The 70,338-nt window shown below is 38.7% G+C and overlaps 7 protein-coding genes across 11 annotated transcripts; 2 read left to right on the plus strand and 5 right to left on the minus strand.

Annotated features, from left to right (window-relative positions):
• Nucleotides 1-1,957: 1,957 nt before the first annotated feature.
• LOC103454634 (CMP-sialic acid transporter 1) lies at nt 1,958-5,881 on the minus strand. Of its 2 annotated transcripts, none has more exons than XR_011582338.1 (8): nt 5,542-5,786; nt 4,650-4,733; nt 4,252-4,466; nt 4,034-4,112; nt 3,487-3,656; nt 2,736-3,064; nt 2,535-2,612; nt 1,958-2,418 (listed from the first exon to the last, which is right to left on the minus strand). XR_011582338.1 is itself a non-coding variant. In XM_008394228.4 (8 exons), the coding sequence occupies exons 1-8, from the start codon at nt 5,590-5,592 to the stop codon at nt 2,275-2,277; spliced, it is 1,008 nt and encodes a 335-aa protein (XP_008392450.1). In that variant the 5' UTR covers nt 5,593-5,881; the 3' UTR covers nt 1,958-2,274. The 2 variants fall into 2 exon arrangements, 1 of the variants encoding a protein (XP_008392450.1); XM_008394228.4 differs by having other exon boundaries at nt 2,878-3,064; nt 5,542-5,881.
• Nucleotides 5,882-17,161: 11,280 nt separating this feature from the next.
• On the plus strand, nt 17,162-20,488 carry LOC103454630 (protein HAIKU1). Its single transcript, XM_008394224.4, has 3 exons — nt 17,162-17,408; nt 17,632-17,705; nt 18,898-20,488. The coding sequence occupies exon 3, from the start codon at nt 19,160-19,162 to the stop codon at nt 20,093-20,095; it is 936 nt and encodes a 311-aa protein (XP_008392446.1). The 5' UTR covers nt 17,162-17,408; nt 17,632-17,705; nt 18,898-19,159; the 3' UTR covers nt 20,096-20,488.
• Nucleotides 20,489-22,578: 2,090 nt separating this feature from the next.
• On the plus strand, nt 22,579-26,165 carry LOC103454632 (uncharacterized). 2 transcript variants are annotated; one of them, XM_029104738.2, is made up of 4 exons: nt 22,579-23,048; nt 23,148-23,243; nt 23,448-25,509; nt 25,638-26,165. In XM_029104738.2, the coding sequence occupies exons 3-4, from the start codon at nt 23,538-23,540 to the stop codon at nt 25,907-25,909; spliced, it is 2,244 nt and encodes a 747-aa protein (XP_028960571.1). In that variant the 5' UTR covers nt 22,579-23,048; nt 23,148-23,243; nt 23,448-23,537; the 3' UTR covers nt 25,910-26,165. The 2 variants fall into 2 exon arrangements, with proteins under 2 accessions (XP_028960571.1, XP_008392448.2); XM_008394226.4 differs by having other exon boundaries at nt 23,161-23,243.
• A 291-nt stretch (nt 26,166-26,456) lies between these two features.
• Nucleotides 26,457-33,834, minus strand: LOC103454633 (protein SPA1-RELATED 2). Of its 2 annotated transcripts, none has more exons than XM_008394227.4 (8): nt 33,499-33,834; nt 31,539-33,047; nt 31,290-31,447; nt 29,568-30,405; nt 29,134-29,280; nt 27,972-28,289; nt 27,743-27,802; nt 26,457-27,537 (listed from the first exon to the last, which is right to left on the minus strand). In XM_008394227.4, exons 2-8 carry the CDS (start codon nt 32,961-32,963, stop codon nt 27,346-27,348), a joined length of 3,138 nt encoding a protein of 1,045 aa, XP_008392449.1. In that variant the 5' UTR covers nt 32,964-33,047; nt 33,499-33,834; the 3' UTR covers nt 26,457-27,345. The 2 variants fall into 2 exon arrangements, with proteins under 2 accessions (XP_008392449.1, XP_028960570.1); XM_029104737.2 differs by having other exon boundaries at nt 31,539-33,162; nt 33,499-33,824.
• Nucleotides 33,835-45,090: 11,256 nt separating this feature from the next.
• LOC103454629 (uncharacterized) lies at nt 45,091-48,410 on the minus strand. Its single transcript, XM_008394223.4, has 4 exons — nt 48,053-48,410; nt 47,247-47,840; nt 46,120-46,481; nt 45,091-45,466 (listed from the first exon to the last, which is right to left on the minus strand). The coding sequence occupies exons 2-4, from the start codon at nt 47,827-47,829 to the stop codon at nt 45,449-45,451; spliced, it is 963 nt and encodes a 320-aa protein (XP_008392445.1). The 5' UTR covers nt 47,830-47,840; nt 48,053-48,410; the 3' UTR covers nt 45,091-45,448.
• A 921-nt stretch (nt 48,411-49,331) lies between these two features.
• LOC103454628 (uncharacterized) lies at nt 49,332-54,079 on the minus strand. Of its 2 annotated transcripts, none has more exons than XM_008394222.4 (7): nt 53,330-54,079; nt 52,133-52,863; nt 51,915-52,046; nt 51,508-51,790; nt 50,579-51,312; nt 50,357-50,488; nt 49,332-50,193 (listed from the first exon to the last, which is right to left on the minus strand). In XM_008394222.4, exons 1-7 carry the CDS (start codon nt 53,841-53,843, stop codon nt 49,495-49,497), a joined length of 3,225 nt encoding a protein of 1,074 aa, XP_008392444.2. In that variant the 5' UTR covers nt 53,844-54,079; the 3' UTR covers nt 49,332-49,494. The 2 variants fall into 2 exon arrangements, with proteins under 2 accessions (XP_008392444.2, XP_008392443.2); XM_008394221.4 differs by having other exon boundaries at nt 50,579-51,321.
• An 8,696-nt stretch (nt 54,080-62,775) lies between these two features.
• LOC103454674 (uncharacterized) lies at nt 62,776-66,917 on the minus strand. Its single transcript, XM_008394268.4, has 4 exons — nt 66,344-66,917; nt 63,968-64,698; nt 63,750-63,881; nt 62,776-63,602 (listed from the first exon to the last, which is right to left on the minus strand). The coding sequence occupies exons 1-4, from the start codon at nt 66,894-66,896 to the stop codon at nt 62,898-62,900; spliced, it is 2,121 nt and encodes a 706-aa protein (XP_008392490.3). The 5' UTR covers nt 66,897-66,917; the 3' UTR covers nt 62,776-62,897.
• Between the last annotated feature and the right edge of the window lie 3,421 nt (nt 66,918-70,338).

Genomic DNA, 70,338 nt, shown 5'->3' on the forward strand with positions numbered 1-70,338 from the left:
ATAGTTTTTATGATTTTCACCGCAGCAGCATTCATCATACCGGCGGCGTAGAACCGGAGAGACGCTTAACATATAGTAATAAAGGAGCACCAAACAACGATTTCATCTCATTAATTAATTAATTATAGTAGATAACACACACGTTAATTTAGAACCCTTATTTGATTCATTACATTAAGCAAAAGTACGTACAGTATCATAATGTATTGCTGGTTACATACAGACAGTACTTAAGGGATACTTCTCAAAACTAATCCAAGATAATATTCAACTAACACTAGAAAATTGTAGCAAAGCAAGAACAAGGGTTTCTCTCATTCATACTGGGAAGGCCAAAGGAAGGCCCCCATGGCAAACTTCCTCTTTTGGTTGACATCTCCGATGACTGGAAGGCCATACTGCTTCAGAAGGCAGTCCAGTTTCCACTCAGGCATGCTCTCATAGTCACTCTTCTGGTACCTTGGGTAGTGCAGAGGCATCTGGAAGTTGCATGGGGTGTGGTTCTTACTAGTTTGCTCATTTCCTTGGAGGCGTGGTTGCTAAAGCCAGTTTCAGTGGTATTCATCTTCTCGATTCTGTTGAGAAGGCTAGTAACTCATGCAAAGTTGGTCTTTGGTGTTGCAAAGTTGGCCTTTTATAGGCATCCCAAAGAGCAAGAGAGAGAGGAAGATTATTCTAGGATGTGCTTGAATACAAGAAAGCGTACTAAAGAGAAGATTTAACGTTTTGAAAACAAAAGCATTTTGAAACACTTCAGCATGATTGTCACGCAGTAAAAAATACGTGTTATAACATAGGTGGACAACATGTAATTAATAAAAATATATAAAAAATATTGTATTAACATGTGTTATAATATAGTGTTACGAGTTAATAACACCAGGTGGCATTGGATCAAAAGATTCCTCGGTGATATTTTACATATTTATATGGGCAAGCTCAAGGGCTGAGAGAGAGTTACAATGCAAAGCCTCTCAAGTTACTTACTTTAGAGTGAAACATATCTATTCTAAAATAAATGCACGAAGATAGAATGATTAGTAGTATTCTATAATTGATTTCTAATTGAACATCCACCACCCATATTTTATAGATCTTTCAACATTCAAAGCAAAGTGGAGAAAATAATGTCCAAACCAACTTGGTACTTTTTATATCATGCGATACTCTGTACATATCCATTTTGCACTTCATTGTCTCTAAGGGAAGGTGCTGGCCATCAATTATGGTCACACTGTTAGCTCATTGCTGTAGCAAAAGTCTTGAGCTCAATTTTGTGGGCTTGTTCCAATAGTCTTAATGTTCAATCTTTTAATGGCGTAACTGGTGTTGGCAAAACATGGACCAGAATTATTATTGAGTATATTTTTTGGCGATACTCAAAGAAAGAATTCAAATTTGAGGCTCATTTCAACGTCTGAAAAGACTGGTCGGTGTACAGTAATATGGTCTATGACCATCTCCAATCGTGATCCAAAGGGCTTCTTTTAATACGAAAAGTGAAAATGTTGTCCCCAGCAACCGGGCTACCAGTTGGTCTCTCTTTCTAAATTTTTATTAAAATGTTCAAAATACTATAACTAACAAAGTATTAGTGTATGAAGTGCCAATAGAGATGGAAAAAATATAGCAAGGGCTACACATTAAAAATGATATTTGAAGCGCAAAAATGTAGACTGAGATTTTCTACTATACTCTGGTATGTCTTATGCACCAAGATTTTTTACTGTAGATCGTTGATTGATCAACAATCTAATGATCAAGATCTAACAGCTAAAATTCAGTGTATATTAAACACTGGAGCATACAACTGTGCACCAAATAACCGGAAAAGGTCACAATCAAAAGCCATCCCATAAACAAGGAGTTGTTGAATCAGAATCTGATAGGCAAACATTTCTTCCGGTCACAGTTCAGATGAATAACAGTTAACCTAATCACGATACAAACCTCTGAGTAATGAAGAATTTCAAGAAGTAAATCTCCTGATCATGTTTCAACAAGTCACAGTTACATATAGACTTTGAGCAGGCAAACCCAGCAGAAACATAAACAAGAATTTGTGGCCACAAGCAATCAATCTGTTCAAGTACATGATCAAATCAGTTCCTCCCCAACGTCAAGAAGAGTAATCCTAGGTAGACTAAGCGTTCTCTTTGGCAGAATTTTTTGATTCAAACTACAGATACTTCTCCAATCAACCAAACTATATTATGCCCCAGTTTGGGCAATTCAATGCAACTTTCAAAATTATTAGTTCCCTTAAGGAGACCATCACGAATCTGATTTTCGTTCAACTGAAACTTCTTTCAGACTCTCAGTGGTTGATTTTACAGGTAAGGGTAAGTCTACCAGCATGTTCGGAGGGGCAAAGTACATGTGTAGTGACATCATACAGATAATAATGCCCAAGAAAAGCTGCAACAACAGAATGGATGAGAACCAAAGTTTATTAATAACCTAATTTGTAGTTTCCAGAGAGAGAAAGAGAGAGAAGGAGAGCAAGTGCGGATCTGTGCATGGATGGAACATACCTGTAATGTGGGCTTGAAAGTGAAAAGGTATACTGACAAAACCATTGTCAGCAGCATTGCCATTGAGGTGGAATACACCTGAAAGAAGCAAATAAACGAACAGAGTAAGTTGAAGGGCGAAAGACAAACTCAGGTCAGCAGTCAGTTGTATTTGATAAGAATGTATGCAAAGAATCTACAACAGGGAAAAAAGGAAATTACTTGATTGATGCTAAACCCTATATTTGATCTTTCCACACAGATTGCTTACCACCAGTATAATACATGTTGCATCCATCTAAAATGATAACAACACTTATTACAAGAGAACACCGGAAATTAGCTCAGCAGTTCCAATAATTACCTTCACTATGTTGTCAGCATACTTCATCAACCATGAAACAAGCAAGCCAGTAGATCCAAGATTTAGCACGACCAACCAAGTTGTAAGACTATATCCATTGAAAAGGCGTTGCCACCAAGGTCCATTCTCAAATCCACCCCTGAAATCATCGAAGAGAAGCCGTGCTATGTTGAAAATCACACCAAACCTGTAAAAGGATTGCCATTAGACCAATCTAGTGTGTACCCTCAGAGGAACAGACAATATTTTCTTTCCACAACTCTAAATGGACAATTAATCATGCTGTAAATAAAAATCATGTACATATCTCAAACAAAAGAAATGTTATTTGCTAATCACAAGACAAGACAATGCAATGAGTTCACAAATGATGCTACTTTTTCTATATCACAATCCTAAAAGGTGCATAAAGAGGCCTGACTTGTAGTTGTAATATATAACAAGGTCCACGAAAAAAAATTCTTATTGAACTAAATTTTTTTTGAGAAGAACTGAACTAAATGGAAAATGCACCCCTGAGCTTTCAGATAGTAAGAAGTCATAATATACTATATCATAGTTGAAATTAATCAAAGAAAGCAAGGCATGATGTGGAGAAAAGATACCTACGTATACAATTGTACATTCTGCCAGTACAAACTATCATTGTTCTTCTTCATGAGAAACTCTGTGTAAACACCTGCTAATGCTGACATACAAGCAGATAGAATGCCAAGCATATATCCTTGGATTGGTGCTGAGAACAAAGAATCACATGACGCTTCTCCACAACCTTTAACCTACCAGATTAATTAAAAGTATATCAACAAATAAGAAATCATTCGTCCTAATGGACAAAATTTATCAACTTTAGAGTGTAATAAAATTGCATCATTCAAGAAATTCCTGAATCGAAGAATTTTTGTCAGCCAATAGAAAACAAGAACTTATGTTACGCATACTCATCTCAACTAATTCCAATTTAATCTTAGGAGGTCAGAAAAATATCATATTCTGGATTCTGTCAAGAACCTAATAGAAAGTTGAGATGATTGTAGACAACAATATCTTTTTAACATGCTCCATCAACAACAGGTTACCCTGCAAACATCTGTGAAACAGTTCTGAAAACGAATAGTCAACAAAAGAAAACCCAACTTGATAACCAAAAAGACACCTGGCTTGTGGTTGTTCCAACAGCTAATAAAACAATTGCTATCCATTGAATATTTGACAACTTCTTTCTCAGGAATAGCCTGAAGTATCAGACAATACAGAAAAATCAATCAATTAATAACAAAGATATAACTGGGCAGAGAAAAATTCCAAATAGAAATATAAAAAAATTGAAAACCATTCAGATTATGTCACCCCGAAAACTAATAAAGTAGGCACCTGAACAATATTCCAGTAGTAACAATCTTCAGGTTACCCAATATCTGATATGTGGACGTATCCACATAAACAAGAGTGGCAAACTGAACATTGTTATGAATTAGATATATGACTGAAGGAATAGGATACAAGCGCACACTCTTCCAATCTGTAGTCATTCGTACTGAGGGTGATATGCGACACTCTCTCCAAAGAAGTAAACAGGAAACTATAAGCTGTATTTTAAAGAACCACAATGAAACATATCAGTACAACTAGAAAAGGCATCAAATATTGGAGGAAAGGAAATGAGTCATTTTGTAGTGGAATACTATCTCTAATTTGATGGCTGTAAGAGGAAAATCATTGACTTTACAAGCTAAATGATGCAATAAATGAAGATAGGTATGGTGAAGTACCTTGAATACTTCAGCAAGAAACGGAACAGTTGCATAGTCATACTTATATTTGCCATTGCTTTGAGAAAGAGTTGTCAAGATTCCCTGACATTATTTAAATTATAAACGAATGAATGCTCATTTCTTACAGATTGAAAAATGGGGTAAATGTTTGGAACAAATTGATCCAAAACCAGCAGTTAAACCACAAACCCCCTACGGAGTTTCATAAAACATACAAATCATTAAGTGCTAAAGTGTTATTTGATCCCCAACCATGAGTTCTACAAAATTACACGCGAGAACATCCACCATAAGATCTCAAGAAACAACTCATATCTGGTACAAGTTTCGAGCATTACATTTTCACGTAAACTAGTCAATGATCAGATACGAAGAGCAAAATATTTCCTTTCGCATTATTTTGTTCGAGAAATGTAGCGCCCACAGTTGTACTTTCACAGCTCAGATATTAGCCACAGTTTTGAGATATAGTTCCATCAGCACCTCTTTCAGTAAACATAAGCAAGCAAAGCCACACACTTTAAACAATTTAAAGCCTCTTTCATTCATCTTTCAGTTGGAAATCGAAATCGATGTGCCATTGCCACACTGGTACTCAAAATTACACATTTCAAATATTGGGTAACACATAATTACACAAACAGAAAGCTGCATATTAAATCAATATTAAACAAAAACTCAAAAATAATTATTTCGGGGAGAATTAAATTAACGCTACACTGAATCGATTTGAGCTGAGCTGCCCAAAATATCGAAACTGGGTCCGAAATCCAAACATTGCAGAACTCAGATTCAGAGATTAAGAGAAAACAGAGATCCAGAAAACAGTGAAACGCAAAAGGGTAGTAACAAAACGACCGGAAATCGCAGAGTCTTAATGTTTGCTGACCTGAGAGCTGGTGAGGACGGTAAGCAGCGCGGCAACGAAGTACCACTGCATCGTCTTCTTCCAGGCAACCCGCGGTTGCGCGCGTAAAGTTTGGGGCTTTGCTAAGAATATGTACGCGCTGATTCGGGCATTGGATTGTGTGGGCAAGAGCTTTTTGGCCTGTTTAGTGAGTTGGGTTTCTGAGGTTTTTTTTTTTTTTTTTTTTATCAAAGATTTCTTAGATTGATGTTAGGCTAGAAATCGGCACACATGCTTTCAACTAAATATATATTTTTATTTTACTACGGCTTAACATTAATGAGCACCGATAACAACTAAACAAAAAAGAGACAAATAAAAAATGCAAGAGATAGGAGAACGAGGGGAATGTAGAGGGAGGAAGAGAAGAAGAAAAGTGGACTTTATTTATTTATAAAATTTGTGTTATGCCGTAATTATTAAATTGTTCACGTATTTTTTTATTTTTGTTCAGTTTTGATGAGAGGGTTAGAGTGATAATTTGCTAAAGTTTTGATTGACAAATAGAGTTTTATTAATGTATAGTTTAGATTAAGAAACAGACGGGATTTGAACTCGTGTAGTGCAAGAACAACATTCCTATCCCCCAGTGTAGTAGAGAACCACTTGCTTTGAGTGAGTTCAAATGTTTAACGGTTTATCATGGTTTGCCTAATTATTTAGGAAAATATATATTAGATTTTGGGGGATCAGATTATGCAAAGATTATCATATTTTGTAAATACGATGTTAAGGACTAAATTATTATTAACGTTTTTATTTTTTTTTAGCATAATATTATTAAAAAAATATTTTCTATTTTATAAAATTTTAAGAAGATTTGTTAAATTATACTGTAGACATCGAAATTTCCGTAAATAAATGTTGACCGATAAATCAAAGTTTTAACGCTCATGTATTACATAAATTTTACACGTAGCGTGTGTCTAAACAAAAAATCGAAATAAGTTGGAAAAGTCATCAAACATGACACGTGTCAACACCTGGCAGAAATGACTTATTTCATCCGGAATATTATATTCAAAATTAGGCCTTGGAAAATTCTATAAATAGAAGCTAATTTCATTCATTAAAAAAAACGAATTCATATTACACCTTGAAGCTCTGAAACTCCGAAGCTCTCAAGCATCCAGGTTCCCGAAGAATCAAGAAAGCCTTATTCGTTCTTCGTTCATCGTTCTTCCAAGATCAAGCCCCAACGGCCCTTGGATCAACAATCATCCACCTTCAAATCAAGCCCCAAAGGCTTTTGAAGAACTTCCACTAATTCAAGATCAAACCCCGACGGCCCTTGAAGAAAGTGTTCATCGTTCATCATCGTTCATTATCGTTCATCATCCGTTCATTCTAAGATCAAGCCCTAACGGCCCTTTGGATCAACAACGTCGACAAATCCACACATCCAACCGTCCTTCAAGATCAAAGCCCAGAAGCTCTTGAAGATCCGTTCATCACTGTTCTTCAAGATCAAGCCCAAAAGCCCCTTGAAGATCCGTTCATCACCGTTATTCAAGATCAAGCCTCAACGGCCTTTGAAGAAACGCTCATCCTCAAGATCAAGCCCCAACGGCTCCTTGAAGATCCGCTCAAATCCACCTTCAAGATCAAGCTCAACGGCCCTTGAAGAACGTTCATCCTTAGATCAAGCCCAACGGCCATTTGGATCAATCGCACATCCATAAATTAACACCTTACGGAGATTGAATCAGATGATCAAATTTGAGAGAGATTGTAACCCAAAATCATCAAATACAAATATTATTTTGTGCACGTTGTTCTTGTCTCTTTCGTTTCAGGAATTTTTCGTGTTCACAAATTTGGCAAGCGCGGTGGGATAATCTCTACCTCTCATCTCTTTCTCCGTTCAAGAAATTCAAGCACACTTCCAAAATCAATGGCACCAAGCAAAGGACAAGCCGTTCTTGCAAAGGAAAGAAGCATGAGCACTTCCGCCATGAACGGAGCATCCATTGGCGCCACAACTACTCTTCAACAAACCACCTCAAAGTCGATGCCGCTAAGGGAGCAAGTGGAGCATCAAAGACGCAAGCCCGTCATCAACCTAACCTCGCTAGGGGCATCGAAGCATGTCGTTGAGGCACATCAGATGACATCCCAAAGTGGCCAACGGGGTCCTTCATCAACACCTTTGATGCTTGTAGAGTTGCGTATGATGGTTGCACAAGTCATGACCATCGGCATTACCTCCATTGAAGAACAGCTGGCTCAAATGAATGAAGCGATTGCAAGGCTAACACGGATTGTTGAAGAAAAAGACTTGCAAATCGCTGCACTCCTCAACCGACTGGAGCCACAGAACGGCGAGAACCCCGACCCAAAGGATGATCCACTAAAGAGAGCAGCTGGCGAAGAAGAGAAGCCTCCGGTGGAGAAAATTGATATGAAGCCTGAGCCAGACCAAGCAGCGGCACTCATGGGATCTCTTTCTATCCAGCAGCTGCAGTAGATGATCACCAACACCATCAAGGCACAGTACAAAGGGAGATCACATACCTCTTTGTTCTACTCGAAGCCATACTCCAAGAAGATTGATGCCCTGAAAATGCCAAGGGGTTATCAACCACCAAAATTCATGCAGTTTGATGGAAAAGGAAACCTAAAGCAGCACGTTGCACATTTCGTCGAAACTTACAACAACGCGGGGACAAAGGGAGACTACCTCGCCAAGCAGTTTGTGCGCTCGCTGAAAGGAAACGCTTTTGAGTGGTACACGGACCTAGAGCCTGAGTCCATCAACAACTGGGAGCAATTGGAAAGAGAATTCCTTAACCGCTTCTACAGCACCCGCCGCACTGTAAGCATGCTGGAGCTCACAAGTACGAAGCAATGGAAAGATGAGCCGGTCATTGACTACATCAACAGATGGCGCACTCTAAGCCTCGACTGCAAAGACAGGCTCTCGGAGACCTCTTTAATCGAGATGTGCGTCCAAGGCATGCAATGGGGTTTGCAATACATCCTTCAAGGCATCACACCACGAACCTTCGAAGAGCTAGCCACCCGCACCCATGACATGGAGTTAAGCATCATCCATCATGGGAAGAAGGAACCGATCGCTGACTACAAGAACGACAAAGTTCTTGAGACAAAGGTAGAGAAGGCTGCGTGGAAATCCACCAAGGAAGCAATGACGGTCAACACAACTCCCGTCAAAATCTCTACACGAGGCAAGGCGATTCAAGTCGAAGCTTTTCGTAATCAAGAGATGCGTATACGTACTTTGAATGAGCTCGAGGAGAAGACTTATTCATTCCCCAACTCTGATGTGGTTGCCATGTTAGAAGACTTGCTGGAAAAGAAGGTGATCGGCTTGCCTGAGTGCAGACGGCTAGAAGAGATAAATCGCACCGACAGTCCAAGGTACTGTAAATTCCACCGCTTCATCAGTCATCCGACAGAAAAGTGCTTCATGCTGAAAGATCTCATCATGAAGCTAGCTTAGAAAGGAATCATCGAGCTAGATCTTGACGATGTGGTGAAGTCAAACTATACCACCATCACTTCTGGCTCTTCCGACTCAAAGTTTTTACCTCAACCTCCGGGGGCATCCTCCAAGACAAGCAAAGTTGAAGGATGGACTCAAGTCACTCCTAAGAAATTGCACAAGAAGCATACGTCTCATCCACAAGTTCGACAATCGAAAAAGAGGCAAAACAGCTCTTGTCAACCTTCAAAGCAACGTGAACGTGTTGAAGATGATGAAATTACGACATAAAGATCGTCCGTTGCCATCACGATGCGCGACTTTTTACCCGAAGACTTCTTCAATCACACGGTCAAAGCTTCTTGCTATGAAGATTGCGAGGAACGACTCTTCTGGATCGTTTGACGAACCACCAAGCTCCTTGTTCGCACGAGCCTAAACTGCACGAACCAACGCTCCTGGTCTGCACAAGCATAAAAGGCAACACCAATTCTCCTCGCCCGCACGAGTCTAAACTGCATGGCAACAAAACTCCTTGTCCGCACGAGCCTAAACTGTAGGACACGATGCTCCTCGCCTGCATGAGCCTAAACTGCATGGCACAAAGCTCTTGGTCTGCACGAGCATAAAAGGCAACACCAACACTCCTTGTTCGCACGAGCCTAAACTGCACGCACCAAAGCTCCTAGCCCGCAATAGCATAAACTGTGTACGGCAAAATCATCATCAAAATCACTGTTAAATTCATCACTCATTTGAACTACGTTATGACTTGATCTTTTCTTTGGAAGAGTACATAGGCAACTTGAAACTTCAAAACTTCAAGTACAGTCACATCATCATAAAAAACACAAACACTTTGAAGAATAAAAAGCAAATTCAAAATATGGATACTTTATTTCTTTAAAGGAATGATTTGGTTACAAATTCGTATTACAAAGGTGAGCATTACGCCAACGTCACCACCGAGGAAAGTTGTGACCAAAAGGCACTACACAGTATAAAATCGCTACAGTCTTTTACACAACCCCACAAGGTAAAGGTGACGCACTGGAACAAGCTCTAAGCAGCAGCGGCAAAGAGCCTATGGCAAGCAGCAAGGTCAATATGCACGGCAACGTCACCACCGAGGAAAGTTGTGACCAAAAGGCACTACACAGTATAAACTCGCTGCAGTTTTTTGCACAACCCCACAAGGTAAAGGTAACGCACTAGAACAAGCTCCAAGCAGCAGCGGCAAAGAGCCCATGGCAAGCAGCAAGGTCAATGTGCACGGCAATGTCCCACACCGAGGAAAGTTGTAACCAAAATGGCACTACACAGCATAAACTTGATGCAGCCTTTTGCACAACCCCACATGGCAAAGGTGACACACTGGAACAGGCTCCAAGCAGCATCGGCAAAGAAGGCAGCTATAAGACGGTCCTTCAAAGCACGCTATAATAGCAAAGAAACCAAAATGCCACGCAATCACATTACGCAACCCTGCAGCGATTACGCAAGCAGTTTCTTACACCGCACGGCGACATCACCACCAAGGGAAAACTGTGACCAAAAGGCATTACACAGCGAAGCCCCACTGCAGTCTCTTGCACAACACCACACGGCAGCGCACCACCGAGGGAAAACTGTGATCAAAAGGCATTACACAGCGAAACCCCGCTGCAGTCTCTTGCACAAACCCTAGGCAGCAGAAAGCACAAATATGCCCACATCTTGCTCACTCCAAATACCACGTCTCTGAAAGCTTCATAAGGGATCCAACATCATGCTCTGCCTTCTCCAAAATTAAAGATTCCTAGCATCACATCAAAATAAAAAAATAAATGTTTTATTAATGAAAGTCAATTTCATTACAAAAGAATACATATGTGATTACTATGTGTTTTAAAAAAAAAAAAATAATAATAATAATAAATAAATAAATACATATATATAAAAAAAAAGGAAAGAAAAGAAAAAGAAACATATATATATATATATATATGTCTTGGCCCTGCTATAAATCAGGGCCCAAGCTCCAGCTTGTCTTTCCCCATTTCTCCTCGGCCCAGCAGCTCACACTCTCCCACTTCCTCACGGGTCACGCCGAGAATCCAGCTGTGTCTTTCCACCCTCACATCTCCTAGAGAAATCAAAGAAAAGAAAGGCCTCCTTGTTTTGCCAGCAGGACATAGCGATTTTTTGCAAAGAATGCAATCTTCCAATTCACAACACCAACAGTACCACCAGGTTCAAGTAGTCAACCAACAACCAATTTTATAGTGTTTTTGGTTTCTACAACGGGATTCCGAGGAAACCATCTCCGTTCCTATAGCAAACAGTTGCAAGATTTAAGAAATATCTTGTCGAGTGTCGCCAGTGGATTGAGGAATTAGAGCAGCTGCTTCTAGACTCTGAGAGGAACCCAGCCAATGAAGGATCCTCATTGTTGCAGTCTCTTCCAAAAGTCATGTCAAATATGCATTTTTTATTATTTCGTTCACATGGCAGCTAAGGTGGAAAGTATTCATCAGTACATTGTGTCCATGAAAACAGCCTATCTTGTTAATAAGCGCCGCCCAGGGTACGGGAACGATCCATTTCTCGAGGCTAATCGGCGGGAAACAGCTAGGCAAGAAGCTGCTGCTAAGAAGGTGCATCCAACTTTGCATTTACCTGCAACGTCGCAACCATCAACACACGTTGCTAAATTGTTTGCTAGTTTAGGAACCCCTAGGACATCTACTACCCCATAGACGTCTGCTGCAGCTACCATTACAGCTTCAGCTGGGAATGGACTTTTCAGTACCCCTCCTGCTTCATCTGCTCCAGTGTCTTCCTCTTTATTTGCTAGACCACCGACTGCAGTGCACCGCCCTCTGGATCATCTTCCCCGCTCTCCGCCGTTGAGAAACTCCTTCATTGAAGAAGCATCAGCCATGCCGTTGCAGGAGTACGTGGACAAGACGCGGGTCCGATAGAACTACCGGAATCTCTGGCACTCCAACCTCTCGCCAACTCCGGCAGCGATCCGAAGTCGATGAACCAGGCGATGCAGCTGGGCACACCAATCCACACCATTGTCAAAATGGAACGAGGATCCTCTCTGCCTTCTCTCCGCCATCTGTGAGCTCAGCAACCGCATCGTGCACTTTTGTCTCTACTGACAACAAAAAGGGAGTAGCAAACTAGTGACCTCGGAGACGGCAAGTCCACCGGCAGCTGGAAGACCGACGATGAGGTGATGTCGATGTATGAAGGGTTGCTGGTGGATCACGGTAAGGCACTTCTTCCTCTTCTCTGCTATGATCGTCCTCCCCCATCCATGCTCTCTGTCCGTCCTCGTCCTTCTCAGCAATCAAAGTTTGAGCTGCTGCTTACTCCGCGGTCGTCGGAGTCGAGCTAACCGAACTGGTTATGGTGCAAAATGATGGCATCAGCAGCAAGAAACACGGCGGGCCCATCAACAATGAACGGCACTCCCCTTCGCAGCAAACAGAGACAACATCAACAAAAGGCACCGACGACACAAGTTGCAGCTCCTCGCCGCTGCCAACAACCTCAATAACCGCCGTCAAACGACTAGCCGGTCATGAAGCCTCGATAGCAACTCTCCGTCCGTCTTCATCCTTTACTGCAAATTCCCCATCCCGTCATCCAAATTTATACAAAAATAAAAAATAAAAAATAAAAAATATATATATGATGGAACACTGCATCATGATTAAAGAAAAAAATAAAATAAAATAAAATAATAAAATAATAAAAATGATGATGAGGGAACATGGTGCATCTGGCACCATATGAAAAAAAGGATAGTGGGTGCGTGATTAAAAAAAATGATGATGGTGCATCTGGCACCATGTGACAAAAGAAAAAAAAAGAGGGAAGTGGTGGTGCATCTGGCACCATGAGAAACATATGAAATATATATATATATATATATATATATATATATAATGCATTTAGTAAAGCCCATCTTTTATTTATTTCTCTAAAAAAATTTACATAAATTCGCATTCCACATGCCATAAAAAAAATAATAAATAAATAAATAAGAGACAAATCAAATTTACAGGAGGGGATCTTCAAGGTTGATCAGATGGCGCCTCAGTACTCGGCGGAGCCCCAGATCGGAGAGGCACCAAAGAGTGATTATTCAGAGCCTCAGTACTAGGTAGAACCTCAGGAGGAGGAGGCATTGAAGGTTGATCATTTGGAGCTTCATTACGCGGTACAACCCCAAAAGACGAAGGCAAATGCTGTTGGAACAAACCCACAAACCTCTGATGATCAAGTAAAATCTGACCATCAGATTCCTGCATCTGGTCAATCTTCCTCTTCATGTTTGAGGCATAGTTATGTGCGAGCCTGTGCAACTGTTTATTCTCATGCTTGAGCCCTCTAATCTCCTGTTTGAGACTCATCACTTCAGCCGCCAATGATTCAACTTGACGGGTTCGAGCAAATAGACGTTGGGCCATATTAGACACAAAACCTGCACACTGCACACTGAGAGCCAGAGAATCCTTAACAGCCAACTCATCAGACCGTTTGGAAAGTAGTCTGTTATCTTTGGGAGTGACAAGGTTCCGGCCCACCACCGCAGCGGTCATATCATTCTTCATCATCGAATCCCCAACGGTAAGATGACCAGTAGGGGATATGAAGGATGGGCGCCATATGTTGTCTGGAGAAGGCGGGACTGCCTCTTCACCAAAGTTCAAGTCAAAACGACGGTCGAAGGGTCCAGACATTTTCAAAGGCGTTGAAGAAAGAAGAGGTCGGACGAATCAAGATCTTAGAAGTGCAAGAAGGGAGTTTCTACGAGCGAAAATTCAAGTGTGCTTTGAAACGAACTGCGTGCCTTTATAAAAATTAGCACTCGACGGGATTTCAGAGATCGAAGAGGCGAGCTCATAATTCGAAGAAGCCAATTAAAAAAATCGAAGAGGCAAGCTTAGAAATCGGAGAGGCATCTTGCTTTTCCAAATGCGTCAGCACCCGTCACACGCAAACTCAGCTTTGCGGAAATCACGGGCAATTTGTCGAAGTGCCGATCCCAGATATCGAAGAGACGCCAGTCTTTTTCATCCTCGTCAACACCTGTCACATGCGCATTCAGCTTGGCGGAAATTACGGACAATTTGTCGAAGATTTTTTATGAAGAAGAAAACACGTGAAGCCATACTGATCAACCACTCAATGGTTGCCGACACGAGTGAAAGAATAGTACCTCTACAGGTATTAAAGAATTTCCTATAACCGTCCACCTTCACCCTTCATAGCAAGGCAGACATACAGAACCTTTCTTCATCTCCAAGAATGTCTTCCCAACGGAACCTCTCGAGTCACTCAGTGTTCCTTATTCCTTGGGGTACGTCTGCAAACAAATGACACCAAAGCAAAAGTATCTCATATCACCAGGGTAGAAAGTAAGAGTATCTCATATCATGCTTTCTCCTCGTCCTTTCCTTTGTCCTTGTTCTTACCTGCAAAGACAAGGATAAAGAAAACAATATGTCGGAACCTCCACTCAAACTCGGGTAAGGAATCGACTGCTTGGAACCCTTCCCTGATTGCCTACCTAGCACTGCCCTCGAGTACTCGTCTTCCACTGTTGCTGTACTTCCAAAGAAGCTGCCACATCTGCCTGGAGAACAGATAAGGCAAGTGAAAATGATACCTTGCAGCATGTAGAGACAACGTGCAGAAGGAACAAGCAAAGAAGAATGCGGCCTGCACAGTCAACTCAGCAGAAGGAGTCTGAGCTGAGGAACTTAAGAAGATGCCACATCTGCCTGGAGAACAAATAAGGAAATGCGGCATACACAATCAACTCAGCAGAAGGAGTCCGAGTTGAAGAATTAGAGAGAATAAGGAGCATGAGCTAAGGAACTCGATAAGATGTCACATTCTGCCAGAAGAATAGATAAGGCAAACGATACATTGAAGCATGTAGAGACAAGCACAACAAAGCACGTGCCGATTCATCCGCTACTTCTTCGGAAGCAAGAGTATCTCATATCATCAGGGTTGCAATCACTCTGGGTGGAGGACTCGTTTTGACCCTCAAATACTTGGGTCAACTCGCTAGGCGTTGTGGGCTGCACGTGCCGAGTCACCACCCTTGAATCAAATCCTTAAAGATCAAGTCACCAACTGGAAGAAGAGCCCATCAATCTTAAAGATCATACCGTTGACCAAACTGCTCAGGTGTGAATTAGAAAGATTGAACAAAGAAACAGGCCGTCACCTTTACCTCGTGCCTGCTTGACATGTGTTCGAATCAACCTTCGAGATCAAGCCTCAACGACCCTTAAAGAAGCTTCCAGCCAAAGTTCAAGATCAAGCCTCGACGACCCTTTAGGAAATCACAAGTCCGATTCAAGATCAAGCGTCAACCACCTTTGAATCAAACCCAGTTCAAGAATAAACTGTGGAAAGTCAACAACTGGAGGAATCCAGAAAATCCTCCAACCCAGTTCAAGATCAAAGCTGTGGAAAGTCAACAAGTGCAACAAAATACGTGCCGATTCATCCACTACCAAAGCCAAGGATCATCTACCACATGAAGCTCATTGTGGTCCAATTTCAACCTTCAAGATCAAGCCTCGACGGCCCTTGAAGAAATCTCAAGCCCAATTCAAGATCAAGCCTCAACGGCCCCTAAAGAAATCTCAAGCCCAATTCAAGATCAAGCCTCGATGGCCCTTGGATCGACATCTACAGTAAGGGACTTCAAAAACGCATCTCCTACACGTGACAAGCACATGTATACAACGCGCCTTGAAGTGGGGGCATTTGTAGACATCGAAATTTCGGTAAATAAATGTTGATCGATAAATCAAAGTTTCAACGCTCATGTATTACATAAATTTTACACATAGCGTGTGTCTAAACAAAAAATCGAAATAAGTTAGAAAAGTCATCAAACAGGACACGTGTCAACACCTGGCAGAAATGACTTATTTCATCTGGAATATTATATTCAAAATTAGGCCTTGGAAAATTCTATAAATAGAAGCCAATTTTATTCATTAAAAAAACGAATTTATATTACACCTTGAAGCTCTGAAGCTCTAAAACTCCGAAGCTCTCAAGCATCCAGGTTCCCGAAGAATCAAGAAAGCCTTCTTCGTTCTTCGTTCATCGTTCTTCCAAGATCAAGCCCCAACGACCCTTGGATCAACAATCATCCACCTTCAAGATCAAGCCCAAAAGGCCCTTGAAGAACTTCCACCAATTCAAGATCAAGCCCCGACGGCCCTTGAAGAAAGTGTTCATCGTTCATCATCGTTCATCATCCGTTCATCCTAAGATCAAGCCCCAACGGCCCTTTGGATCAACAACGTCGACAAATCCACACATCCAACCGTCCTTCAAGATCAAAGCCCAAAAGCCCTTGAAGATCCGTTCATCACCGTTATTCAAGATCAAGCCCAAAAGCCCCTTGAAGATCCGTTCATCACCGTTATTCAAGATCAAGCCTCAACGGTCCTTGAAGAAACGCTCATCCTCAAGATCAAGCCCCAACGGCTCCTTGAAGATCCGTTCAAATCCACCTTCAAGATCAAGCTCAATGGCCCTTGAAGAACGTTCATCCTTAGATCAAGCCCAACGGCCCTTTGGATCAATCGCACATCCACAAATCAACACCTTACGGAGATTGAATCAGATGATCAAATTTGAGAGAGATTGTAACCCAAAATCATCAAATACAAATATTATTTTGTGCACGTTGTTCTTGTCTCTTTCGTTTCAGGAATTTTTCGTGTTCACATATACATACTTAATACACGTTATGATTATGTACGATAAAGAGTAATAAGAAACCAAATTTCTAAACCAAATGTTATGAACGTTGATATTGAATTATTACTTAAATATTAATTAACGCGTTTATTTTTTAGAACTTTAACGAAAAGTTATCAGTTCATTTTAATGAAAAATTATATTTTTACACTAAAAAGTCAATCTTCATTTTCTCATTTATTTTGTCATTATTGTTAAAACTTAAAATTTTCAAATTTATTTTATTAATTTTTATTTGAATTTTTTAGTAATGACACATCATTTAATTTAAAATTTTAATTTATTCTACCATAAAAATAGTCTCACGCGGTTATTGAAGAAAGGAATGACTAGCTAAAGCAATTTCCGCATCTTTTGATTGGACCGTGATTTAATTCTTTCTTCCTTTTGATTTGGTCTTCGACTCTCTCTCTCTCTCTTCTCGAAAGTCCTAAAACCACCATAAACACCGGCAACCACACCACCACGACCACCTATCCTGAAAACCCCCGATTTCCCCAAAATCCAAAACCCTAAAATTGGATCAGAAGCATCCATCCGCCTCTTCTACTCTTTGCAATTTTAGACGAGTCCATCCTCCCTCTTCAAGTTCGAACTCAAATTTAAGGTAACATCACTATATGAGGTCAACTTTCATTTTTTGGAATTAGGGTTTTGCTTAATTTCAATATCTTTGAGGGGTTTTGAACCCACAGGGTTTTCATTTCAGTTAAAGGGTCAATTGCAATTTCATTCTCGGGTTGCAGTTAGGGTTTTGAAGGGTTTCAGTTTAAATTTTGGCTTCTATTTTATTAGTTTGATTCTAATTTCTCTAAATTTGTGTAACGTAGGAAGGGTTTATTTTGTTGGAGAAGGAGTTCACCATTGAATTGGGGGATGTTGGTTGCTTTTGCTGAATCTGCAGGTTAAAATCTCAACCTTTTTCTTTCTGTTAATGTATTGGTTGCTTGCTGTGAATGTAAATTGAACTTGAACTAACAAAACTAAAGAAACGTAATTTATTAGATTTCCACACTAACAAAATTACTTTTACTTTTTTAATATATGAAGCAGATAAGGTTATGAAATAAAAATTGAGAGAAATTTGAGGTATATTGTAAATTTCAAAATTTAGAATCAGAAAAATAGAAAATTTTTATGAGGTGAACATGGTGAGAGAAGGAAAACATAAAGAAGTTAAAGGGGCAGTTAGCGATTTGAAGGAAAGTTTGTACATCTATTGAGTCCTCATTTGGTGACAACCAAAAAAAAAAAAAAAAAGAGGGGGTGCCCCCTCGAGCGTTAGCTCCCTCCAACATTGTTGGTGGTTGGCTATCTTCTCTGTGTAATCAGATCAAGAATTCTTAGCCAAGGCAGTGATGTCAAAGGGCCTTACCATAGATGGCTTAGAACCAATAGGTTTTTCCATTCTATACTAAACTAGTGTTCTCCTCTAGTCAATACCAATCGAGTACAGTCAGTAACTTGACTTTTACAAAAGTACTTATTCTAACTATAATTTGTGTTAAGATCATAATAGTAATCTCAGTAAAGCTTTTCATCAAAATATGGCGGGAATGAGCATTTCATTGATATAGATTAAAAAATAGAAGCACTGGTTCTTAGGAGCCTGTGGTTAGATAGGGGTCCTTGCCTAATGTTATAGGGGAGGACACTATTGTCCCCTGCAACCTTTTTTAAACAATCTTTGAAACAATAGGACTGACTTGGTCATTGCCTTCTACAAATAAAACCAAAAAATACACAAGTTGGTTTAGCATTCGATGTCAAACATAGGTTAACCAAATTGGACCCAAACACAAAATAATCGCAATGAAACATGGGCATTTACTAACGCAAATCAGTTTATAGACAGCTATCATGAATACACACTAGTTTCATTTCCCTTAGGTTAGTTACTGTAATTTTTGAATTTCTTTTTTTTTTTTATGGGGGAATTTATACTTAGGAATTCTAACGTTTCTGCTGATGATTGATTTGTTTTTGACTTTCAACTTTCAAGTAGGATATTAGATATAATAATAGATAGGGAATTAGTATTTGTTTAAGTTTATTTTGGAGGGAATTACTTGACCTTTTCAATTTTTAGCATGCAGGTTGCCAAAAGAGAATTGGATTGTTCTGCTGTTTCTAACATGCAACACTGAGGTATCTGGTCTGTTCACCAAAAAAGTATTTAGCCAATCACGTGTATTTCTGTTGGCCTGGTTGAAGTGAGATTCAAGGAGCTGGGAAGTGGTTTGAGCTTCAATTTCAAGCTTTGGCTGCAGTTTCAAAGTATCAGAATGGTTTGACATTGTGGGACATTGTCAAAAGTTAAATTGGTAGCTGGTGTGAGTATCTGTGAGTTTCTTCAAAATGGATAACTCTGCAAACATGCATAATGATCATTTGGGTGTGAACAAAATGGGGAAAAATATAAGGAAGAGTCCCTTGCACCAACCCAAATTTGGTAATAATGACGCAAGGCAACAACCTCAGCCTCAGGTATACAACATAAGCAAGAATGATTTCAGGAACATAGTTCAGAAGCTTACTGGTTCTCCATCACAGGAACCTTTGCCTAGACCTCCCCAGAATCCGCCAAAGCCCCAAAGTATGCGGTTGCAGAGAATTCGACCTCCCCCGTTAACGCCTATCAACAATAGACCCTTAAACCCACCTCCAGCTCCTCTTCCTGCAGGCCAACCACTGGTTCCCTACAATAATAACTTTGTTAGGCCTCCTCAGGTTGGACATCCATCACCTACACCAATGCCGCCATTTCCACCTGGAGATTCAATGTGGCAAAATACAGCTGAGTCTCCAATCTCAGCATATATGCGGTACCTTCAAAGTTCTATGTTAGATCCAACTCCAAGGGGAAACCAACCTCAGCCTCAACCACAAGTTTCAGATCAGATGCAGTCTCAGCCACCATCAACCGGTTTACTTCCTAACCCATCCATATCTGCTCACCCACCCCCGAGAATGAACGGCCCTGGGCCACATGCAACTAATCTACAGCACCCACAGATGATGGGTCCTCCCCTCTTACCCTCACCAACTTCACAGTTTTTGTTGCCATCCCCAACGGGTTACATGAACTTGTTGTCACCACGGTCACCTTATCCATTGCTTTCACCTGGGATACAGTTTCCTCCACCATGGACCCCCAATTTTCAGTTTTCTCCCATGGGCCAATCAGGGCTATTAGGTCCAGGGCCTCAACCCCCACCTTCTCCCGGCATTTTGTTTCCAATATCTCCTTCGGGGTTTTTCCCCATTTCAAGTCCAAGATGGAGGGGTCATTAAGAGTTGGCACAACACTGTTAAGCATGTGAGTTCCATACTTTCCCCTGAGCTATTTCTTTATGTGGACTGATCGACTACTTCTAGGAGCTTCTTCTGTGAAAAATATATTGTATACTGGTAGTTTAAGTGGGCTCTTTAGGCTACCTGTAGTGTTTATTTCTCGCTTCTGTATTTTTTTCATTGACACCGTCTCTGCAAGCTTTTCGAATCTTGAATCTGTATCATCAGCTGATGTCTTTTCTTGTAATTTTGTAATATTTTGATTAAATTGTAGTCTGTTGTTAATTCCTCCTCAGTTAACCGGCATGTGGAAGGAATTTCGGTTTAGCGATTATAGTTTTGTTGTACCTTGATACGCTCAATGAATAATTATCTTGCTTGATCAGCTCATAATTTTTCTTTCTTAGTTATTCATTGCTGTTCTGCTTTTAGATTATATCCTTTAATGGTGTGTCGCGACGAATTAATTGTCGTGTCCAGAAAAATTCATTAATCCTGAGGTTTAATGAATTGCAGAATTGACTCTCTTTACGAAAGATATATGATGTAATTTCTGTGTGTTTCACGAATGTTGTTTGCACGAACTTTCACTTTGTTCAAGTATTGTACATAGTGTAAAAATGATGCTTGTCTAGACTCTTGGGAAGAAAGGTTGCAGGTTGGATGATGTAGGTTATGACACTAAATATAGTTTACTAATTATAAAACGTTTCATTAGTCGAATGTATCAACAGAATTATTTGATTATTTGTGTATTTTCAGCTGCATGCCAACTTGGTATTGCTTGTGTGTAATTTGCTTTGCGATTTGTTTGTTCGCCATTCCATGACTTTTTTTATGACCAACCACCGTATTGTTTTCGACTTGCATTTTATCACCTGCACTGCACGTCAAGCGTGTGGCCTTAGGTCTCATTTCTATTACAAGTCCCACAATGTAGTCTTATTTACGGATTCCGTTTATCAATTTTTCGATGTGAAATTCTTGTATTCTTTTCAATATGGTGTTACGTTACGTTGATCAGCAGAAAATAAACGCCGTTACACGCAGCTTGTCCTACTACATGTTATGTTGGAAAACAACTGAAAAAAGCAATTAAGCACATCTTAAATCTTAATTAATGCATTTCCGGTGATAATTAAATATACTAAGTAATTGCCCTCTCTCCTCTGCAGCAGCTTTGAATTGTTCAAACGTGTGTTTCCATTCGTTAACAACCGTTAGTGGTCTACGTGGCATATCCCCCATTGACTTAGACCACCTAGATTATGCCATTAAGGGATACTTATTGGTTTAGTGTTTGTCGTTTATGAATAACCAAAAGGCATTTGGGTTTATGAAATTTGAAATTTATAGAAGTGATCATTAAGTTTGTCTATCATTAATCATTTAATTAATTTTTTTTTTAAATTTGTTAAATAGGGACCACAATGCAAAAAAAATACCTTTCATTTAATAAACAGACTAAAATGATTTGACAAAATTTAAAGGTATTTTTATCATTTTATCCCTATTTAATAAAGATTGTCATAGAAGTATCAAAATAATTGATGATGAACAAAATCGATTTTAATATTCTTAGAAACTAAAATAATGAGTTATGTTAATTTCGAATATCATTTTGGTTAAAAATCCTTATTAAAAATTCTAATTATATTATCTTTTTCCAACAAAAAAAATATTGTCAAATCCTATATTTTATGTATAATATAATATTACCGTCAAAATCAAGGAATTAATATAATCCAAGTTTATTGCTGTCACCTGCCACATCCAAGCTAATTTCACATAAAACATTCGGCTTGAAACAAAATTGACATAATTTAATTTGTTTGAATTGAAAGCTTTAGAACATATGGAACAACGGTAACATCGTGATGTGGAAAAAAAAAGATGGATAGAAATTTAACCAAGATATTAAGATATGTGTATTTGATATATCAACGATTTTTTTACATTAAATTACAGATAGAATATTCAAACATGAATATTAGGAATTGGGAATCGAAGTAGGAACTTTGGGCGCAAGCTCATTGCGAATTCATTTCTAGTTGTATTAAAACTTGTATTCATTCACCAATAAAGTTCAAAATTACTATTTTTCAATCTCTCGCGTTTGAGTTAACTCAGAACGGGTATTCAATTTTTAACACTCAAATATATCGCTTCTCGAGCCCCTTTTGTAAATTTATCGCTCATGTATCTCATCACAAGTTGAAGAGGAATACCTTATTTAGTTTACTCATACAGAAAACACCTCATCACAGCTCATTGTTCAAACTCGAAGCCCTAAATAACACCTTGGAGTCTTTTGACTGGGCAGCCAGTCCTACGCCCACCTCAGAACGACGTCGGACCATTCTCCCGCTAAAACAAGCGAGTACAGAGTCGCAGACCGAGAAGGTAAACAGCATAATAAGAACGTTGTCTTCCTTGTCCTTAAGGAACTCGAAAAACGCGGGAGACAATATAAATAGAGTCCCAGAGAAAACGGACCCAAACGCCTCCCTTCTGCCCCTCAACACTTTCCATTTTCCTTTTAATTTTCCCCCAAAAGCTGCAGTCTGTTTTTTAATTTTTGTTAATTTTTTTTCGTTCGAGAGAAAAAATAAAATTAAAAAACAGATTGCAGCTTTTTCTTTTTCCATTTTTTTTTTTGGTTCGTTCTGTTCTTCTTCCTCTTGTGTCGTCAGGTGTTTCAGTTTTTTTTATTCGGAAAATTAATAAATAAAAAATCGTTACGGAAGGTGACAAACGGCTGCCTCGGAAAATCCGTCACTTGTTTTTGTTTCTGTTCGTCAAACGTTGTTTCATCATTTTTCTGGTTCTGATTCGGTTTCTGTCCAATGACCACCATACCGCCTTATCAGGAGGCGGTTCAGATAAATGCTTGACCGTAACTTGGGTGGGAATTCCGACCCGACACCGGATACCAGAAACAGCAACTGAAACGGTCTGTAATTTTTCTCCTTATTGTTGTCTGGTTTCTTTTCAGTTTCCTTAATCTTTTGAAATCTTTTGATTTGATTCCAATTGATGTCGGTTTGATCAGATTTTTGGGTCAGGGTCAGGATTCGACGTGGATTGGCTCATTTGGATATTTCTGCATCCAATAAAAGAGAAATTAAAGTTTGAATTTTGGCTCAGGGTACGTAGTTATTGGTTAATTTGATGAAAACCTTTAATTAATTTGAATTTTCTTAATTTATTTTCTTAATTAATCTCAAATTAGATGAAACAATTTTGTATTTTTGGGTTTTGATGTATGGTTGTAAAGTTGTAATCTTGATGATCAAATGTAATTAAAACCTTTGTTTTCGTTTCGTGTGTTTGTTTTTGGTTGTATTGGCAGAGGATCTTGAGAATTTGATCGGAGTTTGGTTGCTTGATTTCTGTCCGGATTGCTGTCTGTATCGGGAAGTTTTTCGCTGTGTGAGCCGGAATGGAACAATTCCGGCATATTGGAGAGGTTTTGGGAAGTATGAAGGCTCTGATGATGTTGAGAGATGAGATTCTGATCAATCAATGCCAGTGCTGTTTGTTGCATGATGTGTTCACGTTGGCGTTTGACACGATCGGAGAGGAGATCCAGTTGAACCTAAAACTCGAAGAGAAGAAGACGAAATGGAAAGCCCTCGAGCAGCCTCTGAGGGAGCTGCACAGGGTTTTCAAGGAAGGGGAGCTTTATATGCGGCATTGCATGGATGTGAAAAACTGGTGGGGCAAAACAATCCTCCTCCATCAGAACAAGGACTGCGTCGAATTTCACATCCACAACTTGTTCTGCCACTATGCAGCCGTGATTGAGGCGATTGAGAATGCTGGAGAGATTGCGGGGCTCGATCAGGAGGAGATGCACAAGAAGAGGGTTCTGCTCACGAGGAAGTATGACAGGGAGTGGAATGACCCCAAACTTTTCCAATGGAGATTTGGGAAGCAGTATTTGGTCCCGAAGTTGATTTGCAACAGGTTGGAAAGTGCTTGGAGGGAAGATAGATGGCGGCTTGTTGAAGCTCTTAAGGTGAAAAAGATTTCAGGATCCTTTGGTTCAACGAGGAATGAGCAGCAGCTTGGAGACTTGCTGCTCAAGAAACTGAGTGGGTCGGAAACCTTAAATGGGAAGCTCTTTCCGAGCTCAATCTTATTGGGATCAGCGGATTACCATGTTAGGCGGCGGTTAGGAGGGGGAACGCAGTACAAGGAGATCCAGTGGTTGGGCCAGAACTTTGCCATGAGACACTTCTTTGGGGATATTGAACCTTTGAATTCGGAGATTTCAACTCTTCTCACACTTTCCCACCCCAATGTGCTGCAGTACCTTTCCGGGTTTTATGACGAGGAAAAGAAGGAATGCTTTCTTGTTATGGAGTTGATGAACAAGGATCTGCGCTGCTACATGAAGGAAAACTGTGGCGCAAGAAGGCAGGTTTTGTTTTCACTCCCGGTAGTGGTTGATATCATGCTTCAGATTGCAAGAGGCATGGAATATCTCCACTCTAGGAAGATCTACCATGGGGAGTTGAACCCTTTGAATGTCTTTCTTAAGGCAAGGAGCTGCACAGAAGGCTATTTTCATGTAAAAGTCTCAGGTTTTGGTTTATCATGCGTGCGCAAACCTACTTATCGAAAATCACAGCAGCAGAACGAAATCAACCCTTTGATTTGGTGTGCCCCGGAAGTCCTAGCTGAGCAAGAGCAACCAGGAAACAAAGGTCGTTCCAAATACACGGAGAAAGCAGACGTATACAGCTTCGCGATGCTTTGCTTTGAGCTCTTGACTGGGAAAGTTCCTTTCGAAGATTCACATCTTCAAGGGGACAAGATGAGTAACACTATAAGAGCAGGAGGGAGGCCTCTCTTCCCATACCCTTCACCAAAATACCTTGTCAATTTAACCAAGAGATGCTGGCACAGTGACCCGTCTCAGCGCCTGAGCTTCTCATCCATCTGTCGCGTTTTGCGCTACATAAAGAAGTTCCTTACTCTGAACCCCGACGACGATCAGCCTATACTGCAATCCCCTCCTACGGATTACTGCGAGATAGAGTCATGGTTCCTGAAGAATAGTTCAGCTGCCGGGTACGCTGATTTATCCTCAATATCGCAACTTCCATTCCAAATGTTCTCTTACCGGCTTGGGGAGAAGGAGAAGACTAGCCCTGGCATCATGAGAATCAGGAGTCTGGATTCCATAAGTGATACAACATCCGCAAATTTCAAGCAAGAATCTCCGAATGGCAACGTTGACACTATGTCCATTGCAGAAGATCCATTCGTACCACTAAGCGAAACGAGGTCCGTCTGTTTTGATGTGAGGTCCTCTTATGATCTAAGGTCAGTTTGTTCCGAGGCTCCAATGAAGAGAACTCTCACTGCGAAGAAACGTCAAGAGGCGATGGCTAGAAAAGCCTCAGGTCAGCCAATAATTCCACCTCAATTCATTTCTGTACTCGTAAGAAATACCGATCAGCAGATTACTTTAAGCCCTAGGGCTTCTGCACTTTCACCATTAACAATCTTTGACTGGAAAAATGTTGTTCAGGTTACACACGGACATCAAAAACACCAACAACACCAAGACTCTCAACGCCAAGGCTTCCGTCGCCAAGATTTCCATCCCCAAAACTTCCGCCACCAAAACTCGCTTCACCGAAACTTCCACCAGCAAAGCTTTCGGTTCCAGCAAAACCATGTCTACGCGGTATGAAGACAAACCAAAGCCCTCCACAGCCGAGTCCTATGAGCACAAAGAGTAGTGCGAGCGGAAGCAGGCACAGAACGGGCGGACACGTCTCGGATTCGGAGATACATTAGGCGTCTTTTGGTTCACATCACATATTTTGACACCAGAAACTTTGCTGGCGTCGAATAGAGTTTAGCAAACTGTAAAAAAAAAAAATAACACGATATATTTCAATCAAGTACACATCAGTTTTTGTTCCCCTCCATTTAACAAAAATTCTAGTTCCTTTTTAGAAGCAGTGACTCCTTGTCTCTCTTTATCTGTAAAATTTAAATTTCTTACCGTTATAGGTATACGAACATAATTCCACGTATCGTCTTTCATGCACCCTGTGTTTCTTTTTCATTTAAAAAAAAAGTCATTTACTATTACGGTCTAATGGTATTTCTCTTCACTTGTATGTGAGAGATCTTACGTTCGATTCTCGCCAAATACGAATTTGAACTCGATTATCCCTCCCCTTTAATGTAGATAATATCGTTTGTTCGATTCTCGTTAAATGCGAATTTGAACGGCACTATTGCTAGCTCATTGTAAGGCTAAACCCACCTCCTCTCTCTTAATGTAGATAATATCAATTTTTTCAACCAAAAAAGAAAAAGAACAAAAAGAGGCAAATTAAGTAAATTTTGGCTTCTAATTCAAGTTAGAATTCAGCATGTTACAGATGCAAGATAAAATTAAATTGACAAAGCTCCACCCAAAAGATAAAAGATATAATTGCGCAATCGCATATGAGATACAAAGTAAATTCTGTGGTCTCCCAAAAACAGGGTTGTCCTATAAATCTAGTTGCCGAGAATTTACAACAGATGACCCATAATTTCTACACTATACACTCAAAACAACTCAACTGAGATCGCCTTCGTTGCAAGTGTTGCAAATGCTTTCCGGACGTTTTTCTCAACAAACAGCGTCATATGGCTCCATATGAAGAAGAGCGTTGTACTGCACATACATTCCGATCAAATTGGCTCGCCACATTATGTGATAGCTGGTGTGAAAATGATTGACAAACCTGCTCCAAGAGTATATATTCATCTGCAACCTGCTTCCCTGATTTCACATTCGGTCACAGTTTAACAATTTTGAAGCCGAGTATCACAAACCGATCCTCAAGTCTCCTTTATATATCGCAATACGGCACTGTTTGAAGTTTGTCAGCTCTCGTGCTGGTATGTCAATCTTCGGATTTGAAGATTCAAAGTGTTTTCACAACCAGCTGATGTCCTTCAGATACTATATATTTTGTAGCTAAAACGTACACCATCAATCATTTAGTCAGTTTGGCCCCCATCAAACAAGGATGTGGCTAGAACCCGAGATGCGCTAAGATTTCATAGTCTCTGACTCCATTCCAACTTACTTCCTAGGGCTTCTCTGTATGAACTCACAGTTTCAACTTTATAAACAGCCTCCAGAAGAAAACTCGGGGAATAACAAAACATCAACAAGGTTTCAAAAGGATAGTGACTTCCTGATTGATGTCAAAGGGGTTACCTTTTTCTTAAACAATCTCCAACACTTTTATACACCCGTCTGAATTGGCAGCGACAACCATGTCTGATTTCCCTCTCCAGCAGACACTCGAAACCCATTGTGCACTATAATCATCAGTCTCCTTTCCAGAAATAGGATCAATGGAGCCAAACTTGTGTGAAGTGATCGGCATAGGCAGAGATCTATAGTAAGCATAAACCTGAAGGATATCAACACAGAAAGTTAAAGTAGTTGATTGTATTATGATTGAACTGTACATCTCACACAAGCACACTACCTCGCCTTCAATATTTCCTTCTACTTTTCTTTTTGGTTAAAATTTTCCCTATCACTCAATTAGAAGCCCATTAGTTGTTCGTTTTATTAAATACAAGTGCTCATGTGCATGGGAATTAAATATGTACCTCATTCGTTTCTGAACCACATGCTATGTAACCATCTGAAACGGATAACCCGACAAAGTTCTGGGGGAGTAAGCATCCGAAGTGTGAACCAACAGAGAAAAGGAAAAAGAAACTTGGTCAGACAGTTATAATGTAGTTAGAGCAAGTATTATCCAGATCTCAAAATCACACGAATATAAAAGAGATTCTAACATAAAGAGCCAATAAAAAAATTAGTGGGGTAGCCAACCTTCTCATTAGTATGCCCACCAAGGGTTAGGCTGCAAGCATCGGTGGACGGATCACTCGTACTGGTTCTGTTAAGATCCCATAGCTTTAATGTACTGTCAGTGGATGCAGAAACAAGGGTCTCCGAGTCCAAAAATTTCACAAAGCTTACAGCTTTCTTATGCCCATCCAGTACGCACCATGGAATTTTAGTATTACGAAGATCATAGCAGTAGGTGTGGTAGTCCGCACTCCCAAAGGCCAGCAAATGAGAGGAGTGAGCAGAGAACTGTACACAGCATACATTTGCAGCGTGCTTGATGGTATCTAAACAGTTTTTCTGAAAAGAAAATTCCCCCCAATAAAAAAAGGGATTTCAGAAGCATCACAGATAATCTTAAGCAATAATCAGTACTAAAATGAAGAAGTTCCAAAGTGAAACACAGATATGTCAGGCATCATTTGGCCACAATATCTTTACAGGGATAGTGCTATATTTTGAGCATCAAAAGCCCCACCAGCACTTATGTTGAGGCACTGGTGCAGATAATATGGAAAGATGTTATTAGGGATTATTTATGTCAATTAAGGATATCATATTCTACTTCCACTTTGGAATTTTTATATTCTGTCGGGGCTTGATTGTAAATGGGATTTATTAACTATTAGGAGTTGTTTTCCCCTGACTATGGTTTCCGTCTTGGCTGGGTTTGGACTGCCTATCATATAATAAGCCTTATTGTTATTGGTAATCAAACCCAGTAACAAATAAAGCTAATGACGAAACCCCTGATAATAATAAAAACAAATCCTAGCTAAAAAAGTCCCAACAAAAATTAAGCAAGGCCTACATAACACAAATTTTGGACCTAAAACAAAATGTGAAATCCTAAATTGACATAAACGTATAAACATGTCCATATTATCCGGCCATGGAGACCCTTAGGGTTTCTCAAATATGCTCAATTACATAGATCAGTAGCAAACATAATTTAATTTATATAAGAATCATAAGAAATCAAAGAAAGAGAGTCTTGAATAGTAAGTTTGAGTCTTAATTTGAGCAAATCCTGTGATTTATACAAAATAGAAAAGATACGAACACACACGCACAATAGTAAATTTGAGTCTTAAAATGAGCAAATCTTGTGGGAGGGAGGGAGGGAGAGAGAGAGAGAACATGCCTCGTTGATGCTCCACAATTTTACAGAACCATCATCACTTCCACTGGCTAATTTTGTTGGATATACTTGAGAAAAGTCTACAGACCAAGCCCTCGTTACATGCTCAGTGTATTGAGCAAACTCTTGACCAGTGCTGGCATCCCATAACTGGATATCCATATAAGTATATTATGTTAAATGCAATGCAAGAATTCATTAAAAATAAGGGCGAGCAATAGTCATTTTTTTATAATATATTTGGGAAATCGAGCCACAAACAAATCCATGAGAAAAGACATGGATAGACAAAGTCTCAACAGTCATATATCTCTATTAGACTACTGTGAAACATATATCATAAGGATGAACATGCAGACGCTGTCAGGTCAACATTCAGACATCACTAAGTTTTTTTCAGTAACATAAACAGTGAATATAGCACAGGATATACACACCTTGATTACACCATCATAATCAGATGAAGCCAGATAGTTTTTTATGTAGTTGTTCCAGCAAACACATGTGATCCTTGATTTGTTTGACATCTCAATCACCGGATAATGAATATCAACAGAATTGTTGAAGAAAGCATTAAACTCAAAAATCTTAATTTTCATTGAAACCCCAGCAGTAGCAAAATAGTCTTCATCCCGATCAAAACTCATAGAAGAAATTACTTTAGAGGAACTGCTGAAATCTCCATTTCTTAGTATGCCACGTACCTCAAACTTACTATACCGCGAATATTTACACAAACCATCAAAGATGGCTCCCAGTCGATCAGTGCATGTCTCCTTGTCTTCATCCTTTGTTCCCACATACCAATTATTGCGAGTTCTTAATAAATCTTTATCTCTGCATACTCTAGAATCAGTCTCAGGAATCTGAATTCTTGATCTCATCGAGAAGTAAGCACTCTCAAACTGATCTATGTTTTTCATCAACCTCGACTCATTTGAACTAGGAACAGGAAATAATGGAGAAAGCACCTCTGACCTTGAATCTTCTTTGCTCACGAACATATATTTACTTCCACTGATGGATTCATCGTACAAGCCACGATCAATCAAGGGTTTTCTTAGAGAGTGCCTCCTCTCCACTTCTTCAACATCTGCTTCTATGAACCCAATGGTTTCCAACAAATTTGCGGCATGGTTCTGCTTCTGTTCTTTCAAAGAAGTAAGGAAATGCAATAATAAATCCAATTCTGCACCCTCTTGTTCCACAGAAGATGACAATTCTTTTACAGAAACCTCCTGTAACCTGTTAACTACTTCAGATTGTAGAATTTGCCTGTCATAACCAATGATCACATCACCCAAAAAAAAACAATGATCACATCGCCCAAAAAAATAAAACAATGATCATAAAATCAGAAGTCAGGATAGTTAGTTAGAGTACATTTATATAAATATATATATATATATATATATATATATATATATTGGGAGTGACCAAAGCAATTACAGACTTAACAAAATTTTCATCAAGTTAGATTATACTAAAGTATTCACTAAAGGAGCCTCAGTGCACTTCAGTAGGGTATTGAGAGAGAACAATAACATCAAACTCTAGTCAATTTGTACATCCAAAACACACCTGGAAGATCATTGATGTAAAAGAAAAACTGAAGGATAATGAGGTTCACATACAAAGCTTCAACCCCTCAGTACGATTATTATTTTTCTAAAAGAAGAAAAAGCACTTCCCAAGATCCACAAGTTTCTATTGACCATCGAGAAATTTCCTGAAAAGATCCTCCACACGAACCCAGGTTAATTTCAATTGTGATTCAAAGTAATATTAATCAACTAACTATAATAGCGGAGCCCTAGAACAGGGTATGGGCTTAAGATTTTTTAATTCAGGTTTCACATACTATTAATGGTCTTCAATTTTCTCCAGTTGCATTTCAATCACATTGTGTTTTTCTATACATTAATACATACATATAACACCTATTTGGACAACCCTTGACACTATGACTTATGGCTCAATCAACTAATTTCTACAAGATATCTTTTATGAAACAAATATACTAAATATTACTCCTTTCCAATATTACCTTCAAAACTATTTACAAGGAATAGCACACCTTCACACTTAAAAATTCAAAATCTCTGTAACTTAGGTCAACTAAAATGTTATGAATTAACATGACAAGGGTTCGGGATTACCTTGTTGTTGGGCGTGAAGATGGTTCAGGATGAAGAAGCCACATAATAAATCCAACCTCCTTACCATTTTCTGACAGGAAATTTGGGGGAAGAATTCTGTGGCGCAGATTGGACATTGCGGCAGCAAGGGCACTATTTGAGTCAAAATGAGCAAGTAACTGAAAGCAAAGACCCCAATTAATCCATTAGATTTTTCATCTATTTAGAAGAGAAATATAATGCGTCAAATGCAGAAACACTAATTTTCACCTCAAAAAGAAGAACACCCAGACTGTAGATATTTGAAAAAATTGTGCAACTTCCTTCACTGAGTTCCTCAGGACTAATATACCACTTCTCTTCCAATAGCTCGCTTATTGGAGTAAACCGCTGAGCTGCATAATCCATATGAGGATTGGTGGATATGGTACGTATCTCATGCCTTGTTCTTGGATTATGTTCATCAAATGCATCACTTCTGTTCTGCAAACGAGCGATGTTGATGTGGCTGGTATTCACATTATCATGCATGAAGTAGGCAGTGCTAGAGAACTGGGGCCAGTGCAATCTAGTGTTCTGACTTATCTTTTGCTTTTTCTTGATTGAACTATTTTCTAAAAGGGATGTATCTCTATCCCTCGTACTCTCAAGCATCTCGTTCCGGACTGGTAAGCAAACATACTTAACCTGATTTGAAGGTAACAACTTGAAGAAAGAAGGTCGCAATCCAGGCAAAGAAACTCCTTTAGAATGAAAATTATCCACCAGATCCACTATTTGTCTAAATATATACAAGCATTCAACTTTATTCGCTTTAGGACGTCCAATATTCAGCCATTCTCTCAAACTGTTTTCATCATGATTAGAGCCACCACCCCTAAGCCCGACATTCACACCATTGGAAGAAGGCGTAACGACATTTGCATTCATACTCATTGTTGGATTAGAAGCTGCCAAAGAATCACCGGCCACCTTCAAACTATTCAGGTTTCTAGATTCAATGTGACCATTCTCATGATTCGGACCCTTCAATATGACACCCTTACCCTTCAGTGTACTTTTAACAAAAAACTCAGAAAATCCTGGCCTAGATAGGATTTTTGTCCGAATACCTGCATAAGTGTTGGCTGAAGCCCCCGTATTTTCAATGTTTGTCAATTCTTCCACAACGTCATAGTGATTGTCACTTAATTCCCTTTTATTCCAAAAACCAGGGAAAGATGTGGCCCCCTCATTCTCCAAGCCACCGGAAATTGCCTTCCCATTATCCTTGACTGCAGTTTTGACTTGTGAACTCCCACTTCCTGATCCACTTGCTAGCTGAAATAAATGTTGTTGCGGGTTCTGCCTAGATTGCATTCTTCCTTGATTGTTTGATGTATCAAGCATGGCTAGGTTTGAACTATTGTAATTCCTCAGAGTTAGCTCTTCCTCCATGAAACCAACATCATTCATAAAGCCTAGGCCACTATATGGGTGTTCTAATTTGTTAACATAGCTAGCCATATCTACTTTCTCTAAAATCTCATGTTGCGAGCTTAAGGGATAATCACCGTCAACTGGTATACGCATCTCTTGGCATTCCAATGGGTTGCCGGTTTCAGATTTTAGTGAGTAGTCATTCTCTTTCCCTTGGAGTTGTGCAACCTCTGCTGGATCTAATGGGTTCACTTCCTCAGCCACTGCATCCTCCATGATGTCTATACTGATTGCATTCAACAAAACTCTTCACAACCCTCTATAAGGGGATTTGTTTGGTGAGAGACCGCGTTCAAGTACCTAAAAGTATTCCTCAAAAAGTGATCAAAACCGTAAGACTATCAAAAAGGCAAAAACAATTGCGTGCAACCACATCTTCACGATGACGCTTTGATAGAGTTACAGTGATTCTGAACTGGAATTCATGAATAAAGAAACAAAAGAAAGAGAACCAAAACTGATCAAAATTCCAAATTTACGCATACTGTCAATCAGCAATATCCTTCTTAATTACAAACACTTGATTCACAAGTTAATTACACAACTATCAAAATTACAGACAAAAACAGAGAAATTCAAGTCTCACCATAGAGTAACAAGTAGTAACCAATAAGTTAACTGAGCTGATAAGATAAGATAACACATGCCACCTCCACCATTACTTATCCCAAATTTTCTCGGCAACCAAACAGAAAGTAAAATTGAAATTGAAAATCCAAAATTCATTCAATTCACGCACGCACGCACTCACCTGAATTGAAGCAGAAAAGCAGTTCCCACGCGAAACCAAGAAACGCCGACGACTCAATTCTCGGAAGCAGGAAGAAGCAGATGGGCAAAAAGGGGAAGAAATCGCCGAGCTCAAAACCCCCAAGGAGAAATCCAAAGCTGAAGAATAAAGTGAAAAGATAGAAACCAAAGTGTGAAAGTAATGCTACTTTCTTTTGCCAGAAATGGAAAAGCAAATATCTTTGGCCTTGCCTAATTTCGGATAATTTTCGAGCTTTTTTATTTTCTTTCTTTTTCGCAAATTGTGGAGTTTAATTTGCTAAATTTTCTGAATCGAAACGCGGAAAAGGAGGAGCCTGTCAAATTTTGGGCCGATTTATTTGTTTGTTTTTATGATAATTATTATTTCTTTTTAATAAAAAAAAAGTAACGGCACAGAACCGCACTGTTAGCTGAAGCAAACGAGGCCATACCTTCTGCCAGTGATTTTGTTTTTTTTTTTTTTTAAGGTTTTTTTTTTTGTTTTTGTTGTAAAATGTTAAGGGTTAATTAAAAAAAAAAAAACTCGGTTTTTAAGGCATATTTTTAGGTAGATTCGCTGGAACTCGATATCAATCTCACTTTGTCCTTTAAATTCAAAAGTTGTCACTTTGATTTTTGAAATTCGATTTTGATCACATTTTGCTATTTGAAACTCAAAAGTCGCCACTTTGCATCTTGAAACTCGCTTTCGGTCTCACTTTGCCCCTTAAAACTCAAAAGTTGTCATTTTACTCCCTGAAACTCGATTTTGATCATACTTTGCCTCTGAAACTAAAAAAATCATCACTTTGTTCCCTGAAACCCGATTTCGGTCCCACTTTGCTCCTTAAAACTTAAAAGTCGTTACTTTATTTCTGAAACTCAATATTTACTCCACTTTTGCTTGTTTCTAAGTATTTGGCTTAATAATGTGGCATAATTAGAGCCAACTTATGGTTGGCGTGGTACAAGTATAAGCTAACATATCTAAGAACATTGTATAACATTCATCCCTTCTCCCTCCATCTCCAGCCACCTTATCATTAGTTTCATTGATTTTGTCATTTCTTACGTTCTTATGTTCTTAATGGAGATGGCTAGTGAAGAGAAAATATGGTTATTTTTGTTCCTTTTTACTATTTTCTAATTTAAGGGGATATTGACATATTACTAAGTATAAATTTGAATGGATGAACTTATTCAAAAAAAAATTGAAACAACATAATAAAGAGAATTTTGAGTTTTAAGGAGTAAAGTGATGAGTTTTGAATTTCAAGGATCAAAATCTAGTTTCAGGGAGTAAAGTGACGACTCTTGAGTTTTACGAAATAAAGTGTGATCAAAATCGAGTTCCAAAGAGGAAAGTAACAACTTTTGAGTTTTAAGGAGTAAAGTGAGATTGAAATCAAGTTTAGGATTGATAAAAATAAGCCTCTTTGAAATTGCACATTAAAATTTTAAATAGTTTTCTTTTTGTTTGTTCGTCTTCATTTGGGGTGTGTAAAAAACACTTTTATGTATAGTGAAACAATGATTAATTAATATTTTTTGTTGTCGTTTTGAAGTATAAAATCATCAGTTAAAAGAGATGTCAAAGTTCTATGATAACTATTTTCGATCCTGATAGTGTAATTGTGACTTCCATGTCACCATGAAAACGCGTTCGGTGATTGCCACATTTACAATTTAAAAAGATCAACATATCAAATATCTTAAAAAAAAATACATAAATTGATATAATTTTATAATATTTCATAACATTAAAAAAATCATTAAAAAATGATATTGTAAAATAATTGATTTTAGTTTCATAATTTTTATTTTTGGTAAATAATCTGTAAACTAGAGACATGGAACTGCAAATATGGAAGCAGAAGAAGCTACGTATGAGAAACAAATTGAATGCTTTTCTTTTTTAATTTTTAGCATGTGTTTAAAACGTGGAGGACATATTTATCTTTTAATTATTTTTCTGTTAAATACATTCTCTTAAGCTTTTAACAATAATTATTATTGTTGTTGTTGTAGATTCTCTTAAGTAGAAAGATAAATTCATACATCTCAAGGCTAAAAGGAGAATTATAATATGCTATTTTCATTTGGTTAGTAATTTTTTTATGGTGCACGAGTTTCACGTATCCAACGCTTTACCAAATCTAATAATACATAAATTAGCCAAATTGATTTCATACTTTGATTTGATTTCCCGTTAGTTTTGATGTATGATGTTCTCTTGAACAATTGCATGACTCTTTAATTGAATCCAAGTATTATGTCATAAGTGTTTTTTTTTTTTTAAACTTTAAATTTGATGGTTTCGTGTTATATGTGCATTAGAATTGTTAGTTCGTTTCCTTTCTTGTAATCATGCATATTTTTTTCGTGTTAATATAAAAGAAAACATAAGATTATATTTTTTTGGTTCGAAGATTCTCAAACATCTCATGAAAAATAACTTAACACATCTTAATGTTCTACAAAAGAAAATTATATTAAAAATATGAAAAATAAATAGGATGGAGGTAATACAAAATATTGATAGACGTTTCAAATTTGTGGTATAATTTTCTCATGTAAAGATCTTAGAATCATATGAAAAGAAGTTTGAGAGGTAATATGACATTTATGAGTGACTGCTTTTGAAGGAATTATTTATGATCAAAAGCGCTTATTACACGGAAAAACTCACATTGAAAATCCAAAGCACTTGGAAAAAAGCTTGTTGAAATAACATTTGGCAAGTGTCAATACAAAAATCGCTTTTATGACTTAAAAACGCTTTTAAATTTCTTTACAAAATATCGTTAAAATGGTTTTTAACTGTCAAAGAACGTGTTTAACTATTTCAGACTCCCACTAAAGAATTTGGATTCTCGATGGATCCTCCTTGTGAGGATTCCGAGGATCCGTAAATCGTGTCCGTTCATCGTACAATCATTTTAAATATTTTTATTTAAAATTAAACATAAACAGTACTTGACAAAAATTGATCGCATAATGTACAATGAACGGATACGATTCACGAATCCCCCGAATCTTCATCACAAAGAATCTGAAGAGGATCCTATTGGCCCACTAAAATAGTAATTCAACAATATCGAGTTGATCATTTCAATCAAGTCACTTACTAACTATAATTTGGTCCCACCTCGTTAAATCAATGAGGGAAAAACCTAACTCAATACAGTTTGTCCTTATCAAAAACTATAAAACCATTTTCCGTTTGTGTTTCTAGCCGCTCAATACTATTGTTTGGACCTAAAATTACACAATCGATCTAAGTGATCGAGATTGTTGAACGAGCAGAGTTCTAGACCGTTGGGTATTTGAAGTGTTAAGATAATTTTTGATTGAGTGATAATATTGTGATTTTTAATCATGATAATTATCTCTTAATAACTTTCTAAATTATCTTGCCACTTTCGATTGTCAAATAAAAGGAGGTTGCAAGCAGCAATTCACTTACCAGCAACCTTAGGCCTCTTTTACCTGGTCTTTATCGTTAGCCAAATGATTCAAGCTAATGAGGTCTTGGTATTTGGATAATTCCATGCAATCCCATAATTAGCGCATGGCAGATGGGATATTGCATGTGATGAATAAGGATGAGATTCCATGTAGGCAACATGCAAAGTGTGAGTCAATGGGATAGTTGACAACTTCCAGTGCAACTATAATTCTATCATATCTTTATCAGACTCGAGAAAGTAATAGAATCCCTCTACAAAGTCATCAAGTCGTGCCAAGCAGGAATATGCGTACTTGAAAGATAATGTTCATTATCCTAGAATTTACGACGGCAAGGCTACTGATGAATTATAAATACAAAAGGCAGTGACAGCATATAGGGGCTCCAATTCAACACACAACTGTCCTGCGCAAACTCTCTCAACAACTAAGATTTTTATTTTCTCTTTTCGCTGACACATCTTCCGTTGGCATCAACAGCACTGTGAAAGCAACCGGTGATATCTTAAGTCGACATAGATAGCTCTGTCACCGTAGAATCGGCCGATCTGGCAGCATCTTCCGTTGGCATCAACAACATTGCGGCGAGGACGGTTGATTACCTATCCAAGTCTCGGTCAAGAAGGATTTCTGAATCCTTATTGGTCGAGGTCATCTCATTAGCCTTCTCGATGAAGTGAGGTGTTACAAGTTATTACATTCGGCACATTGAAAGCCGAATTTGATATTGAACTTCGTAAGAATAGTAACCTTGTCTTCAGGTTCGAGAGCCCAAGAGGCCGAGACGTGTTCTTTTCTCCGCCGCAATCGCAAGACGCAGAAGTCAGCCGCACACCCAACATCAACAAATTTACTCATCGGCCGACAAGTTGGCACGCCCCGCATTCACCGAAGGACGTAGTTAGCTTATAGATTACTCGGCCTGCGCGCCACGTAGGCTTGGTAGTTTTTAGGGTCAACAACTATGTACTACAATCTAATGATATTTTTATTTATTTGTAAGTGTGAAATTTTAAGTTTAAATTTCGTAGATGACGAATTCGATATCAAACTAGATTGTTCCACTGTCTGGCGTCCGAACTCCCACTCCTCACAAATGTATTTTTCTTTCTAATTATAAAAAATTTAAAATATCAAATAAGATTTTTAAAATCCTAATAACAATTCTCAAAAAAAAAAAAATTGTATTTCTAAAGAGGCACTTTCAAGATAAAATTCAAACCGAGAATAAGTGGCCCTCCAAGGGGCACGTTGGTCGAAAGGCCAACATATGGGCTGCTGCACGTGCCACCCAACAGGTTATCACGGTCAAATCACGTGGCCCATCACGGGGACGAGACCGCTGGTGAGTGAGCACAACCATTCGGTTCGTTCATGCAAAGCCATCAACCATTGCTGGGCCCATGTGCTGGAGCTGCCGGCACAAACTTTTGGGCTTGAAACGCCCTAATACCCCATATTTGGCTAAGAAGGAATCCCATGGTGCTACCAGCTGTACTCGGTCCCACATTCTGTCGTATTAGGTATCGCTAGAGTACGAGAGACTTGTAGCTAAAATGATCAAAAACATTACTCCATATTGGGAGAAACCGAGGCAGCTCTCCCATCAAACGAGACCAAATGTAAGCAACCCTACTCAAGTTTCCTTCACGGTTGCTTTTATGTTTCCGAAATATCTCCGGTGTCAAATACAACAACAACAACAACAACAACAAAGCCTTTTCCCACTGAGTGGGGTCGGCTATATGAATCCTAGAACGCCATTGCGCTCGGTTTTGTGTCATGTCCTCCGTTAGATCCAAGTACTCTAAGTCTTTTCTTAGAGTCTCTTCCAAAGTTTTCCTAGGTCTTCCTCTACCCCTTCGGCCCTGAACCTCTGTCCCGTAGTCACATCTTCGAACCGGAGCGTCAGTCGGCCTTCTTTGCACATGTACAAATCACCGGAGCCGATTTTCTCTCATCTTTCCTACAATTTCGGCTACTCCTACTTTACCTCGGATATCCTCATTCCCAATCTTATCCTTTCTCGTGTGCCCACACATCCCACGAAGCATCCTCATCTCCGCTACACCCATTTTGTGTACGTGTTGATGCTTCACCGCCTAACATTCTGTGCCATACAACATCGCTGGCCTTATTGCCGTCCTATAAAATTTTCCCTTGAGCTTCAGTGGCCTACGACGGTCACACAACACGCCGGATGCGCTCTTACACTTCATCCATCCAGCTCGTATTCTATGGTTGAGATCTCTATCTAATTCTCCGTTCTCTTACAAGATAGATCCTAGGTAGCGAAAACGGTCGCTTTTTGTGATCTTCGCTAGATTGCTCCGGTCATTAGTGTGGATAAGTATATAAATGGATAGAGATAGGAAAGCAAACACAAGATGTACGTGGTTCACCCAGATTGGCTACGTCCACGGAATAGAAGAGTTCTCATTAATTGTGAAGGGTTTACACAAGTACATAGGTTCAAGCTCTCCTTTAGTGAGTACAAGTGAATGATTTAGTACAAATGACATTAGGAAATATTGTGGGAGAATGATCTCGTAATCACGAAACTTCTAAGTATCGGAGTGTGGTGTCGTCTTGACTTGCCTTAATAGTCTCATAGGTAGATGTGGCATCTTCTCTGGAAGTACTTTTCCTCCATCCAGGGGTGGTATCTTTAACTGGTGGAGATGCACAAGGTAATGTATCAATTTCACTTGAAGCTTACTTGTAGTTTCAGGCTTGGTCAAGCGCGATACAAATCATGTAGTAGGAGTCCCCCAAGTCGCCGAGCTAGGGGGTCTGCTGAAAGAGGTGACAGACAAGGTAAGCAATCAGAGCTCCGACTGATTGTTCACCTTCTCCCCGTCTTGCAACAGCATGAAGGATAAAGAGAAGAAAAATGAGGAGAGATGATATGAGATACTTTTGCTTTTGAAGAAGTAACTTTCCACAGGCTTATTCTTGAACTGAGCTGGAGGGTTTTCTGGTTTCCTCCAGAGTATAAGGCCGACTGAAGAATTTGAGGGTCAAAACAAGTCCATCAAATCTAGAGTACGTTCCACCCTGCTGATATGGGATACTTTTGCTTTTGACAGAGTAATGGATGTATCGGCACGTGTGCTGTTACGCTTGTCTCCACATGCTTCCTTGTATCCTTCGCACTTGCCCTATCTGTTCCTCAAGCAGATGCGGAATCTTCCCTGGAAACATAAGATGTTGAAGATGAGTACTCGAGAGCAATGCCAGGTAAGTAATCAGGTAAGGGGTTCCAGGAAGTCAGTTCCTGGCTGGAAGCTTGATTCCAAGTGCTGACTGATTGCTCTCTTTCTCCTTGTCTTACAGGTAAAAACAAGGCCAAAGGAAAAGACAGGGAAAAAGCATGATATGGGATACTCTTGCTTTTAACCCTGATGATATGAGATATTCTTGCTCTAGTATAGCTTGTTTGCAGAGGTATTATCGGGGGGAAAGAAAGCTGAATATTTTGAAATGCTTCGTTGGGAGTGCCCTCTCAGATATGATGAAGGGTTGAGCATTTTTGCAGGTCTGCCTGTCCGTTGGGGATGGAGGTCGACATATATAGAAGTCTCCCTAACAACAAGTAGTAATGCTATTCCTTTACCCTGCTTGGTCATAGCACGGTAGTGGGAGCTGTCAGTTTCACATGTTTTAACTCTGTCAGAGCACTTTGAAAAAGTGGTCTGTGGTATCTGGCTCTCGAGATTCGGAGAACGATGCCTCTTCGATTTTTGAGAAAGCAATCATGCTGGGGGTCTGGCTCTCGAGATTCGGAGAGCAGTGTCTCTTCGATTTTTGAGGAAGTAATCATGTTGGGAGTCTGGCTCTCGAGATTCGGAGGGCGGTGCCTCTTCGATTTTGGAGCAAGCAATCTTGTTGGGAGTGTTGTCTCGAATGTGAGTAAAGGTTGGGCATGTTTGCTAGTCTACCTTGCCACGAAGCACAAAGGTTGACACACAGGGACTTTCCAATTATCCAGCAATGGTACTGTTCCTTTACCCTCTCTTCGATTTTGAGAAAGTAGTCATGTTGGGAGTCTGGCTCTCGAGATTCGGAGGACGGTGCCTCTTCGATTTTGGAGCAAGCAATCTTGTTGGGAGTGTTTTCTCGAATGTGAGTAAAGGTTGGGCATGTTTGCTAGTCTACCTTGCCACGAAGCAGAGAGGTTGACACACAGGGACTTTCCAATTATCCAGCAGTGGTACTGTTCCTTTACCCTTGTGGGTAATAATATGGTAGCTAGACCTTCAAAATTTATGTGTCTAAACTTTGTTAGTGCTGTTTCTTTGCTATTCTTTTACCTTTCTTGGTCAGAGCGATTTAGTGGGAGCTGCAAGCTTCACGTGCTCAACTTTGGCAGAGAACTTTGGCAAAGTTATCTGTGGTACCCATGAGCTATTGTTGCGTGTGGGAAGTGGGTAATTGAACAGTAAGATTCATGTGCTTTCTACTTCACCAGAAATCTTCGACAAAATGCCCATAATTTCTGCAAAGCTGAGTGTGCGTGTGACAGGTGCTGACAAGGCTAGAAAAGTAGGTGCCTCTTCGATTTCTGAGATCGGCCCTCGTGGTCTCTGAGCAGCCCAGCTTTTGAGAAAGCGAGCGCCTCTTCGATTGATTCGGAGAACGATGCCTCATCGATTTTTGAGAAAGCAATCAGGCTGGGGGTCTGGCTCTCGAAGATTCGGGGAGCAGTGTCTCTTCGATTTTTGAGAAAGTAATCATGTTGGGAGTCTGGCTCTCGAGATTCGGAAGGCGGTGCCTCTTCGATTTTGGAGCAAGCAATCTTGTTGGGAGTGTTTTCTCGAATGTGAGTAAAGGTTGGGCATGTTTGCTAGTCTACCTTGCCACGAAGCACAGAGGTTGACACACAGGGACTTTCCAATTATCCAGCAATGGTACTGTTCCTTTACCCTCTCTTCGATTTTTAATAAAGTAGTCATGTTGGGAGTCTGGCTCTCGAGATTCGGAGGACGGTGCCTCTTCGATTTTGGAGCAAGCAATCTTATTGGGAGTGTTTTCTCGAATGTGAGTAAAGGTTGGGCATGTTTGCTAGTCTACCTTGCCACGAAGCACAGAGGTTGACACACAGGGACTTTCCAATTATCCAGCAGTGGTACTGTTCCTTTACCCTTGTGGGTAATAATATGGTAGCTAGACCTTCAAAATTTATGGGTCTAAACTTTGTTAGTGCTGTTTCTTTGCTATTCTTTTACCCTTCTTGGTCAGAGCGATGTAGTGGGAGCTGCAAGCTTCACGTGCTCAACCTTGGCAGAGAACTTTGGCAAAGTTATCTGTGGTACCCATGAGCTATTGTTGCGTGTGGGAAGTGGGTGATTGAACAGTAAGATTCATGTGTTTTCTACTTCCCCAGAAGTCTTCGACAGAATGCCCATAATTTCCGCAAAGCTGAGTGTGCGTGTGACAGGTGCTGACAAGGCTGGAAAAGTAGGTGCCTCTTCGATTTTTGAGATCGGCCCTCGTGATCTCTGGGGAGCCCAGCTTTTGAGAAAGCGAGCGCCTCTTCGATTTCTGAGATCGGCCTTCGTGGTCTTTGAGCAGCCCAACTTTTGAGAAAGCAAACGCCTCTTCGATTTCTGAGATCAACCCTCGTGATCTCTAAGCAGCTCAGCTTTTGAGAAAGCAAACGCCTCTTCGATTTCTGAGCAGGCGTCTCTTCGATTTCTGAAGCTCCGTCGAGTGCAGATTTTTATAGGGGCTGGCATTAAGTTCCAAAGCACACTTGAATCTCCACCAGTAGAAGCTTCATTCTTGCACTTCTAAGATCTTGATTTGTCCGACCTCTTCTCTCTTCAACACCTTTGAAAATGTCTGGCCCCTCCGACCGTCGTTTTGACTTGAACCTTATTGAAGAGGCAGCCCCGCCTTCTCCAGACAACATATGGCGCCCATCCTTCGTCTCCCCTACTGGTCCTCTTACCGTTGGGGATTCCGTGATGAAGAATGATATGACCGCTGCGGTGGTGGCCAGGAACCTTCTCACTCCCAAAGATAACAGACTACTTTCCAAACGGTCAGATGAGTTAGCTGTTAAGGATTCGCTGGCTCTCAGTGTTCAGTGTGCAGGTTCTGTGTCTAATATGGCCCAACGCCTATTTGCTCGAACCCGCCAAGTTGAATCATTGGCGGCTGAAGTGATGAGTCTCAAACAGGAGATTAGAGGGCTCAAGCATGAGAATAAACAGTTGCACCGGCTCGCACATGACTATGCTACAAACATGAAGAGGAAGCTTGACCAGATGAAGGAAACTGATGGTCAGGTTTTACTTGATCATCAGAGATTTGTGGGTTTGTTCCAAAGGCATTTATTGCCTTCGTCTTCTGGGGCTGTACCGCGTAATGAAGCTCCAAATGATCAACCTCTGATGCCTCCTCCTTCTAGGGTTCTGTCCAGTACTGAGGCTCCAAATGATCCCCCTCCGGTGCCTTCTCTTTCTGGGGCTCTACCGACTGCTGAGACTTCTCCTAAGCAACCTTTGTGAAGGCTCCCTCTTGTGTGTTTATTTTGACTCATGTATATGTACATATTTGTAGCTTATCGGGGATATCAATAAATAAGCTTTCCTTCATTTCAACGTATTGTGTTAAATACACCAAAAAGCCTTCTTCGCTAAGTTCTTTGAATTTTCTTTTGTTGAAGCTTGTATGTTGAAGCTTTCTGAGTGGAGCATGTAGGTTGGGGTAGTGTTCCCTTAATTTCCCGAGTGAGGAAAACTTCTCAGTTGGAGACTTGGAAAATCCAAGTCACTGAGTGGGATCGGCTATATGAATCTTAGAACGCCATTGTGCTCGATCCTGTGTCATGTCCTTCGTTAGATCCAAGTACTCTAAGTCTTTTCTTAGAGTCTCTTCCAAAGTTTTCCTAGGTCTTCCTCTACCCCTTCGGCCCTGAACCTCTGTCCCATAGTCGCATCTTCTAATCGGAGCGTCAGTAGGCCTTCTTTGCACATGTCCAAACCACCGTAACCGATTTTCTCTCATCTTTCCTTCAATTTCGGCTACTCCTACTTTACCCCGGATATCCTCATTCCTAATCTTATCCTTTCTCGTGTGCCCACACATCCAACGAAGCATCCTCATCTCCGCTACACCCATTTTGTGTACGTGTTGATGTTTCACCGCCCAACATTCTGTGCCATACAGCATCGCCGGCCTTATTGCCGTCTTATAAAATTTTCCCTTGAGCTTCAGTGGCATACGGCGGTCACACAACACGCCGGATGCACTCTTCCACTTCATCCATCCAGCTTGTATTCTATGGTTGAGATCTCCATCTAATTCTCCGTTCTTTTGCAAGATAGATCCTAGGTAACGAAAACGGTCGCTCTTTGGTATTTCTTGATCTCTGATCCTCACCCCTAACTCGTTTTGGCCTCCATTTGCACTGAACTTGCACTCCATATATTCTGTCTTTGATCGGCTTAGGCGAAGACCTTTAGATTCCAACACTTCTCTCCAAAGGTTAAGCTTTGCATTTACCCCTTCCTGAGTTTCATCTATCAACACTATATCGTCTGCGAAAAGCATACACCAAGGAATATCATCTTGAATATGTCCTGTTAACTCATCCATTACCAACGCAAAAAGGTAAGGACTTAAGGATGAGCCTTGATGTAATCCTACAGTTATGGGAAAGCTTTCGGTTTGTCCTTCATGAGTTCTTACGGCAGTCTTTGCTCCTTCATACATATCCTTTATAGCTTGGATATATGCTACTCGTACTCCTTTCTTCTCTAAAATCCTCCAAAGAATGTCTCTTGGGACCCTATCATACGCTTTTTCCAAATCTATAAAGACCATGTGTAAATCCTTTTTCCCATCTCTATATCTTTCCATCAATCTTCGTAAGAGATAGATTGCCTCCATGGTTGAGCGCCCTGGCATGAACCCGAATTGGTTGTCCGAAACCCGTGTCTCTTGCCTCAATCTATGCTCAATGACTCTCTCCCAGAGCTTCATTGTATGACTCATTAGCTTAATACCTCTATAGTTCATGCAATTTTGTACGTCGCCCTTATTCTTGTAGATAGGCACCAAAGTGCTCGTTCGCCACTCATTTGGCATATTGAAATAGTATCCTGCAAACATAACCTGATAAACTTTTTTTTTGGTAAACCATAACCTGATAACTTTACACTTCCAATAAAACAACGAAATGCATACTGGTCTTAAAATTTCAACCCTAAAGAAGTAACAACACTTTGAAACTAAGAAGAGCAAAGGTTTCAGATCCCAACGTAGAAGGATAGTTGAGAGGAATCATGTGCTGTTTCTTCAGTCCTATTCGCAATCTGTCTATCGATCTATCTGTCTATTTGACAACATTGTCAAGAACATCTAAAAAAACTGATCAAAATGCGATCACTGATATTCGCTTGCAGTCAGAAGTACGTCCATCATGCATCTGCTGCAGCTCCATCATGGTTCCTCTTAATCACCCTTGTGGATAATCAGTTGTAGCGGAGTTCCTGAAGCCAATGTGTGAAACACGATTACAATAAAAACAAGTATAATTGGCTGATCAAGGAATAACGCGCTATGATCAACAAGAAAAGAACAGGAGAAACTTCAAAATAGCAGTTCATCTGTCAAAATAAAGATATACACCACACACATTATCAATTTTCTTGTTGGTAACAATAAGCTTGAAGCTCATTGATGAAGAATTTTATGAGATTTTGGAAAACCCATCAACTGGGGAACGGGTGTAAAAGGTATGTTCTGAGCCTCTTCCCCCAACCCCCTAGTTCCTCTTTCCGAAAAGGTCAAAAAAAAAAAAAACCTGTTTTTTTGCTGCATAGCTCAATGCTTTTGTGTTTTGCTGCGCTTTTTTTCTTCAAACAAGAAATATAAATTCAGGTTTATGGATCTGGACAAATGGAATAAAGTTACATATACACAAGAACAAAAAAGCAGAAATCACAACAAATGACCAAAACATTCAGAAGAATACTTTTTCTAATCTAATTCAATACTAAGACAAAAATCGACAGAATCAATCACACTAGTGTAGAAAGAACACAGCAAGTCGCTACTAGCCATGAGAAGAAACACCATTCATACCACTTCCAGGTATTTCTCAAAAGCAACAAGTAGCTACAAGGGTCATCTTTTTTATTACCTGGGTTGCTTTGACCTTTTGAATTGCAGCATAGAAGGACCGACCTCCATTGCCATTCTCAGAGTCAGAAGAACTGGAACTGGAAGTAGAACTAGAACTGTCATCACTATTGCAATCATCACCCACATGCACAGGAGACCTTAAAAATTGTGACTCCTCTTCTGCCCCCTTTTTTTCTTCTTGTCTTAAGGGCATTGCATCAGTATCATTGGTATCACTAGAACTTAAAGATGAAGTTCGCTTTCTTTTGAGCACCTTTGGATTCTGTTCTACACTTGGCAAAGCTGAATAGTCATTGGCTTCGGGGTTTCCATTATTGTCATCATCACTATCAATAACCAAAATCAGGGATTTCAGAGCACCTGGCATGTATGTAATACTTATGTTAGGGATCACAGAAGCCTTGGCAACAAGGTTCTAGGAGAACTTTTGAAGATGACAAAAATAGTTCGTTGTATAATATCAAAGGCACCGAAAATATTCATATATAAGTTTTCATTGTTGACCTACATTTACAAAGTTCCCTTAAAGAGAATATCTTCAAAATTATTCTAAGGATAGCTTAGGTTGTAACATATATAATCTCATTAATACATATGAGTAGCCACACCGAATGCATTAATTGCACGTAAATCACAAATAAACCTAATGCATGTCCAAATTTTATTCTATATATAGACTATGCGAAAACAAGAAGTTCTCTTCCCCCAAACACCTGTCTTCAAATTTACAGGGCGAGAGGAGAAGGCATATGAATGCATATATCATATGACCAAGCATAATAAACAGAAACATTGTCACATACATCCACAAATTTGTTCATAATTATTTCAACAATTATACTCTCTTTTTTTCGCTACCTATTCAGTTACTCTTTCTAACAATGCAACATGTGAGGAGTACGCTGGAAGAAGTAAATAAAACACAATCTGCGCTCCTCTTTCGCACGTAAAATATTTAATTGGTAATCAGCCGACTAGCAATCAACGAAGGTTCTTAACACATTCACACACATTGATGCATAATTCATAAAGCTTAAGCAAAACACAAGAAGTAAACTCAATTAGCCAACGGCAAGCAACTAGAATATAGTGGAAGCATGCAAACATCATATAGTTCTCCGATACCTGAAGTTTGCTGATCTCCATTTCCTTTAGAATGCGAAGGATCGCTTGGAGAAGGGTCTTGTGCACTCGCTGCCCCGCTTCCATTTCCATTAAACTTCACATTCTCCAAATTTATCACAGGGGGGAGAGAGGTTGCACTCTGATTCCCATTCCACAATTTCTCTGCTTTCTCCTCTATCCTCGAAAGTCTTCTCTCCGTTTCCGAATATTCCCGTTCAAGCAGAACCTCAAGCTTCTTTTTCTCAACCTCCAACTCACTGCACTTCCTCATCAGCTCTATAACCGCATCGTTGTCATCTCCTCCAACTCCCCTCTTCATCTCCTGCAACAGCTTTTGGTATCTCTCGTTCGCAACATTTCGCTCATCCGCAACTTTGAGCATTTCCAGCTGATCAAACTGGTGCTGTTCTTCCAGCTTAATATTCTTGTTCTTCAGGTCTTTAATCTCCCTCTTCAGCTTAACCTCACGGGCTACTAAATTCTCTTCAGCTCGGTCGAAATCCCGAGACAAAAACGTCGCCCGCAGATTCGAAATCATGTGGGAAATGCTTGGAATTTCATTTTCACTGCTAAATTCCCCCATTTTCAAGCACACTGATACAGAACAAGAACCAAGTTAAGTCCCCAAAACAATGCAAAACACTCAAGACACCCAGAAAACCCCGAAACACAACCACCAACAAATCCCAATTTTCTGGCCGATTCAATCACCCAAACAAGCCAGAAACATGAAGAAAAAAAAAAGAAAAAACCCCAACACCCATAACCTGAAAAAGGAAAAGTTCAAAACTTTCTGAGAAACATACCTGAAATAGTAAAATGGGCGACCCAATGTGAAAAAATGAGGAATCTTTGTCACCAGAGAGGGACCAAAACAGTACAACGGGCGACCCAAAAGTGTGAAACGACGAATGTTGGAGACCAGAGAGGGATGGGAGGTGATGAGAAGTGTGAGAGGTTTTGAGGTTTGGGTTTTGGGAGGAAGTTTTGAAGCAGGAGAAAAAGTGCGGGATTTTTGTTGGTGAGGGGGAACCAGGGAAGTCAGAAGGTCAAGGAATTTGAAGAATCAACTGAAGAGAGGACGATGCTGATGCTGATGCTGCTGCTGCTGATGATGCAAGGAAAAAGAAGGTGACTGGATTTTGGGAATGTTGGGGAGTTGGCGTGTTGTAGTAGTGTTGGCGTGTTTTAGTAGCGTTTGTAGTTTTTTTTATCAAAATAGAGACGGACTAAGAGCTAATTACAGATTTAGACCGCGAACTTTGATGGAAGCTTCAGTTTGGTCTTCAAACCTTTTTTCTTAGTCCCAATTCAGCTCTTAAACTTTTAAAATGTGTCAAATGAAGATAAAAGTAACGTCAGTTTCAAAATTTGACAAGTTTAATGATGGACACAATTTATATTTACATGTTATTCGATCAAGTTTGTAGGTAAAATTTAACTTTTTCAGTTCAACAATTTTAGTACCAGTTTCGGACTAGATCAACCGATCTTTTTTTTTTAATATTTTAGCATAAATATTTACTCTGGACATAGCTGTTCACATGTTATTGGACCAGTATTTTTATGAAAGCGAATGAGTTGTCGAAATGCTCTTTAAAAAGCAGTCACGTGTTAATCTATCAACATTTTGTAACGAATATCACATTGTAAAGAAAAAGACACGTGTAAAGAAATAATTTGGGGCGAAAAAACGCTGAAGGACTAAAGTTAAAATAATGAAACTTTAAGGGGCAATTGCAAATTAACCCATGAACTAAAAAGAGTGTTACACTGCATTGTTTGATGACACAAAAACCACACAAGAAATAAACGAGGAAATAAACGACATCAAATAAAATCCAACACCCATCACTTGAAGGTGAAATGACAAGCTTAACCATTTATTCACGTAAATATTTCAATTTAGAAAATTAGAAGTAATTTTGTGTTTATGAGAAAAACTTGTATGTTACGGATTTATACCCCTTTTCCGTGTCTGTCAAGAGAAGAAAGGGCGTGAAAACATTAAGAGTGGTTTAGGAGTAGTTTTGTGCTTGCTAACGTTAAACGGGCTAATCGTGGCATAATATTGTAACACGGTAATTATAATCTTGGGTTCCAATTCGTAAACTTTATTAGAGAAACTTACACGTTACGGATTCATGCCCCTTTCATTGTTATTTAAACTTGCTAATTATACATGAGAGAGAGAGATAAGAAATGTAATTTTCCATTTCCTTGCTTCCTCACTGACACTAACACTTGTTCATCCAAGAATACCTGCAGCAGTGGCATCAGATAAAACATGAACCCTTGTTTCATTCTGCTCATCTCCTTTCCTTTTCTTCTTTCCGCCTTGATCGTCCCCGAACTCCGGTTCTAACGCCCTCTTTACGGTGCTTGTCACAATTTGTACGTCTTCTCTCAATTGCATTGCGGTGCACGGACTCCCTTGATGTAGCTGATCTTTGAGTTCTTGGTTTTCCTTGATCAGCTCCGTTTTTTCTTTCTTTAGGTTTTTCACCTCTTCCCTTTCGGCTTCGAGTGTTCCTTCCAGCTTTTTCACCAAACCTTTCAGAGAACCGAACAATGATTTCTGCTCGGCAATTACGAACTCGTAGTCCTCTTTCAGCTTTCTCTTTTCCTCCTTTTCTTCTTTTAGTTTTCTCCTCAGTTTTATAGTTTTTTCCTTCTTACTCTCCAACCTTCCAGTTAGCCTGTCCACTTTTCTTTGAGCTCTTGAAACTTCAGCATTTGCTTTTTGAACCATTTTCGAAATAGTGGGAGCAGGGATGAATTGTGATTGTGTCTTTTGAACTCGGAGTTTGTCTTCCGATGAGCCCACTGTATCACGAAACACATCTTCCCCTTCTTCTCCATCTTCTTGTCCATCAATTTCAGCTTCCTCGTGTGTTTTCCCATTATATTTTCTTTTCTTCTTCTTCTCCTTGTCCTTGAAGCTCAGCTGCACATTCGAATTACCGAAACAAATAGGATATCAGCATCTACAACCAAATTCCTACCAATAGTGCATATATAATGTATATGTAACTTCATACCTATTACAACTGCACTGTATTGCATAACAGTTATTATGTAAGTGCTGAATGTTATAACTATAAACTTACGCCAATGTCAGCGACGTCTATTTGTTCCAGTTTTGAGTGCAGTTCCTGCAAGTTCCATTTTACGAGATCTGGTCTTTGTCCCTCCCTTCCTTTGATTGGTCGTATAAGGTTAGTTCTCTCACACAACCAAAGCTATTACAAAGAAAATAAAACAAAACTGCAATCACATATGACGGTACTCTTACATTAGGAAAGTGTTATAAACTAGAGTAGGTCAATTACCATTATGACAACTACACATCCAGGATGAGAATATCCATCCGACATCTTGGTCCGTTTTCCCAACGACTCGTGTAGAAGGTCAGCCACTGCTTTTGCCCATGAATATCTTGAAATATTTTCTAAATCTTCGCAATACTTTACTAGACTCCATGAATTTAACCCACCTGAGTCACAAAACAAGAAGGTACCGCATAGTTCTAGTACAATCAAGCGTACAACATCCTCTACATGTTTTTCTCTCTTCCCTTTTATTGCTTCTTCCAAAGCATCGTGCACCATTTTTCTTGACACGTGTTTCTCCTCGAAATATTTTTTGGTAAAAACTGATTCGTACTTCTTTGATCCTTGTAATTGTACTTCATTACCTTCTTGTGGGAGTCCCAGAATTTTGGCAATGTCTTCGGTTGTCAACAATGCTGATGTGCTACCAAACTCAAAACTCATTGTTATTGAGTTGTAGCATCTGATGATTTTAAGGACATCACTGTCTGATTTCCTGCATTGATCTTCAGAAATCACACCATAGTAAAATGCAGATATTAATGGCCAAAATGGAGTTTGCCGAAGTAACTCCAAGTGCCCTTCAGTTAAGTGTTTCTTAACTCGCTGCATTGTATTAAAAAATGACTTCATATTACAGCGGTATTGCACATGTTTTCCCCCTTCTGCACTTGTCCACGTTCTCATCTTCCTTTTTTGTGTTTTCCTATTTTCCATCTGCTTCTTTGTGACCCCTATATAACCTTCAGAAATATAAGTTAACAACATACTTCTACGCTTATACAGAAGCCAGACCAGAAAAGCACAAATGCACAATCGTCAAAGATAAGTCAACACTTAGATTACCCCCTGACTACCAATTAAATAACAAAACTCAAAATTAGCATGAATTAAATTGCAAATATCATATAAACTCCTTAATCCAATACCTGAAATTCCGAGATCTTTATTTCCTTTAACAGGAAGAGAGCTTACACTGCTACTATTGTTTGCAGCACTACGGTTTGCAGTCAGACGCTCACTTCTTCTTTGCAAGTTGTTGCCCTTCCTCAATTTCTTACTACGCTGCTCAAACTGCGAACTGCAGGTCTCCAACTCAAACACATCTTCCCCTTGTTCTCGATCTTCTCGTCCATTAGTTTTAGCTTCTTCACCTGTTGTTTTGTTTTCTCCTCTTTTCTTCTTCTTCCCCTTGTCCTTCTTAAAGCTCAGCTGCACAGTTGAATTATCCAAACAAATATGATAACAGTTGTATGTAACTTCATACCAATTACAACTACACTGTGTTGTATAACAGTTGTTATGCAAATACTCATATTATTAGTACAAAACTTACCCCAACGTCAGCAATGTCTATTTCTTGCAGTTTCATGTGCAGTTCTTGCAGGCTCCACTTTACAAGAGCTGGTTTCTGTCCCTCCCTTCCACTGATTGGTTGTATGAGGTTAGTTTTCTCACACAACCAAATCTGTTAGGATTAAAACAAAAAATTAATTCATATATGAAAGCACTCTTGCATTAACGAGACACTATATGTAAGAGTACGCTAATTACCATTATGGCAACCACACATCCATGAACAGTACATCCATCGAACCTCATGGTCGATGCTTGCAATGATTTGTGTAAAAGGTCAGCCACTGCTTTTGCCCACGAATATCTTGAAATATTCTCTAAATCTTCACAATACTTGACTATATTCCATGAAGTGAAGTGGGTTGTGCCACTAAATAAGAAGGAAACGCATAGTACTAGTACAATCAGGCGTACAACATCGATTTCTCTCTTCCCTTTTATCGCTTCTTCTAAAGCATCATCCACCATCTTTTTGGACACTTCTTTTACATCGAAATATCTGTTGGTGAAATCTGATCTGTATCTTGTTGATCCTTTCAATTGTACTTCTTCACCTTCTAGAGGAAGTCCCAAAATTTCAGCGATATCTTCGGTTGTCATCCTTGCAGATGTGCTACCAAACTCAAAACTCATTGTTGTGGAGTTGTAGCACTTGATGATGTTGCGGATACCAGACACTGGTTTCCTGCATTGATCTTCGGAAATCACACCATTGTAAAATGGCGATATTAATGGCCAAAATGGAGTTTGTTGAAGCAACTTCAAGTGCCCTTCCTTCAAGTGTTTCTTAACTCGCTTCATCGTATTAAAAAATGACATCATAGTACAACGATATTGTATATATTTTCCTCCACTTCCCGTCTTCCGCTTTTCCATCAATTTTCCCATGTTCTTCCACTTCTTCGGCTTCCTTTCGTCCCCTCTATAACCTATACATACAAATATACATGCACACGTTATAACTAACAGAATTATACCAAAACCAGTTCAGAATAGCACAAAGGTATAATCATCAAATGTATGCCGATACCAATTAACAAACAAAAATCCAAGCACTAAACTCAAAATTACCACAAATAAAATTGCTAATTTATATACTTCATTTTAGATTCAATACCAAATGCTACATTTTCTTTTCCATTTTAAATTGCTACCATTTTTGTTTCGTCTTAAGAAAACACTCATGTTCATAAGCGCGTAGATTAAAAGTACTTTTATTATAAACGTTAAATTTTTTATTAAAAATTCAAGTGCTTTTTACGAAACATTTGGCAGGTGCTTTAGGTTGTTAAAAAGCACACGCAATCCCAAATTTGTTAGTAAAAAAAGTTGACAAAATTAGTACTTAATCCAAAAATTAGTACTTAATTTCGGAAATTCATTAATCCAAATTACCTGAAATTGTCAGGCCTCCATTTTCTTCATCAGAAGCAGAGTTGTCTGCAGCACTATCAGTAGCGATTGCAGCCAAACGCTCGCTTCTTCTTCTCTGCATGCCGTCACTCTCACTCAAACCCTTCCTCCTCTTCGTCCTCCTCAATTTTTCCCCCGGACGCTCCGAAACTACCTCATTGTCCTCGTCATTCTCCGGCAGCTCCTCTCCGCTCACCGCCTCTACCTTGACCGCAGAAAGCTTGAGCCTGAGCTCGTCCTCTGCTTTGAGCTTCTCGAGCCGCTCGAACTCGTGGTTTTCCTCCATCAATGCCTTCTCGTGCCTCTGCCGCTCAATTTCTTGCTTCAGCTTCGCTTCTCTCGCTGCTAATGCCTCTTCGATTCGGGCGAATTCATCGGCCTGAGATGCCCTTCTCAGCGCCGAAAACAACTCCGGGACGCTCAGATTCTCAGCCTCGGCTTCGGCTTCGGCTTGCTGGCTGTTTGAAGGAGGAGTTAGTGGTGTCGCGGTCACCATTTGCGGTGACAGAAATACGAAACGGAACCGAGATGATGCCCCGAAACTTTATCAGTGAGCTTCGGAAGGAAGTGGAGAAAGACCAAGACTCAAGTCCGGAGCTGAAGTCTTGAAAAGCATGGAACGAAGAAGTGACACCGTTGCTGAGTGTAATAGTGGACGTATGAGTGAACAAGATAGCACCACGTGTTGCTAGCATGCATGATCGTACGGTTGTCCCATAATTGAAACGCATTAAGACAAAACGTCCTCTAGGAGTCTTTATATGTATTATCAGAAGTAGTGATATCCACATGATTTTTTTTTCTTTTTTCCATACTTTAATTTTCAATAGCGGAATCGAATAGTTACTTTGTACTATAATTTAATGGTATTTTTCTCCACTTATAAGTGAGAGGTTTTAAGTTTAATTCTTATAAAAAACGAATTTGAATCATATTATTGTTAACTCATTGTGAGACTAAACTCACCCCCTCACCCTTAGTACACATAATATTCATTGTTCAAAAAAAAAAAAACAGCTGAATTGAATAGATTAGCAGGAGTTTATAGAAGGTAAAAAGAAGTGTGTGAATAACACCACTCATTGTAATGGACAATACTAGACTCCACCATAAAAAGAGATGCATTTTCTCACCATCCTCAAGTGATGGTAGTGCTCACCCTTCTACTTATTATTATTGAATGAGTTTAAATTTTGAGATTTGTGTTAATCCACTAAATAGATCTTGAAATTTAAACTCATTCAACGATGATAAAAAAAAAAGTAAGCATCATCATCATGTGCAAGGAACCAAATGCCGATAATATCGGCGATATATCGCCGATATTATCGGTTTTTTGCCGGACTGATATTTTAATAGGTATCCAAAGGGTTTTTGTCAAAATATTACGATATTGTCGATATTATCGCGAAATTTCGGAACTGTGCAAATCGAAGACGAACGCCGGAGATTCTACAGCTCCGGCCGACTATAAAACAGCCCCCTAGACTCCGATCTAGGTATGAAAATGAAATAGAAGACGAGAGGAACGTTTTTATAACGTCCGTTTGCCGTGAAACGGTCGGAGGTGTTCGGAAAGTTCGTCGACACCCACGGCCTCGCCGGAGATGGGTGTGCCTATTCCCGAGCCGATTTCATCCCAAAAACCTTGCAAAAACACGAGATAGAACTTCAATTTCACATCTAAGCTTCGATCTAGAACAGAAAAAGAAAAACCCGAAGCTTACCTAACCGGAGAAATTGAAGAAACTCGTCAGAGCAGGTGCGATGGTGTGCGTGTGGGTCTCTGTGCAGAGAGAAATGAGAGGTGTATGTGGGTCTCGGTGCAGAGAGAAATGAGAGGGATGAGCAGAAGGCTGTGGTGTGTGTGTGGGAGAAGGGAGAAGAGAGATCGAGAGATCTCTGTGTGTGTGTGCGGGAGTGGAGAATGAAGAGAATAGAGAAGGATCGAGAGAGAGAGACAGAGGTCTCTGTGTGTCTGCGTGTGTGATGTTTGTGTGCGTGCGTTGTGTCACTGTGTGTGTGTGTGGGGTTCCTCCTGTCAGGACTCAGGACTCACTCAGGAATTTTTGACAACTTTTACAATTATTTTGACAATTTTAGACCACTTTTACAATTATAACTTGTACAATTTCAGACCATGGATGGTGGTTTCATTCAAAACCGTGTGCCACTGTGATATTCTTTCAAGAGGTGGAGTATCAGAGCCATTCAGAGCATTTTCGTTTCTTCTTCTTCCCTTACCCCTTTCAAAGCCATTCCAGATCCATTCCAGAACTTGAACACAAAGGGTTCCATATTTAAAGTAAGTTTACAAACTTATATTTATATTATTGTAATTTATACAACAACAAAAAAATTTGTGTGGACTCGTATGTTAATTTTTTTAAGTAATTAATACTTGCATGTTAGTTTTTGTAAGTAATTAAGTAATGTTAACAATTACATGTTAATTTTTTTAAGTAATTAAGTAATGTTGTATAATTATTCCCTAGGATAATTTTAATATGTTTAATGTTATTTATTATTTTATTAATATTAGGTTTTATTATCAAATTGGATTATTATTCATTAATATTAGGTTTTTTTATTATCAAATTGGATTATTATCAAATTGGATTATTCATTAAATTGGATTATTATTAAATTGGATTATTATCAAATTGGATTATTATTCATCACTATGTTTTATATTAGGATTATTTTTTTATCAAATTGGATTATTATTCATTAATATTAGGTTTTATTATTCCATATTATTTTTATAATTACTTAAATTTTTACAATCATTTTCTTTACTTCGTATTTAATTATTCTGTAGAATAACTTTATTATTTAGGTTCTCTTATATAACTGTCATCACTACTATATTTTTTGGTCGAAAAATAATTGTCTAATTTTCATGAAAAATAAATATAGGTACGTTTAAGATGTCCAGTAGAGTTACTAAACGTGATCCAGCTTAGGAACATGGAGACCCAATAAACGGAAACAGACATGGCACAATTTGCAAATATTGTGGTCGGGTAATGAAGAGTGGCGGAGTGACACGACTTAAGTACCATCTTAGTGAATTAGATCCAGCAAAAAATGTCAAACGATGCGATAATGTCCCCCCAGAAGTGAAGGCATTCATCATCACATTATTAAAAAATAAAAAACAGCAGAAGGAAAAGATAACACATGGAATGGAAAATATTCGAGCTGGGCTACGAGGAGAAGTCTATGGCCAAGCGGTTGACAGTGATGATGATGACGATGAGGACGAATGTGATGATGACGATGAGGACGAATGTGATGATGACATGGGACTTGAAGAACGACGCAGTTTGAAACAAGCATTACGTGCCTCCAAACAGTCAGCATGGGAAAGAGAACACCTTCATAAAATTCCTAATAGAGCACAAGGTTCCGGGACAAGTGGTGGTGCACAAATGAGACGAGGAGGCAGTCTTAGAGAATCACAACCAACACCACCAATAGCCCCAAGTTTATATAAGTCATCCAAAGCATGTCAAAGGAGTGTTTGGAGTTATTTCACTGGAGGTAATGTGAAGGAGGGAATGAGGCGTCTAATTAGCAAGTTCTTTATCTATGAAAATGTCCCTGCTGAGAAAGCATCATCACATCATTTCAAAAATATGGTAGTGGGATGTCAACAGGCCGGTGTTGGAGTACAACCTCCCACTCCCTATGAGATAAGAAACAAATATTTGGATATGGAGTATAAAGACATTGGCGAGTATGTTAACAAGTTGAGGTCAAAGTGGGAAACTAATGGTTGCACAATCATGTGTGACGGATGGACTAGCCCGATCAGATTGTCTATTATAAACTTCTTGGTATACTCCAAGGGAAAGACAATTTTTTTGAAGTCTGTTGATGCTTCAGACCATATAAAGAACTACAAGTATATTTACAAATGATTGAGGGATGTAATCATGGAGGTGAGAGAGCATAATGTTGTCCAAGTCGTGATCGACAATGGTTCTGCATTTGTCAAAGCTGGAAAAAAGTTAATGAAGCATCATAATGTGTTTTGGACATCATGTGCAGCACATTGTATTGATCTCATGTTTGAGGCAATGGGGAAGAGAGATAATGTTGCTAATGTGGTAAAAAGAGCTAGAACGATCACAAATTATATTTACAATCACGGTTGGTTGTTGGCAAAGATGCGTGAATTTTGCAAAGGAGAAATTATTCGTCTAGCTACCACTTGATTCGCCACCAACTATATTGCATTAGACAGCCTACTTAAGAAGAAAGCAGGGTTGAAGCAACTATTCACTAGTGACGATTGGGCCAACCACAATTTCAGCTGCTCAAATGCAGGTCATATGGTGGAAAGTATAATGCTTGATCATGCTTTTTGGACTCAATCAGAACATGTGTGCCAAGTGTTTAAACCTCTTTACAAAGTTTTACGGATCGTTGACACAGAGGTGTATCCTACTATGGGGGCAATATATGAGTTAATGCGTGTAGTGAAGGATGAATTGGAAAGAAAATATGGTGCAAGGTGGGTCATAAAGATAATTGAAGACCGATGGTATAAAACATTATACCACGATTTGCATGCAGCATGTATACATTATGTCATAATTTGCAATTTATTTCTTTAGTTGCATAAGTATTATTTCTCTTATTAGAGTATGTGTTTCTTTGAACAACATATTATTTGAATCCTCGATATCAATACAGACCCGGTGTTGGAGATGATGGTACATTTATACGTGTTGTACATAATGTATACTCTAAATTAGACCCTGCATCACCAGTAGTTGGCCAATTTGGAAATGAGGTACACAATTACTTAAATTATAATAATTACTTTGTTTGATTAAACTAACACGATTTATTGAATTCAGCTAACATGGTTTAAAAATGCAAGAAGAACTTTTGGAGAACCAACATCAGTTGCTGCCCGAACAAAAATGTCTCCGAGTGAGTGTAAACATATTTCACGATAAGTTTATAATAAAATTTGTTGGAGTTATTAGGCTTATCAACATTGTTTTTCATTGTAGCTGAATGGTGGATCATGTATGGGACCAATGCACCAACTGTGAGAAAGTTAGCAATCAAAGTATTATCACAAACAGCTTCCTCATCTGCTTGTGAAAGAAATTGGAGCACATTTGCACTCATACACACAAAACAAAGAAATAGGTTGGCTCATAGTAGGTTGGAAAAATTAGTTTATTGCTACTACAATATGAAGCTTCAAATTCGAGATAAGGAAGCAAAAATAGATCATGTCGACCGTGGTGACCTACTAGATGTGTTTGATATTGTTGTTGAAGATGATGATACAGAGGGTAACCAACTTTATCAATGGATTAGACCTCTTCATTTAGATGATGATGAAGGCAACCCAGCTCCCAGAGTTGCTGAAGAAGCACGTAATGAAGGGATAAATGTAGAAAGAGTATTAGCGGAGGAGGTGGGATCTAGCAGCGCTGACTCTTTGGAAGAACTTTTGCGCCTAAGACTAAGAAACACTGGAATTCCACCTTCTCTCAATCCTACACAACCACAACATCGTGCTGATACTAATGATAACTCTAGTAAAAGATCAGGAGGAGACTCACCTACCACCAGAGGTGGGAATGATGAAGGATATAGTGGAGCTGGAGGTAGTGGTGGTGGATATGGAAATTATGTTGAACCACCTCCCGGATTTATGAGCCCCTTCATTGGTGAGGCAAATGTCACGCATGCAACATAGGATGAGGACCATGGCAGTAGGTGGGCAGGACCAGGAATTAGTGCCATAGGGAAGGACTATACTCGTAGAGAAAGAGGCAAGGGGATTTTGTCAAGTCAAGAAAATGACTCGTTATTTATAACTTCGGACTCTGTTGGATTGGGAAGTAGTAACTATGGTTATACTCATAACCAACCATTTCCCTACCCTTCATATCCCATTCCTGTTGGGATGGAATCAAGTGACTCATGGAAACAATCCGAGATTCAATCTTCAAATGATTTTGCTTATGGACAGGGTCAACCAATCTCGGATCCATATGAGTGACATGTTAACAATTACATGCAAAACTATTTTGGGGATTTATCATTTGATAACTACTCTTCACAATACACTCACTCTACACATAGAGATGATGAAGATAGTGAAAAATTTGAACCCCATAGGAACTCTATGTGGTACTAAGTCACTCATGTATCTTACCATGCAATGTATAAAGTGTAAAATATTGTACGAATTCATTATATATAAATGATTATGGTGTGTTTAAACTTCTTTCATTAATTACTACATATTTTCTACACTCACAATGTTTGCCAGCTCGCTATATAATCAACTTATAATGTTAAATCCATCATGCAATGTATTTCCTTCCAATTTTTTGTGATAAACTAATAGATAATTGACTAAATAAACATCCTGCAAAGTTTCAATAAAAATTTCCAAGTTTTTCTTACAATTTCCGTGGTTTCCATATTATTTTTATCGATATTGATATTATCTTGATATTTCCATCGATATTTCCATGTTTTCGGACTACCAATATTTCCGATATTATCGATATTTAATACCTTGATCATGTGAGGGTGATTAGCGAACATATTCCCATAGAAAGGTAGATTTCTATATTTTTGCAAATCAAAATAGTTTGAGTTTACTGTAATTTAGTAATATTCTTTTTATGGAAAATTCTATTTCAATCCTTGATAATAAATACTTTTAGAATAAAATTATGTATAAGATTAAAACTAAATCTACTCCTTAGACATTTAATTGTAGTTTTTTTAATATTAATCAGGTTGTAATAATTATTGACTTTTTTGTGCGTAGGTTATATATTGCTTCCCATAATCAATAAAAATGTAACTTTATCGATAATTATTGTTCAGTTTTCATAATAAGAAAAATTATATATTATCATCTATTCTTCATTGTGCATGAATAATTGTACTTATTAGATATTATAGTTTTTATTTTTTGTCGATATTATAGTTACGTACGTATCGATATTTTCGTACCTACGAAATTTTTTTTTTAAATATAACACTTTTTTTTTTGGGATTTGATGTTGACATTTTGTTGATTATAAGACTTTGAATATTGTAGAAATTTTTTCTATTAATATGATTGGAGCACAAAAAATACATTAATTATTTATGGATATCGAACTTCGGATGGTAAGTTTATAAATAATAAATGTGCTATAAATACTTAAATATGATAAGTTTTAACTGAATTAACTTTAGAAATCATTTAAGTTAAAATCTAAAAAGATCTCATTCAAGCCTTAAAATCTAAAATCTCTATTTTTTATTTGTAAGTAAAAGATTTTAAGTTCGACTCTAATAGATGATGAGATTGAACTATGAAACCTCATCGAAGGTCAAATGACATCGATAAAACATTTCTTTCGTCAGAAAAACTCTTTTCCAAGGCGAGTGCCGGTCAATGGTAATTGCAAAAGCTTTAGTTGGAAAAGATATATTTCTGATGAGCCGTAAAAAATGTTCTATTTAGATTGAACCAGTTAGATCTTAAATAATATATAGTTGTAAATTGAACCAGTTAGAGTGGGTTAAGATAGAGGGCCCACAAGAGGAGGAGAAGACTAAAGTCTTGGGCCTATGAGCCAACCCAATGAAAATATATGACAAGAGCACTATCACAAAGACAAAATGACGATCATTATAATTGATTAATTATCGGTCTCGATTGTATTGGTAAAGAAGACTAGCGCTTAATCGAATAGTATGTTTCGATTGTTCAAGCAAGTTGACAAAACTGATAACTTTATGATACAGGCTCTATATACACGTCTACTCAGACATCAACTCCAAGCCACGTGTTGGTCATCAATAAGAGCAGATGTCCATGAAGGAACGCAAAGGTTGTCAGACCTAGCGCTTGGGAAAGTGTTTTCTTGGCTACTTAGACCCAAGCAAAGTGCTCTGTACGCATTGGCCTAGGAAACCTTGCAATTAGCTCTAAGTGGATATCACTTCATTTGCACATGTTGATTGAGTAACAGAAGAATAGCCGGTAAGTCATGTCTACGCGTTTGGTTCATTTAATGCTAGTGCAGTGGAGTGCTTGAGAGCTAAGATTTCTGAAGCTCACTAAGGGCCTATTTGATAGGAACAAGTACCTCTTAGAAGGGGTCCTTTCCTTTTGTAACATTCTGACTGCCTTTAATTTCCCTCAAATATGCATAATCATTTCCGACAAAAATATTTCGCCCTCGATTATAAAAGACATTATAACGATGACAACTTATTGCTCTTTAGGTAATAATTTTCGAAAAAAAATGAACTATCCGTCGAGAAAATAAAAAACCAACTATAACTGAGGAGAAAGAGTTTTGTCGTAAATAAGTTTGGCGCCAACTTTTTCTGTTCAAAAATATATTATTTCCGACGACGAGACGACCCTTTCCGATGGCATTTGAATGTCAAAGCTAATTAGCAACTTGTTGAATTATTTGTTATGGACATAAAATTTTGGTCAGAAGTAGTGTTATTTCAGTTGGAGAAATTGTATTTCTCGGTCGCAGCACATGGTTTTTTGCTGCACTTATATATTTCGAGAAGGGAATGCAGTTGCTGATAAATTAGTCAACTTATGTCTTCTCACATCTTTTCTTGTTTGGCATGTTGATACTCCTTTTAAGATTCTTCATTTTTTGCAATAAGATTTCTTAGACATGCCGGCCTACAAGTTTATCTTTCCTTCTTGATGTGTCATTTTTTTTACCTAATCCTTTTGGATATTTTTTTAGGAAAACTAACGAAAAGTCCAAAAAAACTTCTCTTTTAACGAAAATCCCTTTTAAAGGTGTAATGAATAGTGCCAGTTAAAGGTAAAAATGTGATTTTTCGTTAAAAGTGAACAGTACTAGAAGTGTTTTGTTAAAACTCCTTTTTTTTTTCTTTTTTTTTCCTGTTTTGCAGTTTTTCTTGCGGGTTATTACCTTTTAAGTTTTATTTGGAGGAGTTTGGTCCTATGCCCCCCTCTTTTTATTGACTTTTCTTTTCCAAGAGGGGTCAAGTTTGTGGCCCCTCCTTGTATTTTGTTGATTAAACATTACGCGAAAATATCTCTTTTGTTCCTCTAAGCCCTATTCGCATTTTGTTGATTAAACATTACGCGAAAATATCTCTTTTGTTCCTCTAAGTCCTATTCGCATGACTTTTTGTCAACAAAAAATGTTACTCTTACCATTTATTTGTACCATATCTCTAACAAAGATGAGACTCATATGTGTTGATAAACCCTATCTCTAGTGATAAGTTTAGCATTACTCTTTGTCAACAAAATTTTTACCGATGTAGCCCAGGGATCTTGAAGTGGTACATAATGTGCTTAGACGAAATTTCAAACGGAATTTCAAACAAAAATTGGCTCAAGTGGTAGATTCACACAAAAAAGGGAGCACGGGTGGTAATGGAACATGCAGATTTGCTCTTGCCACAAATGGAGCTGAATACACACATGAAACATGATCTTATAAGTTTCAACATAATTTACATCAATCTACAAATGCAGACACATTGCTAGGTTGGTTCAATAACCTACTTCGTCGATTGCATCAGATCGAATTTTTTCAACTTTCTCCCCTTCTACTTTAACCTTCTTGTTTGCCGGATCAAACGTCCTCCTTACGTTGCTTTTCTCAATTTGTATGCCGTCTCTCAATTGCATTGCGGCCGATGGAGTCCATCGATTGAGCTGATCTCTTAGTTCTTGAATTTCCTTGATCAGCTCCATTTTGTCCTCCTTTAGGTGTTTCACCTCTTCCCTTTCGGCTTCAAGAGTTCCTTGCAGCTTTTTCGCGAAGCTTTTCACAGATTGAATCAATGATTTCTGCTCACCAATTAAGAACTCGTAGTCCTCTTTCAGCTTTCTCTTCTCCTCCTTTTCTTCCTTTAGTTTTCTCTTCAATCTCTCTCTTTTATCATTCGTACTCTCCGACTTTTCACTATCCACTCTTCCTTGAGCTTTTGCAACTTCAGTACTTCCATTTTGAATCATTTCACATAAATCTTCCAAACTTTGTTCTGAGTCCTCCTCATCATTCAACCTTTTTGAATCAATGTTAGTTGGAAGGAAATGCATTTGCGTCTTCTGAGCTCGAAATTCACCTTCCAATGATCCCGTTGTATCATCAAACAAAATTTCCCCTTCTTTGTCTTCTCGGCCATCAAATTTAGCTTCTTCGCATGTTCTTTCATTTTCTCTTCTTTTCTTCTTGTTCTCCTTAAAGCTGAGCTGAACAGTTGCATCATCCAAACAAATAAGATATCAGCATCTACCACCAACTACCGGCATTAGTATGTGTATACCAATTAGAACTACAGGTATTGTATAACAGTTATTACGCACGTAGATATTGATAAATTATAACTATAAACTTACCCCAATGTCTGCTACGTCTATATGTCTCAGTTTCATTTGCAGTTCCTTCACGCTCCATTTCACGATAGCTGGTTTATGTCCCTCCCTTCCATTGATTGGTTGTATGAGGTTTGTTCTCTCACACAACCAAAGCTGTCAGGACAAAAACAATTACAATCACATTCCGCGGTACTCTTGCATTGGCAGGATACTATAAGAACCAAGAGTATGCCAATTACCATTATGACAACCACGCATCCATGAACAGAATATGGCTTAAATGTTCTGGTCGACTTTTCCAGTGACTTGTGTAGGTGGTCAGCCACTGCTTTTGCCCATGAATATCTTGAAATATTTTCTAAATCTTCACAATATTTGACGATATTCCATGAAGTTTCGGTGCTTGAGCTGCATAATAAGAATGTAACACATAGTTCTAGTACAATCAGGCGTACGACGTCCTCTACATCTGCTTCTCTCTTCCCTTTTATCGCTTCTTCCAAAGCATCCTCCACCAATTTTTTTGACACTGTTTTTACCTTGAAATATCTTTTGGTAAAATCTGATTTGTAGTTCCTTAATCCTTTTAATTCTACTGCTTCCTGACCTTCTTGTGGAATTCCCAAAATTTCAGCAATGTCTTCGGTTGTCAATGATGCAGATGTGCTACCAAAGTCAAAACTCATTGTTCTGTAGTTGTAGCACTTGATGATGTTGCAGATGTCATTGTCGGATTTCTTGCATTGATCTATAGAAATCACACCTCTGTAAAATGCTGATATTAATGGCCAAAATGGAGTTTGTTGAAGCAACTCCAAGTGTCTTTCAGTCAAGTGTCTCTTAACTCGCCGCATTGTGTTAAAAAATGCAATCATATTACAACGGTATTGTACACGGTTTTCTCTTTTTCTCATTTTCGTCTTTTCCATGTTCTTCCTCTTCATCAGCATATTTGCGTCCCTGCCATAACCTATATACGGCCACATTTAAAATTAACAATATATTTCAACATTTATACAGAAATCAGATAAGTACAGAGGCACAATCATCAAACAGAAGTCAATCCTTCAAAATATAACCTCCTGAATTTCAATTACGTAACTAACAAAATCCAAGCACTAAACTCAAAATTTAGAATAAACTAACTTTGTTCTTAATCGCAAATAGGAAGATGATTTCCACCGTTGATTTATTCAATCTTGTGGTTAGAAACAAGAGGGAGACTGCAAAGGGATAAAAATGGAGTGTGGATATCATTTCCCTTGCGAAAAATGGAAATGATACTAGATTTTCCTTTAAGTCGTTCTCTAGCATCAGTTTCATTTGAATCAATATTGTACTTTCCTCAAAAGCTGAACTTTACTTTGCCACATAAAATGTTGATTTTTTTTTTATTTTTTTATTTTTTTTTTTAACTTTAAGGAATAGGGGAATAAGTTGGCATCTAATTCATCATCCATAAGACGAACTTAAGATCTATCACTTACAAGTAAATGAGGAATATTTCTATACTATAGTACTAAGTGGTTTGAACGTATACACTAGTAGCCACACCAAATTAAAAGGTCAACTACAATTTTTATTTTAAATTCTTTTGACAACAGTGTATTACACTTAGAGTTGAGACGATTTTAGTTAAATCACATAATGAGCACACTATCATATATTAATCTCGAATTTGTCATCCACGAGATTAAAACCTAATACCACCCACTTATAGGTGTAGAGGAATAATCACTAAACTCTAGTTGTAAAAAGTCAATAAAAAAATTCTGATACCAATTGGTAAGAGTATTGTTATTCCTATCCCAATGTCTTTTCTCTCACCTATTTTTTAATGAAATTTTTAATTACAAGTATTTCCATTTGTAAAATGACTGATAAAGACCTTAAAAGAGAGATATAGATATGTGTGTGTATATAAGTTGGCCGCAGAAAGGTCACTGGAACCCTAGACTGACATTGGTTTGTAAAAAGAATGGACCATTCTTAAGCCGAATTCTCAAAATAAAAGAAATAAAAACCCATAAAGGATGAGGATAGAAGAAATTATGGAAAGAAAGTTTACTAAAGGAAGAAGTTAGCATCTGATAATGATTGGATATTGATAGTAGTTGTTACCTCAAGTGCATAATCACACATCAAAAAAGCATTTGAAGGGTCATACATTGCTGGTAGATTCATCGGATGAGACTTCGTTGTTGAAAAAATAGCATTTCAATTTTTCAGGAATAATAGTAGGTGAGAAAATATCATATTAGAGGTTACTTTAAGAATAATAGTCGGTGGGGAAATAAAATTTCAAATTTTTAACATTTTATGACAGGTGAGATTATAATGTGATGAGAAGATTGAACATTGGTGGGTCTAACCACTCTCATTGAAAATTACTTAACTAACAAAATTTTACCAAACACATAAAAGTATAACCCCCATTCCACTAGTCAAAACTATGATGATATTTTTTCTCATTTAGAAATGAGATGTCTTAAGTTCGAATCTCGTAAATGATGAATTCAATACTAAATTAGGCTGTTCATTATATGACGAACTACTTATTATCTTCTTATTGTAAAAATATTGATGTAAAAAAAAAAATCCTTAATCCAAATTACCTGCAATTGGCAAACCTCCATTTCTTTCAACAGAAGAAGCAGAGCCTACTTCACAGTTATTACTGATTGCAGCCAGAGGCTTGCTTTTTCTTCTTTGCATGTTCCTCCTCTTCCCCGAAATGACCTCATTGCTCTGGTCTTTCACCGGAAACTTGTCTTCGCTAACCGCCTCTGCCTTGACCATCACGGAAAGCTTGACCCTGAGCTCGTCCTCCGCTTTGAGCTTCTCGAGCCGCTCGAACTCGTGCTTTTCCTCCATCAATGCCTTCTCGTGCCTTTGCCTCTCAATTTCTCGCTTCAGTTCCGCTTCTCTCCCTGCTAAAGCCTCTTCGATTCGGGCGAAATCCTCCGCCCGAGACGCCGCTCTCAGCGCCGAAACCAGCTCGGAAACGTTCCGATTTTCGGCTTCGGCTTCGCCCTCGTGGTCGTTAGAAAGAATCATACGTCGTGTCTCCGACACCATTTTCATGGACGGAAATTGAACCGGAGGTCCGGAACCGAGCCGAAGACGTCTCAGAAATACAGTGGGAGTGACCGGAGGGACCCAAGTCATGAAAATATGAAAGAAGAATGCGATTATGGTCCCAATGCCACTTTTCTACCAACAAATAATGCCGAGTGTCACTGAAGAGTGTACCTACGAGTGCACAAGATCGTGCCACGCATTGTTAACATGCATTATCGTACGGTCTGTTATTTATTATGTATATCAAAGAGTACTTAAAGGCTAGCCTAATTCCATTGATATTGTAAAAAGATGGATAATTATTGCATTCCCTTCTGACATGAGTTTATTCTCATACTTAAAATATCTTGATCGTACGAACTTTATAGTAAAAGATGTTGAACCTCTTAATCTACATTTGAAGGTAATTTTTAATAAAAAGATCATAAAAAACAAATGTCGTTTAATCATTTAAATGTTATAAATAAATTAATAGTGTAACTGTGAAAGTACCAAATAGTATATTCATTTTCTTTTTAAGTATTATTATCAAGGATAGGAGGAGAGTTTGAAATTATTATAATAATTTACCAGATAGAAGTTTTGAACGCGGGATACATGGTTAAAAACCCAACAACATATCCACTAAGATATTAGACCATATGCATATTTATGATGAACCATTGATCGATTTGATATATTTAGATGACTAAGCAATATCAAGTTTGAATGATTTTTGTAGAGATGATAGCCAAATGAAGATCAAGAGATTGAATAGTTATGATGTAATTTTTATAATGAAGATACGTTTGGGGGAATGAGGTCATCCCTTAGGGGAAGTGCAAGTACTAGCTATCTTAAAAAAAAACTTTGTTGAGATTTATCACAAAAGATCTCGTTACCATTGTCACCGATATTGTCCTCTAACTTACAATTACATTTGCATGGTGTGAAAGTTTATCATGAAAGCCTCGATGTAATTGAGAAGTAGAACCACACATTATAGGACAACGATATAAGAAGGATGGAACCACATGTAAACCTAAATGCACACATCTCATAAGTAGACGTTTCAACCATCTCAAACATAAGGAAAGAGTTTTACTTTACATGGGATGATCAGAAAGTGAAAGCTAGCTACACCACACACACAAAGCACGCAATAGGAGGAATTCTTCAGTTCGGAAGCCCAGATACCGGTGCTAGAAACAAGAGGGTGGGACTAAAATACCAGTGGTATGGCGTTTTGTCATGTGGTCTGGTCGTTCACATCCAAGAATTTCTCCATGTAATGCAGTAAATTAAAGGAAAGGGTATCAATTAACAAATACAGACAAACTGCTAGGAAGGTTCCACGCCTTCCTCGACTGATATAACTTCTTCATCCAAAAATGCATGCAGCAACTGCATCAGGGGGAAAATTATCCATCTATTGTTGCGAGTTATATATTAGTTAGAGTGTAAATAGTAGTTTATTGTCCCACATTGGTGAAGTACATATATAATACTAATTGTAACTCCTATATATACTCCACTTTGGAGATTAATGAATATATAAGAAATTCCCAAATATTGTCATATATATTTTTGGTATTTACCATGTTTAGTTCAATATTGGTATTTATCATGTTTAGTTCAATATGGCATCAGAGCAGTTCGCTCTTAGTGACCTGTGTGCTTTAATTTTATGCCCACATTTTTCGTGATTTCTTTCAAAAAAAAAAAAAAAAGTGAATAGTGGCGCGCTACAGTACAGTGCGTGAACAATGGTCTGCTTTGTGAACAGTGGTCCTCTACAGTGCCGAAAACAGTCTCTGCTACAGTGTCTGGTAAATTGTTTTCATTCCGCTGCGTATCTTTTGTGCCTTTATTGTTCGTGATTTTTGTTCAATGGCTCAATATAATCATAGTGTTGTTACGCATCTTGGTGGAACAAATAAATGGATAATAGATACTTGGGCCACTGATCATGTGACTAGTGACCTTAGAATGTTTGATGAGTTATGTGACTATATTCGTGATCCATATGTTACTAGTGCAAATGGAGCACATTCTCATGTGAATGGTGAAGGCACTATCTTTCTAACTCCAACCTTATCATTGGTCCGTGCTTTACTTGTTCCTGATCTTAAGTGCAATATTTTGTCGGTAGGAAAACTTCTTGATACCTTATATTGTTCTGCTCACTTCTACCCTACGTATTGTTATTTTCAAGATATTCAAACTCAGAAGATAATTGGTCATGGTAAAAGAATATGGGGTTTGTACATCTTGACTATGGAGGATACTGTTGTTTCTGGTTCAAATAATCATCAAGTTTTAAGTGCTAAAGTGGATGACAAACTTCAAATTTGGTTGTGGCATCGACGATTGGGACATCCATCATTCAGTTATATGAAACATCTATTTCCTTCTTTGTTTTGCACTTATAGTGATTCAGAGTTCAAGTGTGAAACATGTGTCATAACTAAGAGTCATCGTGCTTCATTTCCTGTAAGTGATTCTAAAGCTACTTTGCCATTTGATTTGATACACTCTGATGTGTGGGGTCCAGCGAAAGTTACTTCTAATGGATTTCGTTGGTTTGTTACTTTTATTGATGCTTGTACTCGGTTAACTTGGGTGTTCTTGATGAAGAATAAGAGTGATGTTCCGTTACTTCTTCAAGATTTTTGTACAATGGTGTTTACTCAGTTTCAGACCAAAGTTAAGGTTTTCAGGTCTGATAATGGGGGAGAATATGTGAATCACACTTTGGTATGTTTTTTTCGTGATCATGGTATTATTCACCAGACGACTACTCCGTTTACACCCCAACAAAATGGTGTGTCCGAACGGAAGAATCTTCAAATAATGGAAGTTGCTGGCTCCTTGATGTTGGATAAATGTGTTCTTAATCATTTGTGGGGTCATGCTGTTTTGGCTACTGTGTATTTGATCAATCGTGTTCCAAGTAGGGTTCTTGATTTTCAGACACCGTTCGATGTGCTACAACATGTTTCTCTTGTTTCTGTATCAAAGCTTCATCCGAAAGTGTTTGGGTGTATTGCATATGTGCATGTCTACTCTCATCAGCGGAGTAAACTTGATGCATGTGCTCTCCGGTGTGTCTTTATTGGGTATGCTAACAATAAGAAAGACTATAAGTGTTATCATCGTCCAACTCAAAAAACTTATATTACCATGGATGTCACATTCCATGAGGAAGTTTCGTATTTTGTGAAGCCCTCTTCCGACTCTCCACTTCAGATGGAGAGGGAGAGTGAAGTGCAGATTCGAAGAGATGGTATGGATGATGTGTTACAGGCAGAGTTGGGAACAGAACCTATTATGTTGTGTGATACTGTTGACCCTAGAAACTACAAAGCCTACGTGGCGCGCAGGCCGAGTATTTTCTAAGCTAACTACGTCCTTCGGTGATTGCGGGGCGTGCCAACTCGTCGGCCGAGGAGTAAATTTGATGATGTTGCGTTGGGTCGCGCTACTGACTTCTGCGTCTTGCGATTGCGGCCGAGAAAGGAACACGTCTCGGCCTCTTGGGTTCTCGAGC

Source organism: Malus domestica, chromosome 06, assembly GCF_042453785.1.
Source record: "Malus domestica chromosome 06, GDT2T_hap1".
Taxonomy (NCBI): domain Eukaryota; kingdom Viridiplantae; phylum Streptophyta; class Magnoliopsida; order Rosales; family Rosaceae; genus Malus; species Malus domestica.

Coding starts and splice junctions, on each gene's coding strand:
- LOC103454634 (XM_008394228.4), bottom strand. CDS start 5,592: ATGCAGTGGTACTTCGTTGCCGCGCTGCTTACCGTCCTCACCAGCTCT. Junction 4,467..4,649: donor TTCTTGCTGAAGTATTCAAG/GTACTTCACCAT, acceptor TTTAAAATACAG/CTTATAGTTTCCTGTTTACT. Junction 3,657..4,033: donor TTGGAACAACCACAAGCCAG/GTGTCTTTTTGG, acceptor TTAATCTGGTAG/GTTAAAGGTTGTGGAGAAGC.
- LOC103454674 (XM_008394268.4), bottom strand. CDS start 66,896: ATGACTTGGGTCCCTCCGGTCACTCCCACTGTATTTCTGAGACGTCTT. Junction 63,882..63,967: donor GATGCGTGGTTGTCATAATG/GTAATTGGCATA, acceptor TTGTCCTGACAG/CTTTGGTTGTGTGAGAGAAC. Junction 63,603..63,749: donor TAGACGTAGCAGACATTGGG/GTAAGTTTATAG, acceptor GCAACTGTTCAG/CTCAGCTTTAAGGAGAACAA.
- LOC103454628 (XM_008394221.4), bottom strand. CDS start 53,843: ATGGTGACCGCGACACCACTAACTCCTCCTTCAAACAGCCAGCAAGCC. Junction 51,791..51,914: donor TAGACATTGCTGACGTTGGG/GTAAGTTTTGTA, acceptor TCAACTGTGCAG/CTGAGCTTTAAGAAGGACAA. Junction 50,194..50,356: donor TAGACGTCGCTGACATTGGC/GTAAGTTTATAG, acceptor TCGAATGTGCAG/CTGAGCTTCAAGGACAAGGA.
- LOC103454632 (XM_029104738.2), top strand. CDS start 23,538: ATGGAACAATTCCGGCATATTGGAGAGGTTTTGGGAAGTATGAAGGCT. Junction 25,510..25,637: donor GATGGCTAGAAAAGCCTCAG/GTCAGCCAATAA, acceptor AATGTTGTTCAG/GTTACACACGGACATCAAAA.
- LOC103454633 (XM_008394227.4), bottom strand. CDS start 32,963: ATGGAGGATGCAGTGGCTGAGGAAGTGAACCCATTAGATCCAGCAGAG. Junction 31,448..31,538: donor TGGGTGTTCTTCTTTTTGAG/GTGAAAATTAGT, acceptor CTTTGCTTTCAG/TTACTTGCTCATTTTGACTC. Junction 27,803..27,971: donor GTGGGCATACTAATGAGAAG/GTTGGCTACCCC, acceptor TTACTCCCCCAG/AACTTTGTCGGGTTATCCGT.
- LOC103454630 (XM_008394224.4), top strand. CDS start 19,160: ATGGATAACTCTGCAAACATGCATAATGATCATTTGGGTGTGAACAAA.
- LOC103454629 (XM_008394223.4), bottom strand. CDS start 47,829: ATGGGGGAATTTAGCAGTGAAAATGAAATTCCAAGCATTTCCCACATG. Junction 46,482..47,246: donor TGGAGATCAGCAAACTTCAG/GTATCGGAGAAC, acceptor CATACATGCCAG/GTGCTCTGAAATCCCTGATT.